A 72089-nucleotide genomic window follows, 5' to 3' on the forward strand; every position below is an offset into this window, starting at 1 on the left:
GGAAACACATCCTGTGCTCATGGCTAGGAAGAATTAATATTGTCAAAATGGCCATCCTGCTTAAAGCAATCTACAGATTCAATGCAGTCCCTATCAAAATACCAGCAGCATTCTTCAATGAACTAGAACAAATAGTTCTAAATTTCATATGGAACCATAAAAGATCCTGAATAGCTAAAGCAATCTTGAGAAGGAAGAATAAAGCAGGAGGAATTATGCTCCCTGACTTCAAACTCTACTACAAAGCCACGGTAGTGAAGACAACTTGATACTGGCACAAGAACAGACCCTTAGAGCAATGGAACAGAATAGAGAGCCCAGATATAAACCCAAGCATATGTGGTCAGTTAATACACGATAAAGGAGCCATGGACATACAATGGGGAAATGACAGCCTCTTCAACAGTTGGTGTTGGGAAAATTGGACAGTTACATACAAGAGAATGAAACTGGATTATTGCCTAACAAAATAAACTAAAAATGGATCAAAGACCGGAATGTAAGTCATGAAACCATAAGCTCTTAGAAAAAAACATAGACAAAAACCTCTTGGACATAAACATGAGCAACTTCTTCATGAACATATCTACCCAGGCAAGGCAAGAAATTTACAAATGAACAAGTGGGACTATATCAAACTAAAAAGCTTCTGTACAGCAAAGGACACCATCATTAGAACAAAACGACATCCTACAGTATGGGAGAATATATTCATAAATGACATCTCTGAAAAGGGGTTGACATCAAAATTGTATAAAGAGCTCATGCATCTCAACAAACAAAAAGCAAACAATCCAATTAAAAAATGGGCAGAAGATCTGAACAGACACTTCTCCAAAGAAGAAATTCAGATGGCCAACCAGCACATGAAAAGATGCTTCATATCATTAATTATCAGAGAAATGCAAGTTAACACCACAATGAGATATCACCTCACACCAGTTAAGATGGCCAACATCCAAAAGACAAACAGCAATGAATGTTGGAAAGGATGTTGAGAAAGCAGATCCCTCCTACACTGCTGGTGGGAATGTAAACTAGTTCAACCATTGTAGAAAGCAGTATGGAGGTTCCTCAAAAAACTCAAAATAGATATCTCATTTGACCCAGGAACTCCACTCTTAGGATTTTACCCTAAGAATGCAGGAGCCCAGTTTCGAAAAGACAGATGCACCCCAATGTTTATTGTAGCACTATGCACAATAGCCAAGAAATGGAAGCAACCTAAGTGTTCATCAGTAGATGAATGGATAAAGATGATGTGGTACATATACACAATGGAATATTATTCAGCCATAAGAAGAAAACAAATCCTACCATTTGCAAAAACGTGGATGGAGCTAGAGGGCATTATGCTCAGTGAAATAAGCCAGGTGGAGATAGACAAGTATCAAATGATTTCACCAATCTGTGCAGTATAAGAACAATAAACAATGAAAAAACTGAAGGAACAAAACAGCAGCAGACTCACAAAAGTCAAGAATGGACTAACCGTTACCAAAGGGAAAGAGACTGGGGAAGATTGGTGGTAAGAGAGGGATAAAGGGGAAAAAGGAGCATTATTATTAGCACACATAATGTAGGGAGGGGTATGGGGAAGGCAGTATAACACAGAGAAGATAAGTAGTGGTTCTATAGCATCTTACTACTCTGATGGACAGTGACTGTAATGGGGTATGTGGTGGGACTTGATAATCAAGGAAGTCTAGTAACCATAATGTTGCTCATGTAATTGTACATTAATGATACCAAAATTAAAAAATAATAATACGTGAGGAAACTAATCAGATATTGTGCAAAGTATGAACTTAAGAATTAACTTAGTGTTGCACTTGGCTAATGGAGAGCTTAAGAAATACCATGGAGCAATTAACATATACAAGATGCTGAATCAAAATTAGAAAAATGTAAATACGTACCTGCAATCTAGGTGGAGTTGATAACATTGCAAATATCTGCAAAGTATAGCCAGTATTAATGAGTAGGACAAGGTTAAACAGACAGGGGCAGAGCCAAGATGGCGGCATGAGTAGGACAGTTGGAATCTCCTCCCAAATGCATATATATTTTTGAAAATACAACAAATACAACTATCCCTAAAAGAGAGACCAGAAGACACAGGACAACAGCCAGACCACATCCACACATGCGAGAACCCAGCGCATGGTGAAAGGGCTAAGATACAAGCTGCATCCTGGTGGGACCCGAGCGCCCCTCACCCCAGCTCCCAGCGGGAGGAGAGGAGTTGGAGCGGGGAGGGAGTGGGGGCCCAGGACTGCTAAACACCCAGCCCTAGTCATCCTCCCCAGAGTGCAGACACACAGTGCATGCATGGGGTGGTGGAAAATAGGGAAACAGGACAGTAAGACCTGTGAGCTGTTCCCTGCAGCCAGCACCCCTGGGACAAAGAAAAGCGAGCGCTTTTTGAAAGTCTTAAAGTGACAGGGACCCCACAGCTGGACGGAAGCATCCTGGATCACAGTTCAGAGGCTGGAAATTCCAGGGAACTCTGGGCGCACTAACCCCCTGGGCAACAGCTCTGAGACCCCTCATGGCAGTAAACAGTCAAACAGCCCCCTGTCCATTACCCCTCCGGGACACAACAATAGCAGAGCAGAAGCCTGAGGCTGGCCACGCCCACAGCAAGGGAGCTTCCTAAATACTGGCCTGGCAAGATACAGAGACCCAGTCTACACGCAATAGCCCAACACAAGCCACTAGGTGTCAAAGTTGTCCAGTAAAGAAATGCCAGGAGCAAGTGGCAAGAATCTTGGCTCTCCCAGCTGACAGATGAGTCAATAGCATACCACTGCATCTATCAACATGAAAAGGCAAAAAAATTTGATCCAGACAAGACTAACCCAGACATCTTCAACATCTTCTACATCTTCCCCTGAGAAGGAACCTGGGGAGATAGATTTAACCAATCATCCTGAAAAATAATTCAAAACAAAAGTCATAACCATGCTGAGGGACTTGCAAAGAAATATGCAAGAACTAAGAAGGGAGAATACAGAAATAAAACAATCTCTGGAAGGACTTAAAGGCAGAATGGACGAGATGCAAGAGACCATTAATGGACTAGAAAATAGAGAACAGGAACACAGAGAAGCTGATGCAGAGAGAGATAAAAGTATCTCCAGGAATGAAAGAATATTAAGAGAACTGTGTGACCAATCGAAATGGAACAATATCCACATAACAGGGGTACCAGAAGAAGAAGAAGAGAGAAAAAGGGATAGAAAGTGTCTTTGAAGAAATAATTGCTGAGAATTTCCCCAAACTAGGGGAGGAAATGGCCTCTCAGACCATGGAAGCACACAGAACTCCCAACAATAAGGATCCATGGAGGACAACACCAAGACACATAATAATTAAAATGGCAAAGATCAAGGACAAGGACAGAGTATTAAAGGTAACCAGAGAGAGTAAAAAGGTCACCTACAAAGGAAAAAACATCAGGCTATCATCAGACTTCTCAACAGAAACCATACAGGCCAGAAGAGAATGGCATGATATATTTAATGCAGTGAAACAGAAGGGCCTTGAACCAAGAATACTGTATCCAGCACAATTATCATTTAAATATGAAGGAGGGAATAAACAATTCCCAGACAAGCAAAAGTTGAGGGAATTTGCCTCCCACAAACAACCTCTACAGGGTATCTTAGATGGACTGCTCTAGATGGGAGCACTCCTAAAAAAAGCACAGAACAAAACACCCAACATATGAAGAATGGAGGAGGAGGAAAAAAAAGGGAAAGAAATAATCATCAGACTGTGTTTATAACAGCTCAGTAAGCGAGTGAGGTCAGACAGTAAGGTAGTAAACAAGCTAAACTTCAACTTTTGATAACCACAAATCTAAAGCCTGCAATGGCAATAAGTACATATCTTTCAATAATCACCCTAAAATGTTATTGGACTGAATGGACCAATCAAAAGACACAGAGTAATAGAATGGATAAAAAAGCAAGAACCATCTATATGCTGCTTACAAGAGACTCACCTCAAACCCAAAGACATGCACAGACTAAAAGTCAAGGGATGGAGAAAGATATTTCATGCAAACAACATGGAGAAAAAAGCAGGTATTGCAGTACTAGTATCAGACAAAATAGACTTCAAAACAAAGAAAGTAACAAGAGATAAAGAAGGATATTACATAATGATAAAGGGCTCAGTCCAACAAGAGGATAAAACCATTATAAATATATATGCACCCAACACAGGAGCACCAGCATATGTGAAACAAATACTAACAGAACTAAAGGACAAAATAGAACGCAATGTATTCATTTTGGGAGACTTTAACACACCACTCACTCCAAAGGACAGATCCACCAGACAGAAAATAAGTAAGGACACAGAGGCACTGAACAACACTCTAGAACAGATGGACCTAGTAGACATCTATAGAACTCTACAACCAAAAGTAACAGGATACACATTCTCCTCAAGTGCACATGGAATATTCTCCAGAATAGACCACATACTAGGCCACAAAAAGAACCTCAGTAAATTACAAAAGATTGAAATCCTACCCGCCAACTTTTCAGACCACAAAGGAATAAAACTAGAAATAAATTGTACCAAGAAAGCAAAAAGGCTCACAAACACATGGAGGCTTAACAACATGCTCCTAAATAATCAATGGATCAATGACCAAATTAAAATGGAGATCCAGCAATATATGGAAATAAATGACAACAACAACAAAAAGCCCCAACTTCTGTGGGACGCAGCAAAAGCAGTCTTAAGAGGAAAGTATATAGCAATCCAGGCATATTTAAAGAAGGAAGAACAATCCCAAATGAATAGTCTAATGTCACAATTACCGAAATTGGAAAAAGAAGAACAAATGAAGCCTAACGTCAGCAGACAGAGGGACATAATAAAGATCAGAGAAGAAATAAAATTGAGAAGAATAAAACAATAGAAAAAATCAATGAAACCAAGAGCTGGTTCTTCGGGAAAATAAACAAAATAGATAAGCCTCTAGCCAGACTTATTAAGAGGAAAAGAGAGTCAACACACATCAACACAATCAGAAACGAGAAGGGAAAAATCACGACGGACCCCACAGAAATACAAAGAATTATTAGATAGTACTATGAAAACCTATATGCTGACAAGCTGGGAAACCTAGGAGAGATGGACAACTTCTAGAAAAATACAACCTTCGAAGACTGACCCAGAAAGAAACAGAAAATCTAAACAGACCAATTACCAGCAACGAAATAGAAGCAGTAATCAAAAAACTACCCAAGAACAAAACCCCGGGCCAGATGGATTTACCTTGGAATTTTATCAGACATACAGAGAAGACATAATACACATTCTCCTTAAAGTTTTGCAAAAATTAGAAGAGGAGGGAATACTCCCAAACTCATTCTATGAAGCCAACATCACCCTAATACCAAAAACAGCCAAAGACCCCACCAAAAAAAGAAAACTACAGACCAATATCCCTGATGAATGTAGATGCAAAAATACTCAACAAAATATTAGCAAACCAAATTCAAAAATACATCAAAAGGATCATACACCATGACCAAGTGGGATTCATCCCAGGGATGCAAGGATGGTACAACATTCGAAAATCCATCAGCATCATCCTCCACATCAACAAAAAGAAAGACAAAAAACACATGATCATCTCCATAGATGCTGAAAAAGCATTTGACAAAATTCAACATTCATTCATGATAAAAGCTCTCTAGAAAATGGGTATAGAGGGCAAGTACCTGACATAATAAAGGCCATATAGGATAAACCCACAGCCAACATCACCCTGAGCAGCGAGAAGCTGAAAGCTTGTCCTCTGCGATCGGGAAGAAGACAGGGATGCCCACTCTCCCCACTGTTATTCAACATAGTACTGGAAGTCCTAGCCACAGCAATTAGACAAAATAAAGAAATACAAGGAATCCAGATTGGTAAAGAAGAAGTTAAACTGTCACTATTTGCAGATGACATGATATTGTACATAAAAAACCCTAAAGACTCCACTCTGAAACTAATGGAACTAATATCAGAATTCAGCAAAGTTGAAGGATACAAAATTAACACACAGAAATCTGTGGCTTTCCTATACACTAACAATAAACTAATAGAGAGAGAAATCAGGAAGACAATTTCATTCACAATAGCATCATAAAGAATAAAATACCTAGGAATAAACATAACCAAGGAAGTGAAAGACCTATACCCTGAAAACTATAAGACACTCTTAAGAGAAATTAAAGAGGTCACTAACAAATGGAAACTCATCCCATGCTCCTCTCTAAGAAGAATTAATATTGTCAAAATGACCATCCTGCCCAAAACAATATACAGATTCGAAGCAATCCCTATCAAATTACCAACAGCATTCTTCAAAGAACTGGAACAAATAGTTCAAAAATTCATATGGAAACACCAAAGACCCCGAATAGCTAAAGCAATCCTGAGAAGGAAGAATGAAGTGGGGGGTATCTCACTCCCCAACTTCAAGCTCTACTACAAAGCCATAGTAATCAGGACAATTTGGTACCGGCACAAGAACAGAGCCACAGACCAATGGAACAGAATAGAGACTCCAAACATTAACCCAAATATAAATAGTCAACGAATATTCGATAAAGAGGCCATGGACATACAATGGGAAAATGACAGTCTCTTCAACAGATGGTGCTAGCAAAACTGGACAGCTACATGTAAGAGAATGAAACTGGATCATTGTCTAACCCCACACACAAAAGTAAATTCGAAATGGATCAAAGACTTGAACGTAAGTCATGAAACCATAAAACTCTTAGAAAAAAACATAGGCAAAAATCTCTTAGACATAAACATGAGTGTCCTCTTCTTGAACATATCTCCCCAGGCAAGGGAAACAAAAGCAAAAATGAGCAAGTGGGACTATATCAAGCTGAAAAGCTTTTGTACAGCAAAGGACACCATCAATAGAACATAAAGGTATACTACAGTAAGGGAGAATATATTCATAAATGACAGATCCTATAAAGGGTTAACATCCAAAATATATAAAGAGCTCATGCACCTCAACAAACAAAAAGCAAATAATCCAATTAAAAAATGGGCAGAGGATCTGCACAGACACTTCTCCAAAGAAGAAATGCAAATGGCCAATAGGCACATGGATAGATGCTCCACATCGCTTGTCATTAGAGAAATGCAAATTAAAACCACAATGAGATATCATCTCACACCAGTAAGGATGGCTACCATCCAAAAGACAAACAACAACAAATGTTGGCGAGGTTGTGAAGAAAGGGGAGCCCTCCTACACTGCTGGTGGGAATGTAAATTAGTTCAACCATTGTGGAAAGCAGTATGGAGGTTGCTCAAAATGCTCAAAATAGAAATACCATTTGACTCAGGAATTCCACTTCTAGGAATTTACCCTAAGAATGCAGCAGCCCAGTTTGAAAAAGACAGATGCACCCCTGTGTTTATCGCTGCACTATTTGAAATAGCAAAGATATGGAAGCAACCTAAATGTCCATCAGTAGATGAATGGATAAAGAAGATGTGTTACATATACACAATGGAATATTACTCAGCTATAAGAAAAAAACAGATCCTACCATTTGCGACAACCTGGATAGATCTAGAGGGTATTATGCTCAGTGAAATAAGCCAGGCGGAGAAAGACAAGTACCAAATGATTTCACTCATATGTCGAGTGTAAGAACAAAGGAAAACTGAAGGAACAAAACAGCCGCAGAATCACAGAGCTCAAGAATGGACTAACGGTTACCAAAGGGAAAGGGACTGGGGAGGAAGGGTGGGAAGGCAGAGATAAGGGCGGGAAAAAAGAAAAGGGGCATTACAATTAACATGTATAGTGTGTGGGGAAGCATGGGGAGGGCTGTGCAACACAGAGAAGATAAGTAGTGATTTTACAGCATCTTACTACGCAGATGGACAGTGACTGTGAAAGGGTATGTGGGGGGGGCTTGGTGAAGGGGGGAGCCAAGTAAACATAAAGTCCTTCATGTAATTGTAGATTAATGATACCAAAATAAAAAAAAAGTTTAAACAGAGGTGGCTCGGGGTAAGAATTTCATCAAAGATGTAAAATGAGTCAATGGCACCATCAAAGGGGTGCTCTCTGCAGCCTTGGTCCCGAGGGGCAGCAGGAGGAGCAGTGGTTTGCAGGACCCATGGCAGCTGAAGCTGTAAGGGGGGATGACCATTGGTGACACCTGGTCTCCAGGTGGAGGAACTCAGCCAACTGTGGCCGAGATGGTGCTGAGGGAGGAAACACCCAGACCTCAGTCTGCTCCTGCCCTCCAGTCTGCTGCTGGGCTCTCTCACCAGACAAACCATCCAGAAGGCGGAGGGACAAGTCGCCCCCTCTGGCCACAGAGCAGACGTGGAGGAGCAGAGATGCGTGAGGGGGAGAACAGAGACTCTGCAGCACAGTCAGAATGTGAGCAGCTGCAGCTCTTCCTTCTCAGACGGTGGGTCTAAGTTAGTTACTACTCTACAGCATGCAAATTAACAATTTGTATAAAAATTAAGAAGTAATTGGTCATTTGAGTCAGTAATACCCCTTTGGTAATCTTTCCTGCAAAAGTAATCTTATATGTGAAGAAACATTTCTATAAAAACGCTAATTTTTGAGTAATATTTATCAAGATAATACAATGGCACCATTAAATTTTTTAATGGGGAATTTTATTTATTTAATAATATATATTCATTTATTTATCATTTTCATTGAATTATAGATGACATAAAATATTATATTAGCTTCCTGTGTACAAAATAGTGACTTGAAGATTATGAAATGCTCACCATAATAGGTTCAATTACCATCTGTCTCCTACAAAGTTAATAAAATATTACTGACTATATTCCTTAACATGTATGTTATGTCACAATGATTTATTTATTTTATAAGTAGAAGTTTGTGCCTCTTTACCCTATTTACCTATTCCACTGAAACCTCTACCTGCTCCCTTCTGGCAAACACCAGCTGGTTCTCTGTATTTATAGTCTGTCTGTTTTTGTTTATGTGCTCATTTTATTCTGTTTTCTAGATTCCACATATAAGTGAAATCAAATGTTATTTTTCTTTTTCTGTCAGTTAGCATTCTTAACTTTCATTTAACATACCATTTTTGTCTATACATATCATAAACAGAAAGATAGCATTCTATTTTATGGCTGAGTAATATTCCATTATTTATATATACCATATCCATCTCATTAGAAGGTGTTATCCATTGATGAAAACAGGTTTCTTCTATATCCTGGCTATTGCTTGTAATTATGTAATAAATGTAGGAGTGAATGCATACTTTCAAACTAGTGTTTTCATTTTATTTACATAAATACTCAGAAGTGGAATTACTGGATCATATGGATTGTTATTTTCAGTTGTTAGAGGAAATTCCATACCTTTCCCCATAGTGGCTGCACAAATTTATATTCTCAGCAACACCTCATGAGGGTTCTTTCTCCACATACTCACCAGCACCTGTTATTCCCATTTTGACTGGTGTGATGTGATTTCTAACTATGTTATTGATTTCTGTCACCTGATGATTAGTTATGTTGAGCATTCTTTCATGTGCGTAGATCAGACCTATGTCTTTGGGAAAATGCCTATTTGGACATAGTGCCCATGTTGAATAGGATTATTTCCTTTTGGTGCTGAGTTGTGTAAGTTCTTTATATGTATTGGATATTTACCTCTTATCATACATATAATTTACAAATATATTCTCCCATTCTGCAGGCTGTCTTCTCATTTAGTTTATGCTATCCTTCACTGTTAAAGTTTTTAGTTTGATGTAGTCCAAATGTATATTTTTGCTTTTCTTTCTGTTGTACTAGGGAAATGTATCCAGGAAAAAAATTCTAAGGCTGATGCACAAGAGCTACTGCCTGTGTCATATTTTTATTTTATTGAAATGTAGTTGATATAAATATTATATTGGTTTCAAATGTACAACATAGTGGCTTGACACTTATATACAAAGTGCTCACCCCAATAACTGTAGTTAACTTTTGTCACTATACAAAAAATACATTACTTGCTATGTTCCCTGTATTATCCTTCTATCCCTTTGACTAATTTGTTCTTAAAATTCACAGTTTGTAGCTCTTTATGTCCTTCACCTCATGCACACCCATAATCCCCCTTTTTTTGAAGAGTATGGTAGCACACAACATTTTGTATAATTTTGTTCATTATTTTCCCTGTATTTTGTGTGTTGTAAGTGGAACCATGAAAGATCTGTATCCTTACGGTTGGCCAAGGTGAGAAGTGATACATGTGCTTTTCAATTACTTAGATTAGAAGTATACATATTTTATTAGTTCTGTTTTACTGTGACAAAAATATTGGACATTGTTCCACATTGTCTCCTCAAACACTACAGATCCATAGTTTACAGTCATCAACTAATCATGGTCAGTGTTCAACCATGTCTGTGGCTTTGTGAAGCAGGTCCAAGGCCCCACACACTCCAAATAACCTTCCCCACAAGGCCTTCCTGGTGCTCAGGGTGACCAGGTGCACATAGATCAACATCGTTCAGCTCTCCGTCCATACTTACCTGCTCCCCTGACCTCCACTGTTCACTTCTCCAATTGATTGCTATCTATTTAACATTACTAAAGTGTTATTCTGGTCTTTTTAATACTGTTTGTAAACTTCTAGATCACAAAAGGGTAAGAAATGAGTCTATAATACAGAGCATGAAAGGAAGGGCCATTGGAATATTTCCTTTTCCTGCTTGGATACCTGTATGTCTGCTGCTCATGCTTTTCTGGGGTATCTTGTCTCTGAGCAAGTTCCCCACGATCCAGCCTCCTACACTCCACTGAGGTAACATCTGGTCACTATTTAACTCTGAGTTCCACGCTCTGCTCTCAGTCCCTGTTATTGAACTTCATGGATCATAGGTAGAACAGATTTGTCCTTATGAGATGCACCCCATCCCCATGGCCATCAAGGTGCATCATATACTTAGACTATTCTTGGGGAAATTTCTTGGAGTTGTCAACTATGTAATATTCAGATTTTAATTTCATTTAGCCAATTTTTTGTATTATAATATAGCATAATATATACATATTTTTGTATTATAATATAGTATAATAAATATGTATTGAATCAATAAATGAGTTTGACTCTTGGATATCCTGCCTTTGTTTTTTATTTTGCCAACATTTGTGAACAATTACATGAATAACATTATAGTTACTAGATCCTGCCTTCATTTTTTGACTAATAAATTACAAACTTCAAAACTTACCTCAGATGTCACCTCATGCAAGGGACATTCCACAATCCTCTCAAAAAATGAAGAAAAATAACTCAAAAAGAAGGGAGGATTGATATGTTAACTGTGATATAGAATAACTTTACAGAAAAGTAGCATGAATATGAATGGTAAAAACAACACCCACATACTCTACCAAAACTCTTCAGTTGTTAATATTTTACCTTCTTTGTTTCATCACTTCTCTCTCTCTCTTCCCCTGTCATTTAAATCAATTTGTTTCACAATGACATTTTTGATCTAAGCATTATTGCTATATATTCCTATAAACAGGGGTATTTTTCTACAGACAGTACAATTATCAGCTCTAATAAAGGTAACTTTAATGATTGTATAATGCATTTTGAATGGAGAAGGGTTAGAAATTGAAGTTTTCTATAACATGGAAGAAACTCTTAAAAAGAGGTGTAGAAATTATATGAGACACCATGTTGTGGAAGTATAAAGAGTAATGCTGATACAAGATTCTAAATGTGTCATGTGCAGAGAGAAGGAAAAACACTTTGATATCAAAGTTTCCTACTTCATGGTTTCTTGAAAGACAGGTCCCACATTCAGCATTTTCTTCAGAGCCCCCATAACATCCTTATTCCTTAGACTATAGATTAAAGGGTTTAGCAAAGGAGTGAGTATGGTGTAAAAGGCAGATAACACCATGTCCTTCTCAGGGGTGTGGTAGGAACTGGGGAGCATGTAGGTGTAGACGGCAGCCCCATAGAAGAGGGTTACAACAGTCATGTGGGAGGAACAGGTGGCAAAGGCCTTCTTACGGCCCTCTGCTGAATTCATCCTGTGGACGGTAAGGAGGATGAAGTAGTAAGAACCTGAAATGATGGTCACAGGGATAAGCAGCATGAGGACACAGCAGAGGGACATGAAAATTTCATACATGGAGGTGTCTGAGCAGGAGAGCTTCAATACAGCAGGGACCTCACAGAAAAAATGATGGACCTCCCGGGATCCACAGAAGGGGAAGGTCATGGTGATGGGAGTGAACACGAAGCTGTCCACTGATCCCAGGAGCCAGCAAATAGATGCCAGTAGGACACACACCCTGTGGTTCATGAGGACAGGGTAACGGAGAGGATGGCAGATGGCTGCATAGCGGTCATAGGCCATGGCAGCCAGGAGGAAAAATTCTGAACCTGCCAGTGTCACATAGAGGAACATCTGCATCCCACATCCAGGGGCTGAGATCGTGTTCACACCCATGACCTGGTCCATGAGCATCTTGGGCACAGTGACGGAAATGTACATCATGTCCATGAGAGACAACTGGCTGATGAAAAAGTACATGGGGGTGTGGAGGCGGACATCAGAGCATATCAGAAGGATCAGGATGATGTTTCCAGACAAGGCCATCAGGAAAACCACAAAAATGATCACACAAAGGAGGGCTGGGTGTTTGGATTGACTGAAGATTCCCAGCAGGATGAACTCTGACCTTCCTGAGTTGTTGGCCATCCAGGTGGTGTCCTCCATGATTTCACCTGGCCCACGAAGGAGCGAATTAATGGATCACTCATGAGATGCCACCTGCTGAATGATTATTTAGTGTATGTGTGCATATGGCTGTGTATGTGTGTGTGTGTGTGTGTGTGTGTGTGTGTGTGTGTGTGTGTGTGTGTGTGTGTGCATCAACCCAATTATCCCAAGTTGAGAAACTCCATGTGCTGGAGACTTAGAGGTTACATATTACCTGTAATTCTATGATTATACCAGAAAATAATAATTCACAACTCTGGAACAGAACAATTAGTAACTTGTGAGGTTTTCAAAGTCCAAAGTCATGAGATGACCTAATGATATATGTCCTTTATCAAGAATGTAAATTTGCAGACACTGGTGTATGTGAACACAAAAAGTGAATTATTAAAAAAGGATATCAATTTTCTAAAATGTTTGTTATAGGAATCAGGATTTCATTAATATCTCTGGTTTCAGGATCCAGGTAGGGTCTTAAACACTCTTGAAGCTGTATTCCATATAAGAAATATTCTATGTTTCACCATGTACCCAAATACTGAGTCATTACATTATACTCCTGAAACTAATAAACTGTTATATGTCAATTATACCTCAATATATAAAAAGACTTAAAAAATAACTGAATCACAGTTTGAGAAAATCCATATGAATGTTTGAACCCATTGTGCCCATGAGACTGGGTCACACGTTGAAGCAGTGAAGTTGGGTGGGTTGAGCCGTATATTCAGAAGTAGCCTGTGGGCCTCACCCAGGAACCCTTTGGACATCCTGGGGGCAACGTTAGGAGCCCAGACTCTGAAGTCGTACTGCAGCTCTGAGTCCAACTTATCCTGCATCCCTATTCCCCTGTCCACTCTACATAATATTAGGGCAAGCACAATGATATCAGGTACAGTTGGGAACAAATGAGCTAAAGTAATAAAAATGGTTACATTATGATGTTACATATGAATACACATATGTACCACTATTTCAAATAATTAATATTTAGAGAAGTAATTGTGCAGCCTCAATGTAAGACATGGCTTTTGCTATTATTGTCTAATCATGTAAGATGCATTAGGTAAGTTCACAAATTTTATTGTGTACTTGTGTTTTTAGTAATTTTGATTTGATAATTTTTGTATTTTTAGAGAACTTAAGTATGAATTTGCTTATATTTCGTGTGCATTATATATACTTACTATGTGTATATATAGACACATATAATTATTTTATAAATATATGAACTTTAAGTAAATAAATATGACTATGTAAACATATGCATATGTTTCTTATTTTAATGCCGGTTAGACAGAACTTCAGGTAAAATCAATCCTTTTCTTTTTAGTACATATATTTTCCAAGTTTAAAGTCATCTTCTTAAGCTTCTACCACTTGCTATAAATATCAAGTGTCAAGAAATAGTATTTAGAGGGTTACTGTCACTTATCAGACAAGCCATTTGTTTTTTTTAATGTACACAGAAAATAATTTTATGGAAACTGAGATACAAAGAGGAAAACTGAGTAACACTGATACACTTCTAAGTCCGTTTCCCTGTGGGCTCCTCTGTCGCTGCTCACAGGCAGCTTCTGAGTCATCTAAAGATGAATCAAACAAAAATTAAAATTCATTATATTTAGGAAGATCATAATCAATCTACTCAGGGACAAATGTTAGATAGATATGATTAAAAGTAGAATTTTAAAATAGCCACAATATAAATAAAATGAACAACAGATGGAAAAGAGATCTGATCTTTCTTCAGAGAATGAATAATAGCTTCATCTATATTTTCACATGAAGATTAGATTTATACAGATTTTCAGTTTCTGACTTGTTAAAACTCTTATGAACAGGAAGAAAATATAGATAGGCTTTTCTATATGGAGATAATTTAAGGAGGTTATATTGGAGGGATATTTTACACGAGTTTTCGCATGTCAAATATGCTTTATGCTATTGTGTTAATTCTAAAGGTTACAATTTTTAATATACTGAATTTCTTCAGGGAGTTAGAGCTGACAACACTGATAATGATTTCAATTTCTCAATATAAATATCCAAGAAATCTGGACATACTGCTTTAGAAAATACAGCCTTTTTGCCAAATGCCACCCTCTTTGGCATATGGATTTTGAGCTCTATGATTAATTTAAAAATAGTACAGTTAATTGCAAAATACACCTGTTTACTAGTCTGTATTTGTGGTCAAAGTAAACAGGGCTAGTACAGGGACCAGTCATGTGAGACCTTCAGCTGTTTGCTGAGTGGCAGGAGACTGGAAGGGAATTTAGGTTCAATGGGCAAATCTCTGCTGCACGTCAGTAAACGGGGATCAGCGTCACTTGGCTACAGCAAGCAGTGCACCTGGGATACAGACAGACAGGGAGCTGCGTCTGCACCACCCTCAGCAGCGGCCCCCACCCCATGCAGACTTATTTTAACACAATTCCTTGAGTTTCATGGAAGCAGTTTAGTACATATTTAACTTGAGGTCATGGATAGTGTCTGTGGCATATGCCAAACCTTTATTTGAAGCTGACTGGCATTCCAGGAATTGTTCTAATGCTCATCACATTCCATCCTTCCCAGGAGCCTATGAGGTACCTACTCATCTTACTTTGTCCTTTTACATGATAAAAGCTTCAGGTTCTCAGAGTATCTACCTAATGCCACAAACCAAGCAGAGTGAGAACTCATTTCAGCCCCTGATACAGCCCCGCAGGCTGTGCCTCTGCCTCAGGTCTCTTGACAGCAGGGCCTTCCCACCATGGGGGATGACCTGGTGTCGGGCACTCATGTCAGCTTTCCTGGGGAACTATAAATATGATGCAGACGTTTGTTTCTAGTATTTTACAAACTTCAGAAATCATCCCCACTCCAAGTAACATAGTAGCTCTTCCTCTGTGAATTTCAATTTCAGGAAAAGAAAATGCATCATCCAGTAAATGGGGATGAATGTATATATTCCTTTTCCCACAAATAGTTGGAAAACAACACATTTCCTAATATATTGCAGTACATACATGCAATATAGAGAGATTCATAAGAGAAAGCATACATGATTTCCTTCTTAAATACAGATAGGTCAGAATTGAGAAAACAAACAGTTTCAGCTAATATAATGTATCAGAAGAACAAGTCAAAACAATAATTACCCTTTCCTCTTTCAGTTTTGTCTATTTCTGTCATTGAGACCACCACCAGCTGATGTTTCTCATCCCATCCATACGGGATAATGGCGCATGTCCAGGTTAAGTGTACAAATAAATAAGAGAGTGACATCATCCCTGGTGTTACTATGCCCATTGAGTGGATGCTTTTTCTTTTGACAAATCCCCTCTGAGACTCTGATGAGGAATGCAATTAAGAGAGCAAAGGAAGTCATTGGATAGCCCTGTTACAATTTTTGGACTTTTTTCTTATGTCTTAAAATAATCTTTTACTGTTAATTTTCATAGGTATGAAAAGCTTAACCGATATTAACAATAATCACAAATCCCAACACCAGCAATAAATTCTTGGTGATGAATACGTTCATGTATATATGAATACATATACTTTTTCCTTTAAAGTTCAAGGAAAATTTGTGAAATATTGTTACTTTTTCTTTTTCACTGATAAAGAATCTGAAACTAATAATTTGATAGATTTGTCAATGACAAAACCACTGTTCATCACGGTGCTTGAAAGTAAAGTTAAGTTCATTTCCTTCACATCTTTATCCTGATCTCTTTTCAATGAATGACTGATTATATACTTAATTCTGTTATTATATGAAATCTGTTAATTTAATGCTACCTTATTTTTTCTTTATTTCCATTTATTTCTTTTTACAATTTTTCCACTTTCATTGAGATATAATGGTATATAACATTTTATATGACAAGATGTGTAATGTAGTTTCATGACTTAAATTCAGGTATTTGATCCATTTTGAGTTTACTTTTATGTCTGGAGTTAGACGTTAATCCAGTTTTGTTCTCTTACATGTAGTTGTCCAGTATTTTTTTTATTATGTTATCATTGATACACAACCTTATGAAAGTTTCACATGAGCAACATTGTGGTTACTACATTCCTCCCTATTATCAAGTCCCCACCACATGCCCCATTATAGTCACTGTCCATCAGCATAATAAGATGCTATAGAGTCACTGCTTGTCTTCTTTGTGCTATACTGCCTTCCCTGTGTCTCCCCATATTATGTATGCTAATCATAGTGCCCCTTAATTCCCTTCTCCCTCCCTTCCCACTGACCCACCCCAACCCCTTTCCCTCTGGTAACCACTAGTCCATTCTTGGGTTCTGTGAATCTACTGATGTTTCGTTCCTTCAGTTTTTGCTTTGTTGTTACACTGCACAGATGAGTGAAATCATTTGATACTTGCCTTTCTCCACCTGGCTTATTTTCCTAAGCATAATACCCTCTAGCTCCATCCATGTTGTTGCAAATGGTAGGATTTGTTTTCTTCTTGTGGCTGAATAATATTCCATTGTGTATATGTACCACATATTCTTTATCCATTCATCTACTGATGGACACTTAGGTTGTTTCCATGTCTTGGCTATTGTAAATAATGCTGAGATAAACAAAGGGGTGCATATGTCTTTTTGAATCTGTGATCTTGTTTTCTTAGGGTAAATTCCTATGAATGTAATTCCTGGGTCAAATGGTATTTGTATTTTTAGTTTTTTGAGAAACCTCCATACTGCTATCCACAATGGTTGAAATAATTTACATTCACACCAACAGTGTAGGATGGTTCCCCTTTCTCCACATCCTCGCCAACATTTGTTGTCATTTGTCTTTTGGATGGTGGCTATCCTTACTGGTGTGAGGTGATATTTCATTGTGGTTTTAATTTGCATTTCTCTGATTATTTGTGATGTGGGGCATCTTTTCATATGCCTGTTGGCTATCTGAAAATCTTCTTTGGAGAAGTGTCTGTTCAAATCCTCTGCCCATTTTTTAATTGGGTTATTTTCTTTTTGGGTGTTGAAGCATGTGAGCTCATTATGTATTTTGGATGTTAACCCCTTAGCAGATAGGGCATTTATGAGTATATTATTCCATACTTTAGGATGTCTTTTTGTTTTACTGATGGTGTCCTTTGAGGTACAGAAGCTTTTTAGTTTAATGTAGTCCCATTTGTTCATTTTTGCTTTTGTTTTCCTTGCCCTAGGAGATATGTTCATGAAAAATTTCCTCATGCATATATTCAAGACTTAAATTCAGGTATTTGATCCATTTTGAATTTATTTTTATGTCTGGAGTTAGACATTAATCCAGTTTTGTTCTCTTACATGTAGCTGTCCATTTGCATATGTTTTCTTCTTAGAGTTTTATGGTTTCATGACTTATATTCAGATCTTCAATCCATTTCATGTTTATTTTTTGGTATGGAGTTAGACAGTAATCAAGTTTCATTCTCTTACATGTAGCTGTCCAGTTTTGCCAACACCAGCTGTTGAAGGGGCTGTCATTTCTCCATTGTACATCCATGGCTTCTTTATCATATATGAATTGGCCATATATGTGTGGGTTTCTATCTGTACTCTCTGTTCTCTTCCATTGATCTATGGGTCTGTTCTTGTGCCAGTACTCAATTGTCTTGATTACTGTGGCTTTGTAGTAGAGCTTGAAGTAGTGCAGTGCAGTCCTCCCCACTTTGCTCTTCCTGCTAAGGATTGTTTTCACTATTCAGGGTCTTTGGTGGTTCCATACGAATTTTAGAACCATTTGTTCTAGTTTGTTGAAGAATGCTGTTGGTATTTTGATAGGGACTGCATTGAATCTGTAGATTGCTTTAGGCAGGATGGTGATTTTGACAATAATATTTCTTCCTACCCATGAGCATGGGATGTATTTTCATTTATTAGTGTCTTCTTTAATTTCTCTCAAGAGTGTCTTGTAGTTTTCAGGTATAGGTCTTTCACTTCCTTGATTAGCTTTTTTCCTAGGTATTTTATTCTTTTTGATGCATCTGTGAATGGAATTGCTTTCCTGATTTCTCTTTCTGCTAGTTCCTCATTAGCATATAGGAATGCAACACATTTCTGTGTATTAATTTTGTATCCTGCAACTTTGCTGAATTCAGATATTAGTTTTAGTACTATTGGAGTGGATACTTTAGAGGTTTTTATATACAATACCATGTCATCTGCAAATAGTGACAATTTAATTTGTTCCTTGCCAATAGGGATGCCTTTTATTTCTTTTTGTTATCTGATTGCTGTGGCTGGGACCTCCAGTACTATGTTGAATAAATGTGGGGAGAGTGGGCATCTTTGTCTTGTTCCCAATCTTAGAGGAAAATCTTCCAGCTTTTCACTGTTAAGTATGATGTTGACTGTGGGTTCTCTTATATGGCCTTTATTATATTGAGGCACTTGCCCTCTATACCCATTTAGTTGAATTATTTTATCATGAATGGATGTTGGATTTTGCCAGGTGCTTTTTCAGCATCTACGGATATGATTATGTGATTTTTGTCCTTCTTTTTTTTGATGTAGTGGATGATGTTGATGGATTTTCCAATACTGTAACATCCTTACATCACTGGAATAAATCATACTTGATCATGATGTATGATCTTTTTGATGTATTTTTAAATTCAGTTTGCTAATACTTTGTTGAGTATATTTGCATCTATGTTCATCAGGGATATTGGTCTGTAACTTTCTTTTTTGTGGTGTCTTTGTGTGGTTTTGGTATTAAAGTGATGCTGGCTTCATAGAAGGAGGTTGGAAGTATTCCATCCTATTCTTCCTTTTGAAAAACTTTAAGGAGGATGGGTATTGTGTCTTCTCTAAATGTCTGATAAAATTCAGCAGTGAAGCTACCTGGACCAGGGTTTTGATCTTAGGTAGTTTTTTGATTACTGATTCCATTTCATTGCTGGTAATGGTCTGTTCAGATTTTCTGTTTCTTCCTGGATCAGTCTTGGAAAGTTGTATTTTTCTAGAAAGTTGTCCATTTCCTCTAGATTATCCAATTTGTTAGCATATAACTTTTTATAGTAGTCTCTAGTAATTTGTATTTCTGTAGTGTCCATAGTGATTTGTCAGTTCTCATTTTTTATTCTGTTTATGTGGGCACACTTTCTTTTTTTTGACAAGTCTATCTAGGGGTTTATCTATTTTGTTTATTTTCTCAAAGGACCAGCTCTTGGTTTCATTAATCCTTTCTATTGTTTTATTCTTCTCAATTTTATTTATTTTTTCTCTGATATTTCTTATGTCCCTCCTTCTATTGATTTGGGGCCTCATTTGTTCTTCTTTTTCTAGTTTCATTAATTTTGAATTTAGACCATTCATTTGGGATTGTTCTTCCTTGTTAGAAAGGCCTGAACTGCTATATAATTTCCTCATAGAACTGCATTCACTGCATCCCACAGAATTTGGGCATTGAACTGTTGTTTTAATTTGTATCCATATATTGCTTGATCTCTGTTTTAATTTGGTCATTGATCATTGATTATTTAGAAGTATGTTGTTAACCCTCCATGTATTTGTGGGTCTTTTCCTTTTCGTTGCACAATTTATTTCTAATTTCATATGTTTTTGATATGAGAAATCGGTAGGTAGAATTTCAATCTTTTTTAATTTACTGAGGCTCTTTTTGTGGCCTAGTATGTGATCTATTCTGGAAAATGTTTCATGTACAGTTGAGAAGAATGTGTACTCTGCTACTTTTGGGTGGAGTGTTCTGTAGATGTCTGTTAGATCCATCTGTTCTAATGTGTTGTTCAGTGCCTTTGTGTCCTTACTTATTTTCTTTCTGGTTGATCTGTCCTTTGGAGTGATTGGTGTGTTGAAGTCTCCTAAAGTGAATGCATTACATTCTATTTCCCCCCTCTATTTTTTAGTATTTGTTTATATATGTAGATGATCCTATGTTGGGTGCATAGATATTTATAATAACTATATCCTTTTGTTGGGTGGGCCCTTTTATCATTATGGAATGTTTTTCTCTGTCTTTTGTTACTTTCTTTGTTTTGAAGTCTTTTTTATCTGATACAAGTATTACAACTGTTGCTTTTTTTCTCCTTATTGTTTGTATGAAATATCTTTTTCCATTCCTTCACTTTTAGTCTGGGTATGTCTTTGGGTTTGAAGTGAGTCTCTTGTAGGCAACATATAGATGGATCTTGCTTTTCTATCCATTCTGTAATTCTATTTCTTTTGATTGGTACATTCAGACCATTTACATTTAGGGTGATTATCGATAGATATGTTCTTATTGCCATTGCAGGCTTTGGATTAGGGGTTATGAAGGTTCAAGCATAATTCCCCCTCTATCTAACAGTCTAACTTAACTCACTTATTATGCTATTACAAACACAACCTGAAAATGTTTTTTCTCCCTTCTTTCTCTTTCCCCTCCAGTCTATATGTTAGGTGTCATATTCTGTATTCTTTGTGTGTCCTTTGATTGACTTTGTGGATAGCTGATTTAATTTTGCATTTGGTTAGTAATGAATTGGTCTACTTCCTTTACTGTGGTTTTATTTTCTCTGGTTACAGCTATTTAGCTTTAAGAGTACTTCCATCTAGAGCAGTCCCTCCAAAATACACTGTAGAGATGGTTTGTGGGAAGTAAATTCCCTCAACTTTTCTTATCTGGAAATTTTTTAATCCCTCCTTCAGATTTAAATGATAATCTTTCCAGGTATAGTATTCTTGGTTGGAGGCCCTTCTGTTACATTGCATTGAATATATCATGTCACTGCTTTGCCTGTAAGGTTTCTGCTGAGAGTCTGATGATAGCCTGATGGGTTTCCCTTTGTAGGTGATCTTTTCTCTCTCTCTGGCTGCTTTTTAATACTCTGTTCCTGTCCTTGATCATTGCCATTTTAATTATCATATATCTTGTTGTAAGTATTCTTGTCTTCCTTCAGTCCCTTGTGTTTGGAGATCTGTGGACTTCCATGGCTTGAGAGATTATTTCCTTCCCAAGAATGGGGAAGTTTTCATGAATTATTTCTTCAAAGACACTTTCTGTCCCTTTTTCTCTCTCTTGTTCTTCTGGTATCCCTAGAATGCAAATATTGTTCTGTTTTGATTGGTCACACAGTTTTCTTAATATTCTTTCATTCCTAGGATCCTTTTCTCTCTCTCTTCCTCAGCTTCTTTGTATTCCTGTTCTCTAATTCCTATCCCATTTACCATCTCTACTCATCTGATCTGCTTTTAGATCCCTCCAGTGTATATTTCATTTCAGCTACTGTATTTTTCACAGTGGCTATCTCTGTCTTGAACTCCTTCCTTAGATCTTGAATATTTTTCTGTAGCTCCACTCCATGCTTAAGACTTTTATTTTGAATTATTTTTCAGGAAGATTGGTTAATTCAGTTTCACTTAGCCCTCTTTCTTGTGTTTGAGGAATTTTGGATTGAACAAGGTTTTTCTGCCTTTTCATAATCTTGGAGCAATGTCAGGGTTTGCAGGGAAGCATTGCTGGTGCCTACCCAAAGGTGAGAGCTCTTTCCTGCTTCCTGGCTGCTGTGCCTGCCTCCACTGTCAGGGCCAGTGAGCCACATGCTGGGAGAAGCCTCTGCATTAATTCCTACACTGCCATTGGTGGGGCTGCCCTCTGGCTGTCCTGGAATAATCACGTGGGTCACAGGTATTCCACACTGGTGCCTGCTGAGAGGACAGGTCTCTTGCCTACTTCCCAGCCATAGTGCCTATCTCTGCTGTCAGAGCTAGTGAGCCATGCAGTCTCTGCTGTCAGAGCTAGTGAGCCACACACAGGGAACAGCCTGCATGTTAAGCCCCTGTAGTTGCCGTAGGTGGGGCTGCTCCCCAGCTGGCCTGGAGTGATGTTGGGGGCAGCAGGTTTGCACGCAGGTGCTGGCTGGGAGGTAGGAGTGGCAGGCTGCTTACCATGGTGGGGTCCATTGCCTGTAAGGAGGATGGAGTGCCTGAAGCTCCTGAAAGTTCCCAACCTGCTAGGCTGAATGTGCTGGGACAATTTTGTCCACCTGTTCCTTCTCCTGAGAAGCAAGCTATGTATAATCCTTGCCCCTAGAGCAGCCCTTTCACTGTTAGGAAGTCTTTCAAAGAGCATGCCTTTCATTTGTTCCAGAGCAGCCAGTGTGGGAACCTGTTCTCCACAAGTGGCTGGAATCTCAGTCCCTGACTTTGCTTTTCAACCCCTCTAATCTCCAGAACACCGTACAATGTGAGTTTATGCTCCTGGGGAAGATCTCCAGGGCTGGGTATTTAGCAGTTCTGGGCTTCAACCCCCTCCCTGCTCTGTGTCTCTTCCTACTTCTGGTGAGCTGGGGTGGGGACTACATATATATCAAGGGACTAATATTAATAATATATGAGGAAACAAATCAGTGCCCAAACTATGGATTCAAAAATTAACATAATCTTGTACTTGGCTAATTCAGAGCTTAAGAAATACTATAGAACAATTAACATATAGAAAGATGCTAAATACATATTAGAAAAATGTAAACACATACATGCAGTCTAGATGGAGTTGATAGTATTGCAAATATCTGCAAAGTGCAGCCAGTATTAATGAGTAGGTCAAGGTTAAATAGAAGTGGGTAGGGGTAGGAATTTCATCAAAGATGTAGAATGAGCCAATAGCACCATCAAAGGGGTGCTTTCTGCAGCCTTGGTCCCAAGGGGCAGCAGGAGGAGCATTGGTTTGCAGGACCCCAGGCAGCTGAAGCTGTAAGGGGGGATGACCATTGGTGACACCTGGTCTCCAGGTGGAGGAACTCAGCCAACTCTGGCCGAGATGTTGCTGAGGGAGTAAACACCCAGACCTCAGTCTGCTCCTGTCCTCCAGTGCCCTGCTGAGGTCTCTCCCTGGCCAAACCATCCAGAAGGTGGAGGGACAAGTCACTCCCTCTGGTCACAGAGCAGACTTGAAGGAGCAGAGATGTTTGAGGGGCAGTATAGAGACCCTTCAGCACAATGGAAATGGAAAAAATGGAGTTCTTTCTTCTTAGATGATAGGGGCTAAATTAATATTGCATAACGTGCAAATTAACCATTTGTATCAACATTAAAAAGTAATTGAGAATTTGAGTCATAATACCTCCCTGGGTATCTATCATAATCATATATGTGAAGATAGATATTTGTATAAAACACTAATTTCTCAAATAACAGTCATCAAGATTCTACAATGGCACCATTAAGTTTGTTAATAGGGAATTCATTTTTCTTACAATATTCATCTATTTATTTATTATTTTCCACTGAATTGTAGATGACATAAAATAGTATATTAGCTTCATGTGTACAAACAGTGGCTTGAAAATTATGAAATGCTCACCACTGTAAGTGCAGTTACCATCTGTCACCTACAAAGTTAATAAAATATTACTGGCTAATTTCATATTGTATACTTTTTGTCACTATGATTTATTTATTTTATACCTGTCACCTATCATCCTGCCTGCTCCCTTCCAGCAACCACCAGATGGTTCTCTGTGTTTATGAGTCTGTTTTAGTTTTTGTTTCTTGGTTAATTTGTTCTGTTTCCTAGATTCCACATACAAGTGAAATCATGTGGTATTTGTCTTTTTCTGCCACCTAGCATTCTTTACTTTCATTTAGCATACCATCTTGGTCTATACATGTTGTCATGAGTAGAAAGAGTTCATTACTTTTTTATGGCTGAGTAATATTCAATTATATATATATATACGTATATATATATATATACGTATATCCATCTTATAAGATGATGTGATCCATTGACGGATGCAGGTTTCTTCCATATCTTAGCTATTGCATGCAAATATGAATAACAGTAGAGTTAGATGCATCCTTTCAAATTAGTGTAAATACTCAGAAGTAGAATTACTGTATCATAAGGATTTTTATGTTCTTTTCTTTTTGAGGAAATTCCTTACTCTTTCCCATAATGGCTGAACAAATTTATATTTCCACCAGCAGTTCATGAAGATTCTTTTTTCTCAACAACCTTGCCAACACTTGTTATTTCCATTTTGACTCATGTGAGGATATTACTAGATTGTGTGACTTACCTCCATTTCCCTGATGATTAGCTATGTTGAGCATTCCTTCATGTGCACTGGTCACCTCTATGTCTTGGAAGAATTTCTATGCGGACACTGTATCCATACTTAACCTGACTATTTCTTTTTTTGGTGTTGAGTTGCATAAGTTCTTTACACGTTTTGGATATTCACCCCATATCACACATATAACTTAAAAATATACTCCCTGTTTCTGTAGGTTGCCTTTTCATATTGTTGATAGTATCCTTCACTGTGTCAAAGATTTTTAGTTTGACATAGTCCTAATTGTTTATTTTTGCTTTTTTCCCCTGCTCTACTGGGGAGACATATTCAGGAAAACAAAGTGCTAAGGCTGCTTCCCGAAAGTTAATGCTTATGTCATATTTTAAATTTATTTTATGGAAATGTAGTAGATATAAAATATTGTACTGAATTTGAATGTAAAACACACTGATTTGACAATTATATACTAAACACTCACCACAGTAAGTGTAGTTCACACTTGTCACTATAGGAAGACATTACAGTATTACTTGCTATGTTCCCTGTATTATGTATCCATACCTGTGACTTATTCTTATAATTTGAAGTTTGGACTTATTTATGCCCTTCACCTTATGTCCATCCATAATCCTCCTCTTGGAAGAATATGGTTGCACACAATATTTTGTTTAATTTTGCTCAGTATCTTCCCAATATTTTGGGTATTGCAAGTGGAACCATCAAATATGTCCACCAAATTGAGTTGTAATTCATATGCTTCTCAATTACTTTAAATTTCATGTGTAGATCTTTTATTTGTTAAGTTTTACTGTGACAACAATATTGGAAATTGGTTTTCCACATTGTTTCCCCAAACACTACAGATCCATAGTTTACAGTCAAAAACTATTCATGGTTAATATGCAACCACGTCTGTGGCTTTATGAAATGGATCCAAGGCCCTAGTCACTCCAAATATCTTTCCCCAAAGGCCTTCCTGGTGCTCTGCGTGTCCAGGTGCACATAGACCAACACCGTTCATCTACCCATCCATGCTCACCTGCTTCCCTGAATGCAGGAGTCCAGCTCCAGCCTAGGGGTGGGATGCCCGAAGGTGCAGGATGGAGGCGGCGTATGGAGAGACAGGACATGGAGTCAGATGGAGGTGGTCTCTCGACAAAGTGCCGATAACAGCTTTATTTATACCATTTTGCACAAGGATATGATTATTTTTTATTCTGATGATTAATTAGTATAGGCAGTTGGTTAATAAGTATAGGCAAGCTTTTTTCTTTCTTTTACTTTCTAATCTATTCATGGTTGGTCAAGCATTAGACAGGTGATGGTTTTCCTGTTCCTTGACCAAAACTTTTCCTATCAACATGTACTCTATTGTGTTTTACGTTTCTATGCAACGCAGTTTCTAAGAAGTGCATGTGACCGTAGGAGCGTGCAGTATGTAGCAGCGACTATGGAGTCTATCAGCTCAGGGTGAAATACAGGTCACCTAGTGCCACAGTTAGCTAGGATTCTTTCTCATGAAAATATTCTTAGAGACTTTAATAAATTTATAATCAATCTAAAATCATAAACTCATATCTTCACCTTATACCCCTTTATAGGGCACAGTAGGCAGCAAACTAAATTTCCCCTTCTTATCTACATTTCTCTTTCTTCTGTGTGGATACCAAAATCTCCCTGACATATGCTACACAGGTCTCTATGACTCCACTACTGCAGGGACTAAACAAGTTCTTACATGGTGAACAATGCAAGGGCATTCATATCATAGAAACTGTTTCTGTTTTAACTACAAACCTTAAAGTATAAACAATCACATCAAATATAATGTATGATTATTCATTTGATTTTTATACTTTATATGTGAATCTAATAAAATGTTAATGTAGTAGGTAAATGCAAGATATAGATAGAAAGCATGATTTAGAACTGTAAGAAGGCAGGTGTAGATGATCAGGTTTGTGCCTACAAACCAAGTCTTAATCCAAGCTGAACAAGGGCAACAAAACATCCACAGGTGTAGAAGATTTCTCTCAAAACTGGGGGGGGGGTTGAGGTTCTAAGCCTCACCTCTGTTGGCACCCTTTTTCTCATCTGATGGCTCCCCTGTGACTGTGCCTGTCTTAGGTTGTTCCTCCCTTGAGGAATCTTACCCATCTCTGGCTAACCAGCCATCTTCCGGGGCCATACAGGGACATGTAAAGCTGGCAAGTGAGAGAGAAGTAATGTTCTTTGAAAATGTTAATTTTTTATTTCTTTGCAGATTTATGCTCTGTGGCTTCTATGCCCAGCACTTGTTTTGAGGTAACTTTACTTCCTGGAAAATTATGGTACTTGATAATTTTACGTATGAGGCACAAATTCTAGTAAAGGGCTGTAATTAGGAAAGAAGAAAAACAAACTATAAAAGTAGTAGAGGGAAGAAAACATGAAATGATTAATTAAGTGTCAACAGGGTTATTCCATTCAACATTCTCTCATAACTTGATTTCTAGAAAACCTTCCATCACTAGTTTTACTAGCATTGTAAACAAGGGAGGCATTCTCAGTGGAAATGGGTTGGTCAATGTTTGACTAACTAACAGCAGGTTTCGGTATTTTATGCCAAGATCACCATTTGGCCCCTGCGTGTTCTATTCTTTGGGAGCACTGTCCTGAAAAGCTTCTGGGAAGTTTAAGTTCTCATCTTTTCCGTGCTGCTTAGCAAAGGTTAGCTTAGTCTTTGGCAACAATGCAAGCAAAAACAAAGCCAATAGTATAATGGAAAATAACAATCAAGGTGGGTAATAGAGGGAGCCAGCTGCGAAGGCCCCTGATTTGTGGGGGTCTTCCTTCAGCCTGAGCTTTGCTACACAGCTTGAGTAGCATGGCTCCCGGCATCTCCCCCTTTTTTATTTTTTAAGGCAAGTTTTAAGGTCTTCAATTCTAGGGCAGTATCTTTTATTCCTTTGCTCAACAGTCGGAGGAAGACTGGAAGAAATAAAACAAGAAAAAGAATTATTAAGGTTATAATTCCTAGATTAATAAAAGATGGAAACCAGGATTTGGAGGTGGTGTAATGTTGCAGAGTGGCAAGAAAATATCCTGTTACTTCAGAGGCAGAGGAAGAGGATACGTGAGCAGTACTAATATTGCTAATAGTTTGCTGCAACTGGTCCATATCCAGGGATAAATTGGTATCATCCTACACTCCTAATAAATGATTTTTTGTTTTATCCCAGGAAATTTCTGTATCATTATATAAATGAGGTGTAACACAAATCTATTTATAGCTACTGTGGCATCTGGTGGTTAAACGTGTCTTTAAATTTTGCACTTGGGTCTTCGCATAAAGCAGGGTCTCTTCTAGGGCACTAACTTTAGATTTTAATTTTTGATCAATAATCTCTCAAGTGGCTAAAGCTAATGATACATTCTTAGACAATGATCAGTAAGCGGCAATATGGATTTCTTGTTCTAGGGACTACAAAACACTTTTCCTGAAATAAGAGAGTGCTGGTATCACGAAAGTCTTGTAGCTCATAATCATTAAACTATGTAAAATTTAAAGTAACAGGAATTATCAAATATGGGAGATGGTACAGAATAGAAATAACTTTTGCATTATTTTTTACAAAAATCCAGGTAGAAAGAGTACAATTATTACAATTTATAATAAATTTATCTATAGTTTTGTTGATATTCATAAATATATAATTCTGAAATAGCAAAAAGACATATGAAGTTTGCAAACAGGCTTGAAGTTGATAAACAGCTTTTCCTGTGGGTTATGCAGTGTTACTAGTCTGACAGAAGCTACAACTCGCCATAATTCAGAATGTAGGAAAGATTTTTCATTTAGAGATGTAGTTAATATGGGTGGGACTTAAGCATGGCAATAAACAAAGTTTTACTAGTAACAGGCAAATCCTGAAGGCGATCTACAGCTTCGGCTTCTTCCATCAACTTCTCTATCTGGTCTCAGGTCGGAGGGTCACTTTCTCAAGTTGATCTTGCTAATCACCGCCGTGGGGGAAGACTTGGTCATGACTGGTGAGCTTCTCAGGAATCTTACAGAGCGAGGCTCTGTAAACGCTGTACTAGAATTTCTTCATGGTTCTTTGTTGGGCAGGGACTTTCACTTCGTCTTGGGAAGTTGTGTGGGGGAGGAGGTGGTGGTGGAGACTTGTCTGATGAGTCGGTCTGGTACTCACACAGGTGTATCTGAGTCCTGTTTAAAAATACAAGCATATCCTCTCCCACAGGTTATTAAAACATCAGGCCCTTTCTGTTGCCCTGTAAGCAGGTGTTTCTATCTTATTAAAGGTTTGGAATTAGTTGAAAACAAAAAGTCACAAAATCATTTTCTTTAGTTTACTTAATCTTATATAACTAATACCTGTTCTGCTGAAATCTAGTTCTTTACTAATTTAGGAGTAATCAGTGACTACAAATGATAACAGGCTTATGAATGACAATGTTTAAAGATATGATGAGAGTTTACTGTAAGACAATTGATATAAGGAAATTTGGATATTTCTGTAACACAAAACATTCAGTAACAAAGTTTAGCATCATCCTCTTTGACAGTGCTTTCTAGGTAAATATATATATATTAGGTAAATAAGCCAAATTAGCCAAATATTTTCTCCAATGAGGAGAAAAAATTCCTCTGACATGTTCCAGGGGCCCTCTGGAAAATATCAGAGTTAACTAGAGGTAAAAGCAACTTTTTGAATTTGATTTCGGGAAGCTGTCAAAAAGTTTTTAAGGCACTTGCCTAAATAATCTAAATAGAATCATAAATCACTATAAAATAATATTTATTTAATTAGAATGACAATAAAATATTTTAAAGGCAAATACAAAAGGTTTCATAGTTGTTAGCAAAATTTAGCTTTAGGTCTTTTTAATATTAAGATGTTATTTTTTTAAAATACTTTGACAACTCATTGAGACTTTAAGCATGAGAAACTGCATTGATAAAAACAATTAGAAAGCACTTTGCAATCTTTCAACATTAAGAGCAGGCTAACAGTTTAAGAAAACTTTGTCCATTTATCTGAAAACAAAATTCTAATTTGCTGAGTACTTAATATCGAGACTCATTTACTTTAATTTCACATAGCATGATGGTAACAATTCTTCCATAAATTTTCTACAACTTTCTTTTACATTCAGAGTTCTCCCTCTTTAAATAAACAGCTGTACTTTAGAAGTTACCTTCTTTTACCCTCAACAAAATGAATTTCTATTCTTTATACCTTCTCTTATTTAACACACATCTTTTCTAGCAAGCAGAGATAATCTTTTTTTTATTTTAAGTAGTTTTAGTTAGAATTTAAAACTATTAGGAACTTTAATTTTCAGTGAACACTGAGAAGTGGGCTATTGTAAACTGTTACACTAGCATTCTTTAGATTAGCAAATTTATGAACACATTTTATAATTTCTAGAACTATGTGCTTTATAGCACAATCTCTAAGCATAAAGTATGTCTGCTTAATTTCACAAAACTAAGGTTTTAGATTACTGTAAAGATTTTCAAGCTGTTTATAGGTTTACACACAGTAACACACTGTAATACATTAACACACTATTATTAAGATATTTACTTGCTACACTTATTTAGTTTACTCATCCCTAACAACCATGCTCACAAAACTTTTACCAAACAGTAGACAAAGTCAAGCCTCTCTTTAAGCATTTTCTCTTGAAAGATTTAATAGATAATATCAACTTCAATGACTTTAGGTAAACTTAGGCAGCTGATAACCATAAGGACATGTCCGTTTCAGTTTAATTTAAGTTAGCATTAATGCTTAATATCTTTTATTAGAATTTTCTAGAAGTTTTAGAATGCCCAATTTTTATAAGCTCTTGTCTTTAAATCAATTTTTATTAATACCATCCGGAGGCAAAAATATATTTTTCATTCACACACTTAGACACACAAACATACAGATTGAGATGCAATGACTACAGTTAGCAACACTTTTCACAAAAGAACGTATACACAGACAAACTGACACAAAGATTTGAGTTATTAATATTAAATTGCTTTCTTTCCTTTTAGTTTACTTGATTACAGATACTTTAAAATCTGGAGGCTTTTTAACTAGTTGAGCAGCACCTATTCTAAAACGATTATATTGGGCTGCAGTTTCTCCAAAATTCTCTTCTTTTTCTGGAGTTAATCTTTCATCATAAGGGGAGGCAGAGGCCAGCATCACTCGAGATTTTGTTACAGAGAGTAGCGGTGTTATCCATCTATTAGATAAGGCCTCTAACAATGTCAAAGTGTAAGTTGTCAAAGGACCATAGTCTTTGCACGCAATCTTTAATTCTTTTAATAATTTATATGGGATGGGCTCCCAGGATACACTTTCATCATCAAATTATCTTTCAAAAATAGTTGCATAACACATAAATTCTGTGTCTCCTTCTAGTTCTGCTTGCTTTAAGGCAGCCCTTACTCCAGTAGGAGTCTTCTGGTCAAATCTGGGGGGGGGCCTCTACGTGCTGTTTAAGTTCTAAAACTTCCTTGATTAAATTCCACAATGCAAAGGCATCTGTAGGGACCTTCTCAGGTCCGTGATGATAATAATAGACAGGCATTAGAGCGTATCAGAAGGATCAGGATGGTGTTTCCAGACAAGGCCATCAAGGAAAACCATGAAAATGACCACGGAGAGGAGAGCTGGGTGTTTGGATTGACTGAAGATTCCCAGCAGGATGAACTCTGACCTTCCTGAGTGGTTGGCCATCCAGGTGGTGTCCTCCATGATTTCACCTGGCCCACGAAGGAGTGAAGTAATAGATCACTCATGAGATGCCACCTGCTGAATGATTATTTAGTGTATGTGTGCATATGGCTGTGTATGTATGTGTGTGTGTGAGTGTGTGTGTATGCATTAACCCAATTATTCCAAGTTGAGGAACTCCATGTGCTGGAGACTTAGAGGTTACATATTACCTGTAATTCTATGATTATACCAGAAAATAATAATTCACAACTCTGGAACAGAACAATTAGTAACTTGTGAGGTTTTCAAAGTCCAAAGTCATGAGATGACCTAATGATATATGTCCTTTATCAAGAATGTAAATTTGCAGACACTGGTGTATGTGAACACAAAAAGTGAATTATTAAAAAAGGATATCAATTTTCTAAAATGTTTGTTATAGGAATCAGGATTTCATTAATATCTCTGGTTTCAGGATCCAGGTAGGGTCTTAAACACTCTTGAAGCTGTATTCCATATAAGAAATATTCTATGTTTCACCATGTACCCAAATACTGAGTCATTACATTATACTCCTGAAACTAATAAACTGTTATATGTCAATTATACCTCAATATATAAAAAGACTTAAAAAATAACTGAATCACAGTTTGAGAAAATCCATATGAATGTTTGAACCCATTGTGACTGTGAGACTGGGTCATACGTTGAAGCAGTGAAGTTGGGTGGGTTGAGCCGTATATTCAGAAGTAGCCTGTGGGCCTCACCAAGGAACCCTTTGGACAACCTAGGGGCAATGTTAGGAGCCCAGACTCTGAAGTCGTACTGCAGCTGTGGGTCCAGCTTATCCTGCACCCCTGCCCCCCTCTCCACTCTACATAAAACGCACAGAGGCACAATGATCTCAGGCATGGTTAGGAACAAATGAGCTAAAATAGTGGAAGTAGTTGGAACCTGACAGTTACTGATGAATATACATACATACTGCTATTTTAAATAATTAATATATAGAGAAATAATTGTGCAGAATCTGGGTAAGATACTGCTCTTACTGTTATTGTCTGATGATATAAAATATATTAGCTCAGTTCACCAGTCTTTGTAACTACTTATGCTTTTGATAATTTCGAATTGATAATTTCTGTATTCACAGCATACTTATGCATGAATTTGTTTATATATTCATAAGAATTATGTATATTATCTATATATAGATACATATAATTACTTTATGAATATAAACACTTTAAATATAAACATATAAATATATTCACATAATTCTTATTTTAACCCTGGTTAGGAAAAATTTCTTGTAGAAATCCATTTTTTTCTATCTAGGACATGCTTTTCCAAGTTGAAACTGACCTTCTTAAAGCTTCTACCACTTGCTGTAAATATCAGGGGACAAGAAAAGGACTGCGAGTGTCATTGCCATTTGTCAGGCAAGGTTTTTGCTTCCCCAAATGTTAACTGCTTTAATGTACTCAGAAATAATTTTTCATGGAAACAGACAGAGTGGAATGCTGAAAAGCACTGAGATGTTTCCCCCTCTCCAGTTCACTGTTGGCTTTTCTATGTTGCTGGTCACTGGCAGCTTCTGATTCATCTGAAGATAAATCAAAGACAAATTAAAATTCATTAAACTCAGGGAGGTCACAATCAGTCTATTCAGGGACAAATATTATATAAATATGATTTAATGTATAATTTTCAAAGAACTACAATATAAATGAAATGAATGATAGATACAAAAGATGTCTGGTCTTTCTAAGGGAATCAGTAAGAGCTTTATCTGTATTTTCTCATAAAGATTACATCTCTGAAGATTTTCAATTTCAGACAAGTTAAAATCTTTATTAACAAGAAGGAAATATGAGCTTCTCTTTCTGGAAAGAGTCTACAGGTGGTTATATTGCAGGGATATTTCACAATGATATTTTGCATACCAAATATATTTTATTGTGTTAATTCCAAAGGTTAATTACTATATTCAATCTATTAATAAATAAAATTTATTCAGGGTGTTAGAGCAGCAGAAAACACTGACAATGATTTCAATTTCTTAATATAAATATCCAAGAAATCTGGACACATTGCTTTAGAAAATGTAAGCTTTCTTTCAAATACCATACACTTTGGCATGTGGATTCTGAGCTCCTGAAAGTTTTAAAAATAATCCAATGAATTGCAAAGCACACTTATTTCCCAGCCTACTTGTGGAAAAGTAAATAAGGGCTAGCACAGGGACCAGTCATGTGAGACCTTCAGCTGTTTGCTGAGTGAGTGCTGGGAGACTGGAAGGGAATTTGGGGTCACTGGGGAAATCTCTGCTGCACCTCAGTAAATGGGGATCAGCATCACTAGGCCACAGCAAGCAGCCCACCTGGGACACAGGCAGACAGGGAGCCATGTCTGCACCACGCTCAACAGCAGCGCCCACCCCATGCAGACTTACTCTAACGTAATTCCCTGAATTTCATGGAAGCAGTTTAGTGCTTTAACTTGAGGTCATGGATAATGTCTGTGGCATATGCCAAACCTTTATTTGAAGCTGACTGGCATTCCAGGAATTGTTCTAATGCTCACCACATTCCATCCTTCCCAGGAGCCTATGAGGTACCTACTCACTTACTTTGTCCTTTTACATGATAAAAGCTTCAGGTTCTCAGAGTATCTGCCTAATGCCACAAACCAAGCAGAGTGAGAACTCATTTCAGCCCATGTTTTGGCCCCACAGGCTGTGCCTCTGCCTCAGGTCTCTTGACAGCAGGGCCTTCCCTCCATGGGGGATGACCTGGTGTCGGGCACCCATGTCAGCTTTCCTGGGGAATTATAAATATGATGCAGACGTTTGTTTGTAGTATTTTACAAACCTCAGAAATCAACTCCAAGTTATCATTCCCACTCCAAGTAAAATAGTAGCTCTTCCTCTGTAATATTTCAGTCTCAGGGAAAGAAAATGCATCATCCAGTAAATGCGGATATATATATATATATTCCTGTGTCCACAAATAGTTGGAAAACAAAAATTCCTAATATATTGCTATATATACTGCATTTCCTAATATATTGCAGTAAATACATGACATATAAAGAGATTCTTAAGGGAAAGTGTATTTGCTTTTCTACTTAAATACAGATGACAAGTAAACATTTGAGGTAATATTTTCAACAACTAATAGAATGTGTCAGAAGCAGAACAATTCAAAATAATCATTACCCTTTGCTCTTGCAGTACTGTGTACTTCTGTGGCTGAAACCAGCATTGGATGACGTTATTCATCTCACCCGGATGGGCTAATGGCGCATGTCCCGGTTAAGTGTACAAAGAGAAGCAAGAGAGTGACATCATCCCTGGTGTTACTATGCCCACTGATTGAGTGGCTTCTTTTTATGACAAATCTCCTCTGAGACTATAAATAGGAATGCAATTAAAGGAGCTAAAGAAGCTAGTGGGTAGCCCTGCTGTGATTGTTTTGTTTCTCTCTCATGTCTTTAAAGAAAATTCCTTACTGTTAATCACAAGACGCATCAAAAACTTAATCAATATTAATAATAATCACAAATGCCAACATCACATAAATTCTTAGCTATGAAATGGAATTTCATATGTATATGTATACATGTACTTTATCATTTAAAGTTCAAGGAAAATTGTGAATAACTGTTGTTTTTCTTTTTTGCTGATGAAGTATATGAAACTAATAGTTCAACAGATTTTTCAAAGACAGTACCACTAGTCAGTACTCTGAAAGTAAACTAAGTTCATTTCCTTTACATCTTTCTCTTGATCTCTGTTCTTTAGATTACAGATTTCTATACTTTCCCCTGTTATTTACATGAAATCTATGTTAATTTAATGCTACCTTTTTCATTTTTCTCCAATTTTTATTTTTAAATTTTTTCATTTTATTGAAATGTAATTGGCATATATTCTATAAGTTTAAGATGTGTAATAAGGTGAATTGATATGGTATATATTGCAAAGTATTAACTGCAAAAGATTAGTTAACATAGCCTTCAACTCATATTATTATCAATTTGTTGTTGCTATGGTGAGAAAATAGTTATATCCTCATTGCAATTTTCAAGTATACAGTGTAATATTTTACATTACAGCCACCATGATATAGCTAACATGTATAAGTTGTGCAAATTTCATACTTGTTTATAAAGGACACTGTATTTTCAGATAATCTCATGACCTCAACTTGTGGCAGCCTCACCATAAATTACCAATTCTTTTGACCCACAGTTGTGAATTGCTACTTTTCTGGTCAATTAGTAGAATTCCAGGTACTTTGTAAGTTCCAAATCTGGAGGCCATGGGATTTCCTTCAGTTAGCATATTTGGGTTGGTACACACATACACACACTCACTAAATGTTTATTTCAGAGGTTAGTTGCTCATGAGTGATCTACTAACCCTAATGCCTTCCTTCATGGGCCAGGTGTAGTCATGGAGGACACCACCTGGATGGCCAACAACTCAGGAAGGTCAGAGTTCATCCTGCTGGGAATCTTCAGTCAATCCAAACACTCAGCCCTTCTTGGCGTGGTCATTTTCTTGGTTTTCCTGATGGCCTTGTCTGGAAACACCATCCTGATCCTTCTGATACGCTCTGAGGCCCGCCTCCACACCCCCATGTACTTTTTCATCAGCCAGTTGTCTCTCATGGACGTGACATACATTTCTGTCACTGTGCCCAGGGTGCTCGTGGACCGGGTCACGGGTGTGAAGACTATCTCAGCCCCCGGATGTGGGATGCAGATGTTCCTCTATGTGACACTAGGTGGATCAGAATGTTTCCTCCTAGCCACCATGGCCTATGACCGCTATGCAGCCATCTGCCATCCTCTCCGTTACTCTGTCCTCATGAACCACAGGGTGTGTGACCTCCTGGCATCTGGCTGTTGGCTCCTGGGATCAGTGGATGGCTTCTTGTTCACTCCCATCACCATGACTTTCCCCTTCTGTGGGTCCTGGGAGATCCATCATTTCTTCTGTGAGGTCCCTGCTGTATTGAAGCTCTCCTGCTCAGACACTTCTCTGTATGAGACACTCATGTACCTCTGCTGCATCCTCATGTTGCTCATCCCTGTGACCATCATTTCAGGCTCCTATGGTTTCATCCTCCTCACCAACCACGGGATGAACTCTGCAGAGGGCCGGAGGAAGGCATTTGCCACCTGCTCCTCCCACACGACTGTGGTCACCCTCTTCTATGGGGCTGCCGTCTACACCTACATGCTCCCCAGCTCCTACCACACCCCTGAGAAGGACATGGTGGTGTCTGTCTTTTACACCATACTCACTCCTGTGCTAAACCCTTTGATCTACAGTCTAAGAAATAAGGATGTTATGGGGGCTCTGAAGAAAATGCTGAATGTGGAACCTGTCTTTCAAGAAGCCATAAAATAGGAAAATTTAATACTGCTTTTCCTTTGTCTAAATATCATACATTTAGAATCTTATGCCAACAATATTATTTATATATTCATAGCATGATGTCTCATTTATTTTTCATATGTCTTTTAAAATTTGTATCCCTGTACTAGAAAATCTCTATTTTGAAAAATTTCTCGTTGTCTGTCTTTCTCCTTTGTAACTCTTTAAGATATTTTGTACAAGCATATTGTGTTTGTGTTATTTTTACTGAAGCTGGTAACTGCACTGTGAATCTACAGAAAAAATATCCATAATTTCAGGAAACACATAATAAAATTATTTAGAAGAGAAAGTCATGCAAAGCTTTGAAATATATTTAAATTAGAAAGAGGAAAAGAGATGAAGTGAAAGAGATGCAGTGTTAAAAAATTGGTAATTCTGGGTCAAAAGTGTATGGGCTTCATACCATGCATACCCATGCTACTTTTCTGTATATATAAAATTATTCCACATAAATATTTAAAATATCAGTTCTTCCTCCTTTTCTGAATATGTTCACTTCTTTTTTTAATTTGTGTTATGTTTGTGCAGTGTCACATAATTCTTAGGAAACGTGTTCATTTCAATGTGTCTAATGATTACTGAGACAGTTCTGTCATCTTCCCAACTTTATTTGGGCTACTTTTCTTTATACAGTCCAAACCTCAATGCACTTAGTAGCAATTAATTTTTGATAGCAAGAGGTAGGTTTAGGATCTTGAATTCCATAAGGAACTGTGGGAAAACTAAGACAAGAGTGGAAGAAAGATTTAGGGTGGTTTCCTTCCATGAAGTAACACCTGAGCTGGATTCCTAAGTATATATTTATTAGGAAAAAAACACATAAGAATATCAATGATCTAAGTCATTTATTCAATAAATATTTTTTATACTATATTACATTCAAAATAATAGCTAAATGAAGTTAAAATCTGAATTTACTTGTTTGCCGTACCCAAGGAATTTTAACCTGTAGTTGCAGTTTTATATGCAAATAAATATCATAAAATATATGCTATCACTAGATGCTCATATGGAAATCATACAGGTCACAACGGTACCTCGGTTCTATCTGTGACCTAAGAGTATTGTCAAACAAGGGGAATGATAGCAGTGCCTGGAAAACAATACTGGTTGGTGACTAGATGTTATGCTCAGATGAGTAGAGAAGGGCAGGGAATGGGGAACTAACTCAGAGACAAGATCTAGAGAAAATGTGCAGCAGGAAGGACAGATGGTTGACCAAGCAGGAAACATAAATGTCCCAATGGCTTCTCATTTCCTGCTGCACTTTATATTCTCATTTCTTGCCCTTCTGCGACCAAGAGTTTTATAAACAGTAGTGAAATGACCAGATTCGTATTTTAGTAATGTTAAACTGACAGAAATCAACTGTAGAAGTGAATGCTGGAGGCTAGGAGACCAGATGAGTGTGGGTAATGAAATGAGCGGTGTTGATCTGAGTGGGACAGACCTTATGCCTGAGCAGCAGGAAGGCCTGGGGGGAGGCAGTATTTGGAGTGTGTGGGGCCTTGGTGCACCTGTTTTAAAGAAAGCTACAGACGTGGTTGCTCTCCATATTCCAATGTATTGTGTCTAATTTGTAAAGAATCAGATGGTTTCCCTTTTCCTTTTGACACACTTGATTAGGTCATGACTATAAATTAAGACTCATGCAGTCTTTAGGAAACAATGTTGGGAAACAAATTTCCAATATTTTTGTCAAAGTAAAATGAATGAATACCATACACATGCTGTAATTAAAAAGTAATTGATAATTGTATACCTCAGCCCTCAATTTGCTGGACCATAATTATACACACATTTGATGGTTCCACTTTCAGTGTCCTAGACACGGAGAGAAAAATGGAACAAATGAAACAGAAACTGGTGTGGAGCTATATTGTTTCAAAATTTTTTTTCCGAATTTTTTTAGATTACTCTATTTCAAATCAAAAAGTTTACTTAAGTGTGATTTTAGAATGATTATTTTTAGATAATGTGTTCAAAATTTACTTTTTTCATTATTGGTAATAAGAATTTACAGGAACTATGTAGATGGAAAAATATTTGAAAAATTATATATAGAATCTAATACTTAGAATTCTTAGGGAGGAATGATTGCTGCTGGAAAGTTCTTATATGTAGAGTTAAAAACTGAAATAGAAGCGCTCCAGGCATTCAATCGCTCTTGCTTACAGTGCCAAATAACTAGCTGTGCACTGAAGTAGTGCACACTTTCAAGCTTCTTACTTGTTCATGTGTTTATGACAGTGATACCACCACCATTTAGACGAATTGATCATTCAATAACATGGTAACAGGACGTCAGGTTTCTATACCCTCCAGAGCACATTAAGGACAGTGATTGAAATTCTTTATCCAAATTTAAGAATTAAACAACACAAATTAGGTAGAGAAGCTTGACAACATTTTTCATAAATTTTCTGCTTTCTTCAATGTGTTTGAAAGATAAAACTTAAAGAAATAGAATGAACAATACCATTTCCAGGGATTTGCTAAAAATAAGACTTACTTAACTAGATAGATAAAATTGGCATTTAAAATAGTTGTAATTACCTCTTCCCCTTCTTAGACTATTATTTGTAAATAAATTCTTTCTGTGCCTGTTAGACGCTGAGTTTAGGAAGCATAAACCTCTACTGTTATGTCTAGGAACCCTGAATTATGTAATTCAAACTTCTTTTTAAATAAGAGAATCAAGCATGGGACTACAACATGGTTTTTCTGCTCAGCATGCTAGTTTTGATGTCTTACCAATTTGGTGCATGAAGACTGGGTCATAATCTATAGGGTGGATATGTCAGTGATTTTAAAATAAATGGGCTATTGATGAACTTAGTGGTACTGTATTTACTAGTTGGTAAGTATTATTTGAAAGATGAGTGTCTAGAACAGGTATGTCAATCACATATATGATTCCTTCTGTAGGACAGATTCCCAGAAGGGTATTATTGGTGCAAATGATGAAGGATTTTAAATTTTGATATAAAGTGTTAATTCTCATGCTGTATAATACTTGACTAATTTAGCCCCCACCATCTGAGAAGGAAAAGCTCCTCCTTGTCTTCTACTTGTCCCTCTGCCTTCTGGATGGTTTGACCACTGAGAGACCCCAGCAGGTGACTGGCAGGTAGGAGCAGACTGAGGTCTGAGTATTGACTATCTCAGCACCATCTGTGCTGGAGGTGTCTGAGTCCCTTCACTTGCAGCCCAGGTCTCACAGTGGTCATCCTCCTGCAACTTCAGCTGCTATGGATCCTGGAAACCCCTGCGCCTCCCGTTGCAGCCTTTCGTTGATGCTTTTGGGTCATTCTCTATCCCCTGATGAAAATCCTTAACTCTGCCCACTTCTTTGTGACCTGAATCCTGATGTAATTAAGGCAGGTGTAAGTCAGACACAGGCAGGTAGAGCTCAAGGTTCCGGTAAGACACAGGCAGAAGAGAACTAGGGTCAAGGCTTCTCAGCAAAGACGCCTCATCCTGGACATCTGGGAAAATCAGCCTGAGGGAAAAAGGGAGGTTTTCTTTTCTCTGATCCCAGCTCGGCCATATCAACAGCCCCTAGCAGTGACTTCAGCCACTTGCTTGATTCACTCCATGTTTGGGCTTATAAACCTTAAACAGTGCAGCCCCAGCAGCATCCCTCCTTGGAGCCCTTCCTGAAAAGTGTTAGATTTCCTTTCTTCTTCACTCCTCATCTTGTCTTCTGGCTTCATTCTTTGCCACCTCTAAGACATGATCCTTGGAAGAAACAGCATCTCAGCCAGTAACATCTTTGGTGGCCCATCCAGAATGCCATTTGAAGGGTGGGTGTCAGAAACAACCGGCATATTTCTTTTACTTTCCTGATAGTGACCCACCATCTGCTGTGCATAACTTGGGGCACCCATCACCCATTTAGAAAACTGACTAGCACGGCTGCTGATCTCAGACCTTGGGTGTTAGGTTCCTCTGAGTCCTCCTCCATAATTCCCCCATCTCCCCTCAGCAGTCAGGAAGGTCAGCCCAGTGGGGACCAGAATTCTCTTTTGAAGCCCTTCTTGGATGTGAGGGACTAGGGAAGCAGGACCTTTCCTTAATTCTATTCCATAGTCTTCAACAACTGGGACCAATGCATCAACTACATTGTGGTAAAAAGCTTTAAAAGATCCTTGCATTTAGGGATTTCTTCTATCTTCTTGTCATCATTCACTCAGTGAGCCAAATCTGACTGTTGGTTGTCAAATGGAGCCAGGGTAACATAGGAGACACACTTTTCAGAGCCTGCTGCCACGTTTCCCTTTCTGCCCTCTGCAAAGAGGATCATATATGTAGTGCTTGCAAGTAGGCAAATAGGAGCCCTCAGGCTGATTCAGCTGAATCATTAAGTTACAGTATTTCAACTGTAATCTGTAATTTCTTTGTATTTTCCTCATGGAAAAACTGGGTGTTAATTCTCTTTCTGATGATTTGGATACGGATGTAATCCTTCACAGCTGGGCAGAGCCTATTTTGCTCCAAAATAAACTCCACCTGCTCTTCCTTTTCTAGTAACGCATTGGTTTCCACCTAAAGCTCTTGTTAAACAGAGGCTACCACTTTCACATCACCATTTTGCTCTTTTATAGTTGCTAATGCCTTAGTCAGTTGAGCATGCTCAATTTCAACACAAAATTTCCCTCTGTGATCATTTGTAGAGTTTCAATTAATTGAAGTTTGATTGGAAGGTCTGTAATTTCATCAACATAAGATCAGCACTGTTGAGCCAATTTGCAACAGCTTGTTTTAACAGACTCCATCTTGTTGATAAATGCATAATATTTTCGTTCAGTAAATACCATTCTTTAGCTTCGTGAAGCACAACTTCACTACTACAACTAAGACACAGGATGTGGACACCATATCAGATGTACTACGGGTCTGTTTTTCCAAAGAGAGAGGTTCCAATGACTTTCTGAGGCCCTCCTTCCTCCACCAGCTTCTCTGCACATGGGCAGCCTGGATCCCCATGTGCCCAAGCCCACCTCCACCATGGCGATGTGCCCATCAGTGCACCACTGCCCCGGGGCGAGCACCCCCAGCATCCCCCTATGTCAGTCACACCGGAGCCCCACTGTATACTCTTGCTTCCTTTGTCACACATTAACTGACCATATGTGTATGGGCTCATGTCTGTGCTCTCTGCTCTGTTCCATTGATCTTAGGGTCTGTTCTCCTGTGAGTACCATACTGTTTTGATGACTATACCTTTGTAGTGTAGCTTAAAGTCAGGAAGCATGATACTCCAGCTTTTGACTTCTTTCTCAAGATTGTTTTGGTTTTTCATGATCTTTGTGGATCTTTATAAGTTTTGGATATTTGTTCTAGGTAATGGAAAAATGCTATTGGTATTATGACAGGGATTGCATTGAAATTGTAAATTGTTTGGAGAGGATGTCATTTGGACAATGCTCTTTCTTCTCATCCATGACCACAGGATAGTTTTTCCTGTCCTGTTTGTCTTCTTTATCTGGCTCCTTTCAGTGTAAAATAAGATGTTTTATTTGAAATTTTCCTTGTTTCTTGAAGTAGGCTTTTATTGCTATGAACTTTCCACTTATAAGTAGTTTTGCTGATTCTGATAGAATTTTTAATTTAATATTTCTGTTTTCATTTGTCTCTAGGCATTTTTTTTTCCTATGCTTTCTTTGATGAGCTTTGGTTGTTCAGAAGCATGTTGTTTAATTTCTGCATTTTTTGTGGCTTTCCCTTATATTTATTTACTTCATTTTGGTTTTATGTCAACTTGGGTGGGAATAAAATATTTATGAATTTGTCTTCTTTAATTATTGAGAATTCTTTTGAGGCTTATGTGGGATTTCCCCTGGAGGGCATTTGACATTCACTTGAGAAGAATCTTTGTTGATTATGGATGGAATATTCTGTATGTATCTCTTTAGACCATCTGGTATAATGTGCTATCTAATGCCAATGTTTTTGGACTTTATAAGCCAGTTGATATTCTGTTTGGATGATCTATGCATTGATATAAATGGAATATTAATGTCATAAATAATAACTGTTTACTGTCAACTGCTGTTTCAGACTGTTAATATTTGTTTTATATATTTAAGTTCCCTTTTATTGGGTTCATATATGTAAAGGTGCTGTATCTTCTTGCAGGACTGATTCCTTTGTTTTTATGTTAGACTCCATTTTGTTACACTGTTCTTTTTCCAGTCAATTTCTCTTCTGTGATAATAGCTGCTTTATTTTCACTCCCAATTCCCTGGAACATCTTTTTGTGTATATTCATTTTCATTCTGTATTTATCCTTATTTCTGAAATGAGTCTTTCTGTGCTACATACAGATGACTCCTGGTTTTGAAAAAAACATGCCCATTTGCATTTAAAGTAGTTATATATATATATATATATATATATATATATATATATATATAATTGCCATTGTGTCAATTATTTTGTATTTCTTTTTGTAATTACTATTCTTTCCTTTCTGTATTCCCTGTGGTTTTGTAATGTTACATCATGTTGAGGTTACTTTCTCATCCTCCTGTGTGTAATCACTCTGATGTTTTCTTTTCTTTCACCTTGAGGATCTCCTGTGACACCCTATGTATAACAGACTGCTTAGGTTGAGAGCAGCCTCAGTTTCCATACAATACATAATTCTCATTTTTACTTTCTCACATATTTTGTTTTTGATGTGACTTTTTACATATTTTATTTTATGCATCCCTTAATTATTATAATTTTCATAGTATAGTACTACTTTTTCTTTTGATCTTTAACTAACTTTAAAAATTTGTATTTTGAAAGTTAGTAACTATCATATACACCTGTTGTATTTATTTTGCTCTCTCATATAAATTTTCAGTGATGAATTTACTTTCACATGTTTTCTTGTCATTAAATAATGCCATTCCATTTCAGCTTATAGACGTCCCTTTCATGATTCTTGTAAGTCTGGTTTAGTTCATCTGGTGATGAAGCCCATGAGGTTTTGCTTGTTGGAAACCTCTCATCTCTCCGTCTGCTCTGAGTGATGGCCATGCCGGGTGGAGCACAGTCGGCTGGGGGACTTCTGTCATGCTTTGAATACGTTGTCCTGCTGCTTTAAGTGCTGAAAAATTCTTAATGAAAAGTCTGCTGATAGCCTTATGGTGTTTCCTTTATATATAACAAGTTGTTTATTTCTTGCTACTTCTAAGATCCTCTCTTTAATTTTTACTTTTTCACATTTTAATAAGAGTGTGACTGCGTGTGGGGACCTTGGTGTTGTCTTATTTGGGTGAGTAACTTGGGTAAGTTCCACTGTCTTGTCTTCCAGATCACTGATCTGTTCTTCTGTTTCATCCCATCTCCCACTGAAACCTCACTTGTTATTCAGTTCAATTATAATATTCTTCAGCTCCAGGTATTTTCTATCCTTTTTTAAAATTCTCAATATGTTCATCTGTTATTTTCCTGAGTTCAGTGGACATATTTATGATCATTATTGTGAACTCCTTGTCATGTAGATTACTTAGTACATTTCATTACATCTTCTTTTTTTCACTTGGTAAAAAGTTTTGTCGTTTTCTTTACTTGGAACACATTCCTCTGTCTCATCATTTTGGTTGATTCTGTTTCATACTATGTAATAAGCAAAGCAGCAACCTCTTTTCATCTTGGAGGAGATTTATAAGAAAGGGTCCATGGGGTCCAGAAGTGTAGTTCCACCTGACCAATAAATCCAGGCCCTGCCGCTGCCTCCCCATGTGGGTCCACAGTTCATGTTGCTGTTGCAAGACTTCTGTTGCCCAGAAGAATTACAACTGAGTCCAGGGGCTGGGCACTCACTGGGCAAGAGGTGGTGTGGTTGTGGCATGGATGGGGTACCGTGCTGTCAGCTGGTATAACATGTCTATGGCATGGGGTGATTACACACCAACCTGCAGTAGTAGAGTACATGGAGATTTCCACAATGGTGCTTCCAATTTGGGGTCTAGCAAGGTAGAATAAAATAAAATAAATCATGGCAACAATTCTTTCCATCCATGGAAGATACCCAACAGACTCCCACCTCTCCTGCACTTCCTTTAAGGTTAGGAAGTGTGTCTCCTTAGCATAAGGCTCTATGCATTTCTCGAACTGCTGCTCTTGTCATGGGTCTTAAGATTGTGGGCATGCATGCAAGCCAGTTAAGAGCAAGTTTTTAATTTCCTACAGCTCTACACATCTCCTGTACACAGTCCCATTTGGTGTTATGATTTAGAGGCTGCTCTTTCCTGTGAAAGACCAGGAGTTGATGTGTGTGATAAGAGTACAAATTTCTTGCTCCTCACGGAAATTTCCATAATTCTGAGATTCCAGTTAATGGTGAGTTACTGAGCAGGTTTTGGTATTTTGTCAAGAACATGTGTCTGCCTCTTCTGCCTGTCTGGATGTGACCCTACTTTCCTTTGTCATGAAGGTTTTGTTCACTTCGGTTCAGAATCTTTCTGAGCTGGTGCACATGTAGCTGTAGGTTTTCTGTGGCCACCAGAGCAGGTGAGTTCAGGGCTTTTGCATACTGCATCCTGAAGCATCGCCCAGGACTGGGCTGGGCATCTGCAAAGAGGAGGAAATAGCTCATGCACTTCTTCTTCAGGAAGTCACCATGCATGGCAAAATCATAACCCCAGTTTTTGAAAATAAGTTCTCTATTACTCACTCTGACATAAACAACTAGTACCTGAGTGGTGGAGAGGCAGACTCAATTTTTGTTTCAACAAAAGAAAACACATTATATTTAACACATTCATAACTTACTAAAGTGTCAGTTACTTCACTGAGGTATTTTTTCTTCATAAACATTCCCCTTGCTTGGTATATGTGTGATGAGGTACTTGATTTCTACCAAAATTGATTCTTATCAGTTTTTCCAATATATTCATTGTTTGAAGATGTTTACAACTTCATCTTTTTAGAACAATTCATCTTCAGATTGGACGGACATTTATACTGGATATAAATTCTAAGTTAATTTTTTTAATTCAATGTTTTCAATATGTTGCTGAAGTTTGTCTTGGTCTGCATCATTTCCTATGATGTGTCCTTTACTACTAGTTATATCCTTTGTCTCTACGATCAATCGCTTTCATTAGTGATTATATGTTTATTAATTATGACATATCCTTTTGCTTCAGAATGTTTCTTGTGCTTGAATTTTTGTTCCATACAATAGTGACTTCATCATTTTTGTCAAATATGGAAATTATTTCTCCATTATTTCATCAAAGCGTTTTTATGTCCTCCTATTTTTTCTGTATTGCACATAACAATTACATGTAGGAAATATTTGAAATATTATCACATTGGGTAGATGTTTTTTTCCCAGTATTTGTGTTCTCCATTTCATTTTGGACAGTCTTACTTATTATGCCTTAGTATTTAGCACTATTTTGTTTTGAAATGCCCTGGATATTTTTTCAATCCAATGTATTTTTCATTTCACATGTAATAATTGCATCATTAGTAGGTGAACTTTTTCATTGTATATTTACCATCTCTCTTACATGATGGAAACTTTCACTGCCTTCTTGAATTTGTAGAATGCACTTATAATAAATACATAACACATTAATTGAGAGATGGTCATATACACACAAGTCACTCATTTAAAGTGCATAATTACGATTTTAACACATTCATAACTACTTGTAACAATTTCTTTAGTTAATTAGAGCATTTTCACATTCTTCAAAGACTTCCAAACCCATTAACTATCAACCCCCTACTAACTCATCCATTCCAACCCTAAGCAAACAGTAATTTAAACTCGGCCACCAAAGTTTACATATTCTGGGTGATTCATAAGAATGGAATTACATAATGAAGGGACTTTTGTAGCTAGATTATTATACATGGCATAATTCTTTCAAAAGTTATGTTGTGCATACATACATCAGAGCTTCATTGATTTACATGACCAAATAATATTTAATTACATTGTTACATGATATTTGTCCATTCATCAGGTGATGGATATATTATTTCTTTTAATATTCTGATGTTTCTGAATAATGTTCCTATGTACTAGATTTCATTTGGATATGTGTTTTGGTCTCCTTTTGGAATTATTTAATATTGGGGCTTCAGGGTCACATGGTAAATCTAACTTTCATTATTTGAGGAACTGTCAGATTGTTATCTAAAGCAGCTGCACCATTTATATTCTCCCTTTTTTTTGCATGAGATTTTCATTATAAATGTCACTAATTATGACATTAGTACAATAAAATGTTAAAAAACACTTTGGAGAAAGTGTATGAAATCAAATAATTTTTAAGAACACAAATACAATTCATAAAAAAAGTGTGAAATTGAGATGAGACATCATGGTATGAAAGTCTAAGGAATAGCACTATCATAAGATAGGAGAATTGTAACATTTAGAAAAAATTAAAAACATGAAATCTTCTGACTTTGCAGTTTCTTGAAAGGCAGATACCACATTCAAAACTTTCTTTAGAGCTGTCATGACATCCGTATTTCTGAGACTGGGGATTAGTGGGTTTAACAGAGGAGTGAGTTATAGACAGTTATAGAGTGAGGTATAAAAGACAGACACCACCATGTCCTTCTCAGGGGCGTGGTAGGAACTGGGGAGCATGTAGGTGTAGACGGCAGCCCCATAGAAGAGGGTGACCACAGTCATGTGGGAGGAGCAGGTGGCAAAGGCCTTCTTCCAGCCCTCTGCCGAGTTCATCCTGTGGATGGTGAGGAGGATGAAACCAAAGGAGCCTGAAATGATGGTCACAAGGATGAGCAGCATGAGGACACAGCAGAGGTACATGAGTGTCTTGTATAGAGAAGTGTCTGAGCAGGAGAGCTTCATCACAGCAGAGACCTCACAGAAGAAATGATGGACCTCCAGGGATCCACAGAAGGGGAAGGTCATGGTGACAGGGGTGAGCATGAAGTCATCCACTGATCCCAGGAGCCAGCAGCCAGATGCCAGGAGGTCACACACCCTGTGGTTCATGAGGACAGAGTAACGGAGAGGATGGCAAATGGCTGCATAGTGGTCATAGGCCATGGCGGCCAGGAAGAAACATTCTGATCCACCTAGAGTCACATAGTGGAACATCTGCATCCCACATCCGGGGGCTGAGATAGTCTTTACACCCGTGAACCGTTCCACGAGCACCGTGGGCACAGTGATGGAAATGTACGTCACGTCCATGAGAGACAACTGGCTGATGAAAAGTACACGGGGGTGTGGAGGCGGGCCTCAGAGCTTATAAGGAGAATGAGCACAGTGTTTCCCACAAAGGCCATCAGGAAAACTATAAAACACCCGAAAGAGTTGGGTGTTGGGATTGACTGAAGATTCCCAGCAGGATGAAATCAGACTGTGCAGTGTGATTGTCCACCAAGTGAATGTTTTCCATGAAGATTCACGTAAATGAATGAAGAGAAATTTGGGTTTAATAATCATTCATAGGATACCTCCACCTGAAATGAGTACATATATGTTTTATGAATGTGTGTGTATGAATGTGTGTGGATATCATTTGTCCTAAACAGAGGAATTTCCATGCACATGTCAAAATGGGACTGCTCTTTATGATTTCAAATATCCAAGAAAGGGAAGAATTCACAAATATGGGTAAAAATATTTGGAATTTATACTGGAGTTGCCAGAGATCAGGTCATGGGGTTTCTTCATGATTCTGTCATCCATCAACATGTATTAGAAAATTACAGAGATTCTGATTAAGCAAATACTAACTTACTGAGCTGCGGAAACGATGGCAGGGGAGGAAGGCAAAGCAGAGACATCCTCCTTGTACAAAATAAGGAAGCAACTGCAGCAAATACTACTAACCCTGAAATGAACTGAAAACAGCAAAAGAGACCATCTTCACCTGGTGAAGTGAACGTAAAACTGAGAAGGGTGAAGTGACGGAGCCATGACTGATTGGGACCCAGACTCGTTCCCTATTATGTCCCACAAGTTGGGGGGAGAGGAGTGGAGCAGAGAGAGGATAAGTGTTCAGGGATCTAGCACATAGGCCCAGATAAATGCTCCAAGAAGATGAGTCCACGTAGCACTGGGTTTTGGTGAGTGCCAGGGCTGCACTCCAGGGAGATGTGCAGCATTCTGGGAGGCCGTGATCCTGTAACTTGTGGAGGAAAGGCATCCTCCATCGGCCCCACTGAGATCCAAGTGGAGACCACACATTGAACGGTTTACCAGCAGTGAGCAGTGTGCCACAGATGCATGGGTCAAGGGAGCTCTTTCCAAGGATAAAGGGCAGGTGGATGGTTCCTCCCCAGCCCCGCCTCAGCCCAGCTGGCTGGGTATTCACAGGAACCCGCTCCGAGCGCTCCATCTCCCTCCCTGCAGCTCAGCCACATGGCAGCCCTTCCTTGTGCCCCTGCCTTGCCCAGCCCACTCAGCCGGGCAGACTGCGGTGCCTGCAGGCAGAGGGAGGACAATTCCAGGTGCCCCTGGCCCTCCCCCCGTCCACATGGTGGGCGCGTGCATGAACCAGCCCTGTAATCAAGCTCCCTCACTGGAAGGACGCCCACAGCAGCTCCCTGCACTCCTGCCCTGTCCTGCCATCTTGGCCCAGCAGCAGCTGCCTTTGCTGACAAGCAGGCAGAGGGCAGCTCTACCTATAGTTCACCCCAGCAGAAGTGCCTCAAGGCACCCAAAGGGCCCAGAGGCCTGCGGGCTCCTCTGCTGACACAGACCAACCACTGCTGGCAGACAGGCAGAAAGGCAGCCCTGCCCATTGCCCACCAGCTGCACCCTAGGGCCCCACCTTAAAGGAGAACCGGGCACTGGGGAGTAAACTGTCTTCAGCTGCTGTGCACCAAGGATGCCTTCTTCATGAAGCCATTACCCTGAACACCAGAAAGCATAACAAAATTTAACTATAAGGAGAGAGTACTGAAGTCAACCAGAGAATTAAAAATACTAGTTATGAGTGAAACCCCATCAGGCTGTCAGCAGACTACTCAGCAGAACCTTACAGGCAGAAGCGAGGGTCATGATATGCTTCATGTACTGAACCTGAAGGATATTCACCAAGAATCCTCTAACAGCAAGTTTCTCATTCAAATATGAAATGAGATTAAACAATTTCTGGATAAATGATGACTCAAGGAATTCATGACTATTCAATCAGCATAATAGGAAACATTAAAGAGACTACAGGAGATGGAAAGTTTTCTGAGGCTAAATAGTTTTCAAAAGGAAAATAAACTGAAAGTAAATGTAGTGAACAAAGTAGTGCAAAGTACTTAACTAGTAAGTATCAAATTAAAACAAACAAAAGTAGTAAAACCAAGTATACACAAATTTAGTCAAGGGATACACAAAAAGTGCAGATTATGACATCTAATACATAAAACGTGGAGGAGAAAGAAGAAAAACGTACTGAAGTAAACTAATCATCAGCTTAATATGGATTGTTATATAGTCAGGGAGATATCCTTGAACCTTATAGTAACCAAGAAAACCTATAATAGATACACAAAAAGATTATAAAAGAGAAATCCAAAAACAACACTAAAGAAAACTATTAAATAACAAGAGAAGAGTATAAGAGAGGAAGAAAGTAATAGAGACTATTAAAACAACCAGAAAACAATGAATAAAATTTCAATAACAACATACCTATCAATAATTACCTTCAATGTGAATGGACTTAATGCACCCATCAGAAAACATAGAGGGAAGAATGAATAAACAAACAGACTCATCTATCTATGTGCTTCCTACATGAGACTCATCTCAAGCCCAAAGACGTGCACAGACTAACAGTGAAAGGATGGAATAAAGGTAATTCATGCAAGTGATAATGAGAAAAACTCAGGCATAGCTGTACTTGTATCCAACACAATAGACTTCAAAACAAAGTAACGAGGGACAAAGAAGGACATTCCACAATGATGAAGGGGACCATCCAACAAGAGGATATAACCATTATAAATATCTATGCACCCAACACAGGGGCATCTAAATATGTAAAACAAATACGAACAGAATTAAAGGGGGCAATAGTTTCCAACACGTTCATTTTAGGAGACTTTAACATATTACTCACTTCAACAGACACACCAACCAGACAGAAAATAAATAAGAAAACAGAGGCACTGAACAATACATAAAATCAGATGGATCTGCTGCTCTCACCTGTGTCTGTGCGAGACACGGAATATGAATCAAAGTAAAATCAAACTTCATTAAACATAAGGAGGCTACGGTCTCTACTCAGTAACAATTGTTAAATCAATGTTATTTAAAGTAGAATTTTAAAACAGGTAAAAGAAAACAAAAAAATGACCAATGAAACAAAATATCTGACCTTTCTGAAGACAATTGGTAATAGGTTCATCCGCATAATCTCTTCCAGAAATTAGACCTTTCTACCTCTTCATTTTCTGACATGTTGAAGGTTAAATTTTAAAGACTTTTACAAACAGGAAGGTAAAATGAAGGAACTGGCTTGTCTTTCTGCAAATAGTTTAGAAGGGCTTGTCAGTTGGGATATTTCAGGAGGAAATTACACATATCAAATACATTGTATATTCTTGTAATCATCACAAAGTTTAATTATGATCTTCAGGTTATTACAGTCCTATGTTCTGGCGTGCTGTAAGATTAGACAACACAGCAAATGACTTTGATGTCTTCCTCTATATATATCCAACTAGTCTGAAACACAATGAAACAATAATTTTTCTATCAAGTTCTACCCTCACTGGTGGATGAAGCTGAGCTCTATGCAGTATTCAAAAGCTGTCCAATACGCTCCAGACACCCCTGCCCACCCAGCTCCTATTTGCCGTCAAAGTGAAGCCGGACCCACACAGTGGCCAGAGCACTGAGGGCCTGGGAGCTGTTTTCCGAGCGAATGGAGGAAACGCAGGGGGTGCCGGATGGTCCTGGGCAAACTGCTGATGCACTTTGATAAGCGGGCGTGACTGTGCTGGAGCCCCACTGAACAGCCCACCAAGCACTCCTGACACGAGGACCTGCTGTCTGTGCCTGTGAGGAAACTGCCTCCCGGCTTGTCCCGACTTCCCTGCCCAGGTGCTGGAGACTGACGTGGGTGGCTCAGTGTGTGTTTAACTTGCAGAATCATTGACGGCGGCGGTAGAATAATGAGCCTTGATTGTCTTGATTTAAAGCATCCCAGCAAGTTTTTAATGCTGCACCACATATAATCTTCCCTAACAGTCTAGGACATACTTTTTTAAAAATCATATTACAGATCTTTAAAAATGAAGTTTTCATGGTAAGTGCCTAACATCCCAGACTACCCTAAGGACACTGCCTCAGCAGGAGCGGGACCCACAGTCTGTACCAGCCTCATCTCTGATGGGTATGCAGGCCTCACTCCACAGTCTGTAATTTGGGTTTAGGTCACCCATTGATAATTTCAACAGGAAAACACAAATATGACTAAGACTTTTATTTCAAGCCTGTAATTACCAGAAATAGTCCCCCTCAGTTAAATTAAGTCACTCTTCCTCTGCAAAATTTCAGTCTCATGAGGATGAACACATCATCCAGTAATATAGAAATCATATATATTGTTTTATTCCATCAACATTTGGAAACTGACATTTATTTCCACATGTTAGAGTTTATAAACGGCATATAACATTTCGACAGGAAAAGTGTATTTACTTTTCTCAGTAAAAATAGATGGTTGCAAAATAATTGAGGAAATAGTGTCAAGAATCAATAGAATGGGCAGAAGAATAAGTCAAGAATAATAATTACCCATTTGCTCCTCCAGTTCTGTCTGCCTGTCTGGTTGAACCCACCATCCAATGATTTTTTTACCTCAACCACCTGGGCAAATAATAGAGTGTGGCTGGATATAAGAAGGAAAATGGCATCAACCTTTGTTTTATGATGCCTGTCAGAGGAGCTGATCCAGTGTGTGTGTGTGTGTGTGTGTGTGTGCACGCATGCTGATAAATCCCCTTGGGACTTTGAATAAGTATGCAGTAAACAGGGCTAAACAATGTAATAAATATTTCAGTTGTACTAATTTGTGTTTCTCCTTTATGCCTTTAAAATATCTCCTATTGTTATTAAATGTAATACTATTAATGTTATTAAATATAAAATATTCACCAATATTTAAATTAATCTCAAGAATGACCACTGTTAATAAATTCTTATCTGAAATGTATGAGCTTGTTTACATGTTGCCTTTTCATTCTACAAAACATGTACTATATATATTTGAGATATATATATAGACTGTTGGGGGAGGAGGAAATCTCCAAAAATTATTTAAACATTATTATTTTTTCTTATCATTTACAGCTATAGACTGAAGTTGTGAGAATAATTAGTGTATCCAAGAGAGCACCAGCAATTAGTGCTGTGGTGGAGATTTACACGGAGGGTGTCTGCTCCATATCATATGTGAGGCCATCCACCCCGGCCCTCAGCAGAACTTTCATCTTCAAAAGAACCCATCACCCAATAATTTTCTCTTCTATTTTCTTTTCCCTATTCCCTGGCAATAGCCATTATAATTTCTGTTTTTATGACTATGAACACTCAAAGTAACTCATTAATTGAAATCATACAGGTTTTGTATTATGACTGGCTCATGCCAATTAGCATATTATCCTCAAAGTCCATTCACACTTCAGAATATTAAATAATATATTGCTGCATTGTTTAAATTTATTGCAACATTGTTTACAGAATCTCCTTCATTTTCAGGCCAACTAGTACTTCATCACATGTATATTCAACATTTTTCTTATCCATTTATCCATCAATAGACACTTGTGTTGCATCCATTTCTCAGATATTATGCATAATGCTGTTATGAACATGTTTTCAGAAATACTGCTTCAAGACACTGCCTCCAATATTCTAGGGAATTTATCCAGAAGTAGAATGCAGGAACGTATCGTAGATCTGTGCTTAAGTCTGAAGGAATTCCCAGACTCCTGTCCAAAGCAGATGTATCATTTTATATTCCCACAACTGTGCACAAAGTTCCAATTTTTCCACATCCTCATTAATACCTTTTATTTTAAGTGTATTTGATAGCAGCCATCCTAAAGAGTGTTAGATTTTGTGTCATTTCAGTTTTGTCTGGATTTTTCACCATCATCATGCTGGCCTCCAAAATGAATTTTAGAAGTGTTCCAACCTTTTCAACTTTCTTGGAAATGTTTGAGAAGAATACACATTTTTTGTTTTTATTCTATTGAAGAATATTTGACCTAAAATATTTTATTTGTTTCAAGTAAATCACAACATAGCGATTTGACAGTTACATACAGTACTCAATCCACACCTCAGCTAATGTAGTTCTATCTGTAGAAAAAGATGCTTTACGTTACTCATCCTCAAGGGAATGCAAATGAAAACCACAATGAGACATCACCTCCCACAACAGGCAGAATGGCCACTATCCAAGTGATGAGAAATAACAAGTGTCGGTGAGGATGTGGAGAAAGGGAGCTCTGTGACACTGCTAGTGGGAAGGTCCGCTGGGGCCGCTGCTGTGGAAAGCAGTGTGGAGGTGCCTCAGAAAAGCAGTGGACACGTGACCATGCGTCACACTGTGGTGTGGACGCACTGCTTCCTGTTTCCCAGTCTGAGTGTGCACTGGAGCAGCCTGGGGGGATGGGCTCAGCGGAGGTTATTCAAATGTGATTCCCTGAGAGGGTGCCCTCTTCTTGGACACAATATCCACTCTAACAAATGAACATTATGGGATTCTGTGCACCTAATTTGGAAGAATAGATGTCTGGTTACCAAGGACTGGAACTAGGTGTGGTAACATTTACACATTTTCCTTTGGGACCTCGTGGAAGACCTGCACTTTCTATCCCCTCCATCTTTGAGTTATGATGGTGAGCGGACCTCTTTCCAAAGGGCGGCCGCTCTCACCAGGGGATCAACAATAGTCCTAATGTATTGTGAGCTCTATCTCCCTCATTATATCCTATAATGTATTGTGAGCTCAATGTTCCTTTTCCCAGGGACATTGAACTCCTCATGATAATGAAGCAGGAGGTAATAAAGGGTCACCATTCTTGTGGGGTGCCTGGCCTTGCCCTTGGGAAGTGTTCTGACTACTGTTAAACAAAGACGGAAGGAAGGGATATGTTGGGCACCCAGGTGACCCATGTAGGTATCTCTTGGTACTTTTTAAAATCTCATTATGACAGTAAATGATCAAAAGTAGCAGACACAGGAACACAATTTTAAGTCACACTTCCTGGTAAAATGTCCAATGACTATGTAGTCAACAAGTTGTCCCATTAACTTTCTACTTAAAATTTCTCCGAAGAGAGAAGTGCAGTCAAATCCTGGAAATCACTTCCCAGAAATCACAAATAAATAAGTGGACACAATAGTGCAATCTGTGATTTGCACACAAAGACACCTAGAGGACTAACTGATGGATCCATTCTTCCAGTTCTTGGACTGGTGTCAGCTCATAGCCTTCAGATGTTGTCTTACTCTAGTGAGTCGACAGATGATAGGAGTCGATTCGTTCAAGCTTGCATGCTCTTCTTAGGGACAGTCTGTGTCAATGAGTGATCAGTGGGAGCATAAAGATGGAGCCAGTCACCCCGCCTGAGGCAGCTCTGACTGTCCCCCGAGCTTCGTAGCTCCCTGGGTGTTCAGTCAATGCCTCTGAGCCCACATTGCAATCCCACTCCTTCTCACTGCGGATCCTTCTTTCTTCCTTCCCCCACACCTGCGTATCTGCACTGTGGATGACACAATATCCTTCACGATCTGCAGAAGTCTTGTATTACTCTTGTCAGTGTTGACCAACAGCTGCAGGAGGGACACATTACAATCTGAGTAATACAGTTAAATAATTCCTACTTAATATTTATAGGGGGACAGTTTATAATTTTTGATGATGGATTAAGATAAGTTTAGGGCATGAATGAATATCCTTAAAGAGTAAAAATTTTGGTAACACATTTTATACATATTTAAAATTTTTCCATTTGTACTGAGGAATCACTGACAAACATAATTACATATACTTAAAGTGTACAAAGTAACTATATGATATACATATACACTGTAAAATCATTACTAAGATCAAGATGATTAACACATCAAGGGCCTCACATAGTTCATTTTTTTATGTGTGTTGCGAGAAAGCTAAGATCCACTCTCAGCACACTTTAAATATAAAGCCCTGTGTCACCAGCTGTGGTCACCAGAGCTGCCTTAGGTTCCCAGAATGCATCTGTCACAGTGCTGAAGGTCTGTACCTTCCAGCTGCATCTCCCCATTCCTTCCCCGCTTGTTCCTGGAAACCATTATTCTATTTATTGTTTCAATGGTTGATTTTTATTCTATATTTTTTTAGATATCACATATAATTATTTCCATATAGTATGTATATTTTTCTAACTGGCTTATTTCAATTAGAATAATGCCCTCTAGGCTAACACATGTTGTTTCAAAAGACTGGATTCCCTTTGTTTTATGGCTTAATAACATTCCTTCAAAGTTGGTGTGTGTGTGTGTGTGTGTGTGTGTTTGTAACACATTTTCTCCATCCATTATTCTGTCAAAGGACATTTAAAGTGTTTCCATACCTCGGCTAATATGAATAATGCTTCAGTGAACATGAAAGTGTGGGCATCTCTTCACTACACCAAATCTAGCCCCTTCGGTGTGTATGCCCAGAAGGGGAATGGTTAGGTCATGTCGCAGTCCTATGTCTCATTTCTGGAGGAACCTTCATACTGTTTTTCATAATGGTTTAGCTTTGCATTTTTACTGAGAAGTGTACGGGGACTCCTTTTCCTCAACATCTTTGCTAACATTTGCTATTTCTTGTCATTTTGATAATAGCCATCCTAACAGGCATTAGGTGATATCCAATTGTGGTTTCGATTTGTAATTCCCTTGGTGATTAAGGATATTCAGAACCTTTCCACGTACCTATTGGTCATGTATGTGTCTTTGCAAAATTTCTATTCAGATCATTTGTCTATTTTTCATTTGGTTTGTTTATCTGCTATTGAGTTGTATGAATTTCTAGTATATGTTGGTTATTAATACCCTATCTGATATATTTTTTGCTTATTTTCTGCCAGACAATAGGTTGCTTTTATATTTACAAGTTGTGCAGAAGGTCTTCCATTTGATAAAGTGACCTATGTTTATTTAGTTTTCATTGTCTGTGTTTTTGAAATCTTACTGAAAAAAACCATTGGTAAGACCAATATCAAGGATGTTTTCCCTGTGTTTCTTCCAGAAGTTTTAAGGGTTCAGGTCTTACATTTCTGTCTTAATTCATTTTGAGTTAATTTTTGTGAGTGGTGTAAAATATTGGTCCAGTTTAATTCTTTTGCATGTGGCTGCCATGTTTTCTCAGTGTTATTTATGGAAGAGATTATCCTGTCACCAATGTAAGTTCTTGATTCTCTTCCCAATGATAATTGAAAATATGTGCATTTATTTTTGGGCTCTCTATTCTGGTAAATTTTTCTATGTGCCTGTTTTATTTTTATTCCAGTACCATATTATTTTGATTATGGTAGCATTATAATATAATAAAATATCAGGATTATGATGTCTCCAGTTTTTACTTTAATTCTTCATCTTATTTTGCCTATTTGGGATTTTTTGTGGATCCACACAAATTTAAAGATAGATTTTTCTATTGCTCTTTAAATTCCCAATGATTCAAAAAGATATATGCATCCTTATGTTTATCACTGCATTATTTACAGTAGCCAAGATACGGAAGCAACCCATGTGTCCATCAATAAGTGAATGGAAAAACATGTAGACATATACACAATGGAATGTTATTCATCCATAAAAAAACAAATATTGCCATTTGCAACAACATGGATGCATCTACAGGGCATTAGGCTCACTTAAGTAAGACCAACAGAAAAAGATAAATACCGTATGACTTAGTTTATTTTTGGAATATGAAAACAAAGTAAAGCATAATGAAAAACCAGCAGTAGACTAATAGACACACAGAAGTCACTAGCGGTTACCATGGAGGAGGGGTTAAGGTGGGTAGGGACAGGGGGTGAGGGGGATAAAGTGGCACAAAAACTCTCAATCATAATATAAGTTGCTCATGGGGATAGTAGTACAGCATGGAGAACATAGTGAATGAATCTATAAAATCTTTGTATGTTGACAGTAAGCTTGCCATGTATGGTTTGTGTTATATTGAGGTATATACTCTACCTAATTTACTGAGAAATTTTTTGATGAAAAGATGTTGAATTTTGTCTAATTATTTTCTTGCATCTATTGAAGTGATTATATTATTTTTATGCTTCATTCTGTTAATGTGTATCACATTTATTTGCATGTGTTCAACCACTTTTGCATCCCACAGATCATGGCATATAACACATTAATGTATTTTTTAGTTAACATTACTCATAGTTTGATACAGATTTCTTGCATCTTTGTCAATCAGGGACCCTTGCCTGTAATTTCCTTTACTAGTAGTGTTCTTTTTTGTTTTTTCATAGGGGGTATGACTTTATTCCGTTCTCTGTAATCCACAGTCACACCAGGAGCCATTGGGCTTTTTTACTGGCCACACTGGAGAACTGAAAGGATTATGGATGGGCTTTTTTTTTTAAACAATTTCTTTTAAGTAACTGAAGTAACACAAGGCTACTAGTAGTGTTCTAATCAATTAATGTATTGCTGAGCACTTTGGTTGCTTCTATAGCTTGGCTGTTGTAAATAATATGGTAATAAACATAGAGGTGCATATATCTTTTCATATCCGATATTTTGTTTTCCTTGGGTAAATTCCTAGAGTGGAGTCACTGGGTTGTAAGGTATTTCAATTTAATTTTCTGTGGAACCTTCATATTGCTTTCCATTGTAGCTGGACCAATTTCCATTCCCACCATGAATGGAACTAAAGGGTATCATGCTAAGTGAGGTAATCCAGGTGAAGAAAGAAAAATACCATGTAATTTCACTTGCATATGGAATCTAAGAACAAAACAAAATAAAATAAACAAATCAACAGTAGACGCACAGACGCTGAGAAGAGACTGGTGGTCACCACGCAGGAGCAGTGGGCAGGGATGGTCAGGTAGCAGAGGGGGTGAAGTGCCACAGAATCTCAATCACAGCCACGGCGTGAATCAGTCACAGGAAGGTAAGTACAGCGTAGGGAATATGGTCAAGAATCCTGTAACATCTTCCTATGTTGACAGGTAGCAACTACACAAGTTTGAGTGATGATTTAATGATATAGATAACTGTTAAATCACTATGTTTTATACTTCAACCCAACATAATATTGTTATAAATTATACTTCAATGAACTATATATGAAAAAATAAATGATTACAATAATATAGTTAACATATCCATACTTCACAGTTACTATTCTTTTTTAGAACTTAAAAGGTTCTACAACTTTTAGCAGTTTTCAGTTATACAGTGCAGATTACAGCCACCAGAGTGTATATTACACCCCAGGAATTTATATTTACAGCTGGAAGTTTGTACATGTTGACAGTCATCACTCATCACCTTACACCTGGTGACCAGCAATCTGCTCTTCATTTTTATGAGTTATTTTATATTCCATTAAATGAGATCATAGAGTATTTCTATTTCTCTTTTTGACCTACTTCACTTCACTTAGAATAATGCCTTAAAGTTTCTCCCATGTTCTTGCAAACAGAAGGATATTCATTTCTGTGGCCAAATGATATTCCATTATATGTCCAAAATTTTCTTTATACATTCATCATATATGTACACTTAGGTTGTTCTGGTAAGGAATAATTTTAGCCAAGAGTGAAATACCTGTACAGTGAAGACCTTGATAAAAAAATTAAGTAAAGTACAACTTAATGCAAAGATACATAATGTTCATGGACAGCAAAAATGGTTATTGTTAAAATGCCCATAGTATACAAAGTTATCTATACATTCAATGCAATCCTTGCCAAAATTCCAAAGAAATTTTTTTACAGATATATAAAAAGCAATCTTCAAACCACAGTGGAACCACAAAGGCCCTAAATAGCCAAAGCAATCTGTTGAAAAACAAAGTTGGACATTAGGCTTCCTGATTTCAACCTATTTTTCAAATAGATAACAATAAAATTAAAAGTATGGCACTGGCATGAAAACCAACATATACACCAATTGAGCAGAATAGCAGAAGAGAGAGCCCAGAGAAATCATCTAATATTTGAAAAAGGAGCCAAGAATAAACACTGAATTGGAAAGGATACGTAATCTCTTAAATAGTTTACGTTGGGGAAACTGGGTATCCAGATGCAAAAAAAGTGAAATAAGACTCTAATCTTACACCACTCTGAAAATAACTTGATATGGATTGTGGATATAAATGTAAAAGATGAAAATGTCACAGAGAAAACAAACAAAGAGGACAAGCTCACTAATATGGGCATGTTAATGATTTAGGGGACCTGACACCAAAAGTAAAAGCAATGAAAGAAAACAATTAAAAATGGAAGTTCAAATAACTAATTCATTTCTCTGAAACAGAAGAAAAATAATCACCAAAACTAAAAGACAAAAATCACCAAAACTGAAAGACAATCTATAAATTGGGAGAAAATATATGCAAACTGTTAATCTGATAAGGGGTTAATACCAAAACATATAAATACCTCATATCACTCAATAGCAAAAATGCAGAAAATGTGATTTAAAATTAGGAAAGGAAACCAAAAAGTTATTTTACAGACATATACTGAAAGCCAAGTGTATTAGGAGGTACTTTATATCACTAGTCATCATGGAAATGCAAATCAAAACTACAATGGGATATCACCTCACATCTGTTAGATGTTGAGAAAAATGAACATTTGTAAAGTCTTTGTGGGAATATAAATTAATACAGCCACTGGGCAATACAGCACAGAGTTTCCTAAAAAAAAAAAAATAGATCTAATGTGATCCAGTAAACCAACTTCTCAGTATGTATCCAAGAAAATACAAGATATTGAAGAGACAGCTTCACTTCCATGTTCATTGAAGCATCATTCACAATACCCAATATATGGAAGAAGCTAAGAGTCTATAAATAGATGAATGGATAAAGAATATGTGAGTTGTAGTGATAGACAGATATAGAGATAGAGTTACTGGAAGAGATACAGATGCACCTTGGAGATATTGTGTATTTGGTCCCAGATCACTAAAATATAGCAACTATTACAACAAATCAAGTCAAATGCATTTTTGTTTTCCTAGTGTGAATAAAAATCATGATTACGCTTTACTGGAGCCTATTAAATATGCAATAGCATTACATCTAAATAATTATCTTAATTAGAAAATACTTTATTACTAAACAATTCATCAGTGACCTGAGTTTCAGAGAACTGTAATCCTCTTTGCTGGAGGAGGTCTTACTTTGATGCTCATGGCTGCTGACTGATCAAGGTGGTAGCTGCTGAACGTGGGGAGACTGGAAATTTTTTGAAAGAAGACAATGAATTATCCTGCATTAATTGCCTCTCTCTTTCATGATTTATTTATCTGTAGAATATGATGCTGTTTCGTAGCATTTTACCCAGAATGTTTTTCAAGATTGGAATCAATTCTCTCCAACTCTGCAACTGCTTCATAACTTAAATTCACGTGATATTCTAGATTATTAGTTGTCAATTCAACGATCTTCGCATTGACAAGAGTAGATTCCATGATAAGAAATCACTTTCTTTGCTCATCAACAACAAGCAACTCCTCATCAGCTCAAGTACTGTCATAAGACTAGCAATTCAGTCACATGTTCAGGTCCCACTTTTAGTTCCAGCTCTCCTGCTGTTTCCACCACAGGTCTGGTTGCTTTCTACACCAAAGTCTTGAATCCCTCAGAGTCACTCAAGAGGATGAGAACTGATTTCTTCCAAAACCCTGTTAATATTGATTTTAGACCCATTTCCATGAGTCACCAATGTTCTTAATGGCATATAGAACAGTGAATTTTGCCAGAGGGTTTTCAAAATTTTTTTGCTAGGATCCATCAGAGGAATCACTGTCTATGGCAACCATAGCTTTGCCAAATGTATTTCTTCAGTAAGACTTAAAATTCAGAACTACTCCTTGATCCATGGACTGCAGTAAGGATGTTGTGCCAGCAGCATGAAAACAGCATTGGTCTCGTGCATCTCAGTCAGAGCTCTTGGGAGACCTGGTAGATTGTAGATGAGAAGAAACATTTTGAAAGGAATCTTTTTATCTGAGCAGCATGCTTCAACAGTGGCTTTAAGTACTTAACCCTGTTATAAACAGATGTGCTCTCTTCCAGGCTTTATTTTTCCATTTTCTGAGCACAAGAGGAGTAGATTATGCATTTTCAGAGTGGTCAGTGAGCACTGGCTTCCCCTGAAAGACGCCAGCTGCCTTATTGCTGAACAAGAGAATTGATTGGTTCGTCCTTGGAAGCTTTAAAACCATGCATTCACTTCTCCATTTTAACCATGAAAATCCTAAATGGCGTATCTTTCAATATAAGGTCATTTCATCTACAGCGAAAATCTGATGTTTGGTGTTTCCACTTCATTAGTTATCTTGACTAGATCTTCTGGATAACTTCCAGGAACTCCTACATCAGCAGCTGCTGCATCAATGTGCAGTTTTATATCCTGGAGATGGCTGCTCTTCTTAAGCCTTATAGACCCACGTCTCCTAGCCTCAAACCTCTCTCCTTTAGGTTCCTCACCTCTCAGCCTTCACAGAATTGGAGAGAATTAAGGCTTTGATGGATTCAGCTTTGGCATAAGTGAATGCTGTGGCTGGTTTGATCATCTATTCAGACCCTTAATACTTTCTCTGTAATAGAAAGAAGGTTGTTTTGCTTTCTGGTAAATCCACTGTGTCCCCTGGACTGTCACTTTCCATCCTCTTGAGAACATTCCTTTCCATTCACGACCTGGATGGCTGTGGCACATGAGGCCTGGCGGGGCCTGTCACCTCTTTGCACATGACTTCTTCACCCAGTTTAACCATTTCTAGCTTTTGATTCAAATTGAGGCACATGCCAGTCTTCCTTTCACTCAAACATTTAGAGCCTATTGTAGAGTTATTGATTGGACCAACTTGCTGACTGTTGTGTAGGTGTAGGAATGCCTGAGGAGCGGGTGGGAGATGTGGTAGAGTGTGGGTGTGGGATTCAGAACACACACAGCGTTTGCTGATTGATTTTGGCATCTTATATGGTTGTGGTTCATGTGACCCCAAAACAATGACAATGGTAACATCAACATTCACTGATCACAGGTCAGCACAGCAAATATAATAATAACAGAAGAATATGGAATATTGGGAGAATTACCAAATAGTGACACAGACCGAAGTGGCAAATGCTGTTTGAGAAATGGAGCTGATGGACATGGTCAATACACTGTTGGCACGATCCTTCAGCCTATAAGAAACACAACACCTGTGAATCACAATACAGAACAATAAAATGAGGTATGCTTATAGATATAGATGCAGATATATATATAGGTATACATAAGTAGATATAATGATATATATATATGGGCAATGGAGTATTATTCAGCCATGAGCAAGTGGGAAGTCCTGTCCTTTGAAACATATTGGATGAACCTTGTTATTTATGCTAAGTGTAGTAAGTCAAACATGGAAATATCTAATGTATAATTTCTCTTGTATATACAATGTAAGAAAGGCAAAATCATAAAAGCAAGACTGCAGTAGTGGTTATCAAGGACTCAGGTAGAAGAAATGGGGAGTTACTGGCCAAATATAGAAGAGTAGTAATTTCTGAGGATCTAATACACAGCATCATGATTTTAATAAATAGTTTATTATGTAATTAAAAGTTGTTAAAAGAGTAGACCTTAAGTGTTCTAATCAAAACAAAGAAATGGTCAGATAATCATAATTTTGAGATGTGATGGAAGTGTTAGGTAAAGTATGTTGTAAACAATTTGTCAGCATAAATATGTATTAAACTAACCCGCATACTTTAAATTTATATGTTATCTACATCACAGTGGCTATACTTTAAAATATTATATTGTATACTTGAAAGTTAAAATGAGAATAGAGCTATAGTCTCACCATAACAACAAAAATTTGATAATAACATGAGTGAAGGGTATGTTAACTAATGTTTTGTAGTAAATATTTTGCAATGTACTGATATTAAGTCATCACATTACACATCTTTTTTTATTAAAGTATCATTGATATACAATCTTATGAAGGTTTCATATGCAAAACCTTGTGGTTTCAACATTCACCCATATTATCAAGTCCTCATCCCCCACTGAAGTCACTGCCTGTCAGTGTAATAAGATACTATAGAGTCAATACTTGTCTTCTCCATGCTGTATTGCCTTCTTCATGACCTACCTATACAGTGATTGAGAATTTTAGTTCCCCTTAATCCCCTTCATCCACCCTAAGTTTATGGCTAGGAAGAATTAATATTGTCAAAATGGCCATCCTGCCTACAGCAATCTACAGATTCAATGCAATCCTTACCAAAATACTAACAGCTTTCTAGAGCAGATAGTTCCAAAATTCATATGAAACCACAAAAGACCCTGTATAGCCAAAGCAATCCTGAGAAGGAAGAATAAAGCTGGGGGGATTATGCTCCCCAACTTCAAGCTCTACTACAAAGCCACAGTAATCAAAATAATTTGGTACTGGCACAAGACCCATAGATCAATGGAACAGAATAGAGAGCCCAGATATAAGCCCACATATATATGGCCAATTAATATATAATAAAAGAGCCATGGATATATAATGGCAAAATGAAAGTCTCTTCAACAAATGATGTTGGCAAACTGGATGGCTACATGTAAGAGAATGAAACTGGATTATTGTCTAACCCCACACACAAAAGTAAACTTGAAATGGACCAAAGACCTGAATAGAAGTCATGAAACCACATTACACATTTTATACATACACAATGTTATATATCATTATACCTAAAAAAGAAACATAAACAGAAAAAATGTAAAATGAAATAAATGGGAAAAAGAAAAGTTAAGGTAGCATTAAATTAACATACTTTTCTTAAAGAGCAGAAGAAAGTATACAATCAGCAATCCATTGAAGAGAGATCAAGACAATGATGTGAAGGAAATGAACTTAATTTTACTTTCAAGCACCATGAGGACTAGTGGTTTTGTCTTTGACAAACCCACTGAACCATTAGTTTCAGATTCTTTATAAGAGAAAAATAAAGAGAAAAATAACAGTATTTCTCAAATTTTCCTTGAACTTTAAAGGAGGAACTATATGTATTCATAAATACATGAACATATTTCATAGCCGTAATTTATTAGTGATGTTTGGATTTGTGATTATTGTTAATATTAGATAGGCTTTAATACATATTGAGATTCACAGTACAAGGAGAATTTTTTTTTAAAGACATGAGAAAGAAATCTTAAAAAACTGCAACAGAGTAATCCATTAGCTTCTTTTGCTCTCTTAATTGCATTTCTCTTTACAATCTCAGAGGGGATTTGTCAAAAGAAAAAGCAACCACTCAGTGGGCATAGTAATGCCAGGGATGATGTCACTCTCCTACTTATTTGTACACTTAACCTGGACATGCACCATTAGCCCATCTGGATGGGATGAGAAACATCACCTGGGGTGGTCTCAACCACAGAAGTTGACAGAACTGCAAGGGGAAAGGGTAATTATTGTTTTGACTTGTTCTTCTGACAAATTCTATTAGCTGAAAGTGTTTTCTCAATTTTGACCTATCTGTATTTAAGAAGGAAAGCATGTATGCTTTCTCTTATGAATCTCTCTATATTGCATGCACTTACTGCAATATACTAGGACACGTGTCTTTGTTTTGCAACTATTTGTGGGAAAAGGAATATATGCATTCATCCCCATTTACTGGATGATGCATTTTCTTTTCTTGAGATTGAAATTTACAGAGAAAGAGCTATTTCACTCAGTGTGGGGATGATTCCTGAAGTTTGTAAAATACTAGAAACAAGTGTCTTCATCATATTTATAGTTCCCCAGGAAAGCTGACATGGGCGCCCGACACCAGGTCGTCCCTCATGGAGGGAAGGCCCTGCTGTCAAGAAACCTGAGGCACAGCCTGTGGGGCCGAATCATGGGCTGAAATGAGTTCTCACTCTGCTTGGTTTGTGACATTAATTAGGTAGATACTCTGAGAACCTGAAGCTTTTATCAAGTAGAGGGACAAAGTAAGATGAGTAGGTGCCTCATAGGCTCCTGGGAAGGATGGAATGTGGTGAGCATTAGGACAATTCCTGGAATGCCGTCAGCTTCAAATAAAGGTTTGGCTTATGCCACAGACACTATCCATGACCTCAAGTTAAAGATGCACTGAACTTCTTCCATGAAACTCAAGGAGTTGCGTTAGAGTAAGTCTGCATGGGGTGGGCGCCGCTGCTGAGGGTGGTGCAGACACGGCTCCCTGTCTGTCTGTATCCCAGGTGGGCTGCTTGCTGTGGCCTAGTAACGCTGATCCCCATTTACTGAGGTGCAGCAGAGATTTGCCCAGTGACCCCAAATTCCCTTCCAGTCTCCCTCCACTCGCTCAGCAAACAGCTGAAGGTGTCACACGACTGCTCCCTCTGATAGCCCTCGTTTAGTCCGACCACAAGTATAGACTGGCAAACAGGTGTATTTTGCAATTAATTAGACTATTTTTAAATTAATCATAGAGCTCAGAATCATATGCCAGAGAGGGTGGAATTTGAAAGATAAGCTGTATTTTCTAGTGCAATGTGTGCAAATTTCTTTGATACTTATATTAATAAATTGAAGTTACTGTCAGTCTTGTCTGCTGCTTTAACACCCTGAATAAATTCGGTTTATTAATAAACTGATTATAATATCTAACATTTGGAATTAATGCAATAGTATAAAATATATTTTAAATGTGAAATATCATTGTGAAATGTCCCTGGAATATAACCACCTCTCAACTCTTTCCAGGAAAAGGAACCCATATTTCCCCCTTTACTGCATTTTAACTTGTCAGAAATTAAAAATCTGCAGAGGTTTAACCTTCATGAGAAAACATAGATGAAGCTATTACTGATTCTCTTAAGACAGATCAGATATCTTCTGCATTTATCATTCATTTTATTTATATTGCAGTTATTTAAAAATTTTACTCTAAATCATATTTCTATAACATTTGTTCCTGAATAGACTGATGGTGACCTCCCTAGGTGTCATGAATTTTATTTTGCCTCTGATTCATCTTCAGGTGACTCAGAAGCTGCCCGTGAGCAGCAGGACCAAGGGGCCAACGGGGAACTGGGGTCGGAAATCTCTCCGTGTTATTCCTGTTTCCTCTTTGCATCTCAGTGTCCATGAAAATTATCTTCTGGGTAGATTAAAGCAGATAACATTTGGGAAAACAAAGGTTTGTCTGATAAATGGCAGTGACAGTCTAAATCTTAATCCTTTTCCCCTCATACTTAAGCAAATGGTAGAAGTTTTAAGATGATGAATTGGAACTTGGAAAAACATGTACTGCATAAAAAAATAGATTTCTGCGTGAAGTTCTGCTTCACCATTATTAAAATAAGGAATATATTAAATGTGTATATGTGTTTATATTTACATGCTTGTGTTTATTAAAGTTTTTATAATTACAAAAATTATATGTCTATATACACATATAAGTATGTATAATACATGTATAAATATATAAACAAATTCATGCATAAGTTCTCTAGGAATGCAGAAATTATGAAATACAAATTATTTCAAGTATAAACAGATACTACAGCTGATGAATTGATTTCACAATGCATCTTATATCACCAGATAATAAGAGCAAGAGCCCTAGTTTACATATATTCTGCACTATTATCTCTCTATATATTAATTATCTAAAATAGTGGAATATATGTGTATTCACTGTCACTGAACATGATCTAACCACTTTCATTATTTTTAGCTCATTTTCCTAACCATAGCTGAGATATTGTGCTTGCCCTCATTTTATGTAGAGTGGAGAGGGGGATAGGGGCGCAGGATAAGCTGGACCCACAGCTGCAGTACGGCTTCAGAGTCTGGGCTCCTAACGTTGCCCCCAGGATGTCCAAAGGGTTCCTTGGTGAGGCCCACAGGCTACTTCTGAATATACAGCTCAACCCACCCAACTTCACTGCTTCAACGTGTGACCCAGCCTCACGGGCACAATAGGGTCAAACATTCATATGGATTTTCTCAAACTGTGATTCAGTTACTTTTTAAGTCTTTTTATATATTGAGGTATAATTGACATATAACATTCTATTAGTTCAAGAGTATAATGTAATGACTCAGTATTTGGATACATGGTTAAACATAAAATCTTTCTTACATAGACTACAGCTTCAAGAATTTGTGAGATCCTAACTGAATCACTACATGAGAGGTGTTAATGAAATTCTGAGACCTATAACAAAAATTTTAGAAGAATGTAATATCCCTTCTTCAAAAAATTCACTTTTTGTGTTTGCATAGACAAGTGACTATGAAAATTTTCATACCTACTTGATAAAGAACATATATCATCAGGTAGTCTCATGATCTTGAACTTTGACAATTTCACAGGCGACCAATTATTTTGTCCCACATTGTGAATTATTAATTTTGTGGCATATTCATAGAATTACATGTAACGTATAACCTCTCAGTCTCCAGGACTATAGGGTTTCCTCCACTTAGCATAACTGGGTTGATGCACACACAAACACTCACACACACACACACAAACACTCACACACACATGCCCCACACACTAAAGAGTCATTCAGCAGGTGACAGCTCATGAGTGATCTATTACTTCTCTCCTTGGTGGGCCAGGTATAATCATGGAAGACACCACCTGGATGGCCTACCACACAGGAAGGTCAGAGTTCATCCTGCTGGGAATCTTCAGTCAATCCAAACACCCAGCTCTCCTCTCCGTGGTCATTTTCATGGTTTTCCTGATGGCCTTGTCTGGAAACACCATCCTGATCCTTCTGATATGCTCTGATGCCTGCTTCCACAGCCCCATGTACTTTTTCTTCAGCCAGTTGTCTCTCATGGACATGACGTACATTTCCGTCACTGTGCCCAAAATGCTTGGGGACCGGGTCACGGGTGTGAACATGATCACAGCCCCCAAATGTGGGATGCAGAAGTTCCTCTATGTTACACTTGCTGGCTCAGAATTTTTTATTCTAGCTTCTATGGCCTATGACTGCTATGCAGCCATCTGCCATCCTCTCTGTTACCCTGTCCTCATGAACCACAGGGTGTGTCTCCTCTTAGTGTCTGGCTCCTGGTTCTTGGGATCCATGGATGGCTTCCTGCTCACCCCTGTCACCATGACCTTCCCCTTCTGCAGATCCCGGGAGATCCATCATTTCTTCTGTGAGGTCCCTGCTGTGTTGAAGCTCTCCTGCTCAGACACCTCCATGTATGAGACACTCATGTACCTCTGCGGCGTCTTCATGCTGCTCATCCCTGTGACTGTCATTTCAGGCTTCTATGGTTTCATCCTCCTCACCATCCACAGGATGAACTCAGCAGAGGACCAGAGGAAGGCCTTTGCCTCCTGCTCCTCCCACATGACTGTGGTCACCCTCTTCTATGGGGCTGCCGTCTACACCTACATGCTCCCCAGTTCCTACCACACCCCTGAGAAGGACATGGTGGTGTCTGTCTTTTACACCATACTCACTCCTATGCTAAACCCTTTGATCTATAGTCTAAGGAATAAGGATGTTATGGGGGCTCTGAAGAAAATGCTGAATGTGGGACCTGTCTTTCAAGAAACCGTGAAGTAGGAAACTTTGATACCAATGCACTGATACTTCTCTATATACATCATAAGTTTAGAATCTTACATCAGAATTATTATACAGACTTAAATAATTTTCACATCTCTTTAAAGAATTGCTTCCGTGTAGTAGAAAACTCTTCAATTTCTAACCCTTCTCCATTCAAAATGGATTATACAATCAGTATTTATGTTACATTTATTAAATTTGATAACTGCAGTGTCTGTAGAAAATATCCACATTCTTAGAAATATATACCAAAAATACTTAGAGGGAAAATATCATGAGAAACTATGATATTGATTTAAATGATGGAGAGGGGATGAGAGACTGGGAAAGTGATAGAGCAAAAAGGTAGAATATCAATAACCAGAAAGTCTTGGTAAAAAGCATGTGGGTGTTGTTTGTACCACTCATATCCATGCTACTTTACCATAAATGTAAAATTATTCCACATTAATGGTTAAAATTTCAATTCTCCACCTTTTTTGAGTTTTTATTCTTTCCCATTCTTGTATCTACATTCTGTTTGGTGGCAGTTTATGTGATATACTATCTTCTGAAAATGCTCCTTTCAAAGTGCCCCAGTATTACCAAGACAGTCACCTGTATGCTTTTATTTTGTCTACTTCATCCCACATTTTCCAACAAAGGCATCAAGTGGTGATTAATATTCTCCAACAAGTAGATGTTTTAGGGCCATGGGAAAACTATAAGCAAATACCTGGAATATGAATTGGTGAAGGCCCCTTGCATGAGGCAACATCAGAGTTAAGTTTTGAAGTATATAATTTGTAGACAAAGGAAGAAAGCAAATAGTGAAACTTATTTATTGAATCAATTACTCAATATATATATTTCTTATGTCATATTAATATCCAAAAATCTCAGTGTTAAGTGGTGACTAGATGTTACCTCAGTGGAGTGTAGGAGGCTGGATCGTGGAGAACTTGCTCAGAGACAAGATACCCCAGAAAAGCATGAGCAGCAGTCATATGGTTATCCAGGCAGGAGAGGGAAATGTTCCAGTGGCCCTTCCTTCCATGCTGCATGCTATACACTCATTTGTTAGCCTTCTGTGATGTAGAATTTTACAAACAGTGTTGATAAGACCAGACTAGCACTTTAGTGATGTTAAGTTGATGACAGTCAAATGGTGACCTGAACACGGGAGGTCAGGGTTGCAGGTGAGTATGGATGGGGAGTTGAATGGTGTTGGTCTATGGGCACCTGGACACCCTGAGCACCAGGAAGGCCTTGTGGGGAAGGTTATTTGGAGTGTGTGGGGCCTTGGACCTGCTTCACAAAGCCATGGACATGGTTGCACACTGACCATGATTAGTTGATGACTGTAAACTACGGATCTGTAGTGTTGGGAGACAATGTGGACCGATTTCCCATATTTTTGTCACAGTAAAACAGAACTAATAACATATGCATTTTCTAATCTAAGTAATTGAAAAGCACATGTATCACTTCTCACCTTGGCCGACCGTAATGATACAGATATTTCATGGTTCCACTTACAACACACAAAACATAGGGAAAATAATGAACAAAATTAAACAAAATGTTGTGTGCTACCATGTTCTTCAAAAAAGAGGCATTATGGGTGTGCATAAGGTGAAGGGCATAAAGAGGTACAAACTTTAAATTACAAGAACTAATTAGTCAATGGAATAAAAGGTTAATATAGGAACATAGCAAGTAATGTTGTAATCTTTGTATGGTGAGAAAAGTTAACTACAGTTCTTGGGGTGAGCGTTTTGTAAGTAATTGTCAAGCCAGTATGTTGTACATCTGAAACCAATATAACATTTTATATTGCAATTAAATAAATGAAAAATATGACACAGACAGTAGATCTTGGGCATCAGCCTTAGAATTTTTTCCTGGATATGTCTCCCTAGTATGACAGAAAAAATAAATAAATGAATAAACAATTGGTACAACATCAGACTAAAAACTTACACAGTGAAGGATATCATCAAGTAAATTGAAGGACAGGCTACTGAATCGGACAGTATATTTGCAAATTAAATATGTGAAAAGGGTTAAATATCCAAATCATATGAACAACTTATACCACTCAACACCGAAAAGGAAACAATACAATTAAATATAGGCAGAATGCCTAAATAGTCATTTTTCCAAAACCGTAGGGATGACCAACACACAAGAAAAAATTATTCACATAGCTGATCATCAGGTAACAGAAATCAATAACACAATTAGAAATCACATCACACCAGTCAAAATGGAAATAACAAGTGCTGGTGAAGATGTGGAGAAAGAGAACCCTCATGAGGTGTTGCTGAGAATA

The 72089-nt window shown here is 37.8% G+C and overlaps 3 protein-coding genes and 2 pseudogenes across 3 annotated transcripts; 2 read left to right on the plus strand and 3 right to left on the minus strand.

Annotated features, from left to right (window-relative positions):
* Nucleotides 1-11825: 11825 nt before the first annotated feature.
* Nucleotides 11826-12788, minus strand: LOC118913131 (olfactory receptor 2T4-like). Its single transcript, XM_036886898.2, has one exon. The coding sequence runs from the start codon at nt 12786-12788 to the stop codon at nt 11826-11828; it is 963 nt and encodes a 320-aa protein (XP_036742793.2).
* A 23198-nt stretch (nt 12789-35986) lies between these two features.
* On the plus strand, nt 35987-36949 carry LOC118929272 (olfactory receptor 2T4-like). The gene has a single exon (XM_036919212.2). The coding sequence runs from the start codon at nt 35987-35989 to the stop codon at nt 36947-36949; it is 963 nt and encodes a 320-aa protein (XP_036775107.2).
* A 3971-nt stretch (nt 36950-40920) lies between these two features.
* On the minus strand, nt 40921-41952 carry LOC118929269 (26S proteasome non-ATPase regulatory subunit 12-like; annotated as a pseudogene).
* Nucleotides 41953-47348: 5396 nt separating this feature from the next.
* Nucleotides 47349-48375, minus strand: LOC118929268 (olfactory receptor 2T29-like; annotated as a pseudogene).
* Nucleotides 48376-68809: 20434 nt separating this feature from the next.
* Nucleotides 68810-69772, plus strand: LOC118929270 (olfactory receptor 2T29-like). Its single transcript, XM_036919211.2, has one exon. It carries the CDS (start codon nt 68810-68812, stop codon nt 69770-69772), a length of 963 nt encoding a protein of 320 aa, XP_036775106.2.
* Nucleotides 69773-72089: the final 2317 nt, after the last annotated feature.

The sequence above is a fragment of the Manis pentadactyla genome, chromosome 13 (assembly GCF_030020395.1).
Source record: "Manis pentadactyla isolate mManPen7 chromosome 13, mManPen7.hap1, whole genome shotgun sequence".
Taxonomy (NCBI): domain Eukaryota; kingdom Metazoa; phylum Chordata; class Mammalia; order Pholidota; family Manidae; genus Manis; species Manis pentadactyla.

What these genes read in the sequence shown, in the direction of transcription:
- LOC118913131 (XM_036886898.2), bottom strand. Translation starts at nt 12,788, where the DNA reads ATGGAGGACACCACCTGGATGGCCAACAACTCAGGAAGGTCAGAGTTC.
- LOC118929272 (XM_036919212.2), top strand. Translation starts at nt 35,987, where the DNA reads ATGGAGGACACCACCTGGATGGCCAACAACTCAGGAAGGTCAGAGTTC.
- LOC118929270 (XM_036919211.2), top strand. Translation starts at nt 68,810, where the DNA reads ATGGAAGACACCACCTGGATGGCCTACCACACAGGAAGGTCAGAGTTC.